Genomic DNA, 72,089 nt, shown 5'->3' with positions numbered 1-72,089 from the left:
TGTTGACATTTCACCCCCCCCCCCAGAAAAAAAGCCGCTTCAGATGATCACTCCTGCATTCATTGTTCCACAAGATTGCACGCTAATACACGTGCAAACAGAGCCTTGAAGGACAGGCAGCGCTGCATACCTGTCTTCTGTTAAGTAGAAGTAACGGTAGGGAAGTAGGTCTAGACTAGAGAGAGAATATACGAAGGGCGCTCGGTGATTTTAGAGTAGTAACAAAACAGGGGAATAAGCATATTTAGGCACAATTCTCCAAGAAAGAGGGGAAAAAAAAAAGATTTGCCCAAGGGGGGGAAAAAAGTCCCAAAGGTGCTTTTTCAGGAGGCCACTGAACTTTCTTGTTTGTCTGTTTGTTTTTCTTTGAAGACCTTTCGCTTCTCATCCCAGAAGCTTCTTCAACTCTGACTGGATGAAGAAGTTTCTTGGATGGGAAGCAAAATGTCTTCAAAGAAAAAAAACAAGGAAGTCCAGTTGCCTCCTGAAAAAGCACCTTTGGGACAACCATCACCTGGATGACTGAGAATCTCTACAGACTTTAAGAGAAGAAAAAAAGGCTTTCGGGTTTTTAAAATTGTTTTTGAGAAATATATATCTCCTGTGTGGACTTTATTTGAGCCTAGAGTTTGTTCAGCCCCTTTTAAATGAAAAGCATTAAAATGCATGAGAGAGATGCTATTGTAAGAGAGGAAGTAACAAAATGATGGGGGGAGGGGGAACCACCTCTTAATAGAATTGGGAAGCAAGTTTTGATTTTCTTCCCAGGACTGCTTAAAGTGCCATTTCACCTGATGGCATCAGAAGTTACTTTAGACCTTCAACTTGATGGCCCTATGCTCCTCTTCCTCTTTCGATGTTAACGTTTTATTTTTGTTGTGATCTTTCTGCTCATTTTCTCCTACTTGCCTTCTATGATGTTCTCATTGGAGAAAGATAAAGCAAGATGGAGTGATTATTTGGTTAGGCTAGGATTACAGTGTCCGCTATATGGTACTTCTTTTCCTAGAAAACGTTAATTGCAGATACACAAATTATTGAACTTTTTGAAAGTGTCAAAGAAGCGCATGAGTCCAAGAACTTCAGTTGGACGGTTCTCAGAATTTCTCAGAATTCTAGACCTTCTCAGAATTTAATCCACATACTATAGTATCTTTTTGCAGCAGTTCAGCAGTTAGGTTGTACATTTTACAGGCAATGAAGTGGCTATTAAGACAGATTGTATTTTAGGTACTACAGAAGTTTATTTATTTAGAACATTTATTTGCCACCCATCTCAGGTGCGGGAGGTGGGGTTGAAGTTTAATTAGTCAACCACCTTCAGTATGAAGCTCTCCCATTGGGTCCCTAAACCATTTTGCAGAGTCAAGTCCTAAGTCTCTTTCAAAACATCAGGAGGGTGGGAGCTAATCTCAGCTCAGGGGGTAAGATGTTCCAGAGGGCAGAAGTCACGGCAGAGAAGGCTCTTCTCTTGGAACCCACCAGCCAAAATTCCTTGACTGACAGGATCTGCAGTTGCCCCCTCTGCCAGCACAGATTGGATGGGCCAGTTGCATCAGGCTGATATGGTTCTTCAAATAGTCTGGTCCCATGCCATGCAGGGCTTTAAAGGTGATAACCAACACCTTGAATTGTACCTGGAAGCAAACCAATGTGGCTCCTGAAGCAGTGGTATAACATGGGCCACTCTAGGGGCCTTAAGAACTGTCCGCACCACTGTACTCTGTCAATGCTTTCAAGGGTAGCTCTACATACAGTGCATTGCAATAGTCCAAACATGAGATGGTTAGGGTTTGAGTGCCTGATTACAGGGACTCCTGATCCAGGAAAGGCTCCAACTGGCACACCAAAGTGTCACCTAGCCGTGACTGCCACCTGTTCTTTGAATTGCGGACTGGATCTGCCTTGGGAACTGCCACCCAATCCAAAACTGTCATAAGCCCCGAATCTTGAAGCTCCATGCACCCAAAGCCATGCAGTCTTGCCAGGGTTCAGATGAAGCCTATTGTCCCACATCTGGATCCCAGCCTATAGGCAACACCGGAGTGCAGTCACAGCATCACTCGGGTCACCAGGGGTGAAGATATAGAGCTGAGTATCATCAGCATACTGATGATATGTCAACCAATAGTGACAGATGTCAGTGGCTTCATGTAGATGTTAAAGAGTGGAGAGAGTATTGAGCCCCATGGCACACCACAAAATAGGAGCCAAGGGCTAGATCTCTCACTCCCTTTTAACACCAATTGGGACCAGCCTTTGAGAAAGAAGCTAAACCAGCATAAGATTCTGCTGGTACAGGTGTGGATGATGGAGTAAGGTAAAAACAGAGTAAAAGACAAGGACAAGTTACCTAATTCTGGTAGACAGGAAAACCAAACAGAAACACTGTACAAATGACATAAGCATAACATACTTGAAATGGCTAGCTTGGATTAGTGACTTCAGCAACCACCTCCTAGAATAGCTGTACTGTATAAAACGTAATATGTGTTTTCACATATTCAGCAGATACTTGGCTGTACGTGAGCTCTGAAGCTGAGCGTATGGATTGGAAGCAAACAATGCTGGCGCTGTAGTCTAAGTGCAAAGTTATAAAAGTATACTGGAACAAAGCAGTGTAAAACCATTTTCATTCAGTTGCCAAGAAAACTATTTGGACATGATCATGAAGCTAGCTTGATATAGAAGTTAAATTAGGGTTCTTAGTCCAAGTCCATCGTCAGTGCAACTGAGTGGTTTAGGTTTACCACTTTTGGTGCAACCTACCTCACAGATGTGGCAGGGAAAAAGTTGGAGAAGGAAGAGTTACACATTGCTAGCTTGAGCTCTTAAAGGAAAGGCAGGATATAAATTGAACAAGTAAAGTATAAAATGGTTTCCAGATTTTGAGTTTGACTCAAAAGAGACTTTACCTCCAGCATCTTATTTTAATCATTTGGATTTCAGTGGCTCCCTAGTGCTCTTTCTAAGGCAAAAATGATTTAAAATTTAAACTCATGATGTGCACAATTTATATCTAATGTCATTGTCAAATTCCATGTTTTATATTTAAGATGAAACATCAAAGTAAATTGCAATAACTCTGAAGTTGTAAACCAGAGAGCTTTATGTGAAATATAGTTTGAATACTACATAATGTGTAGATACTACTTTAAGGTATTAGCAATAGCATTTAGACTTATACACTGCTTCACAGTGCTTTACAACCCTCTCTAAGCGGTTTACTGAGTCAGCATATTTTCCCCAACAATCTTGAGTCCTCATTTTACCGACCTCGGAAGGATGGAAGGCTGAGTCAACCTTGAGCCTGGTGAGATTCAAATTGCCAAATTGCTGGCAGCTGGCAGTCAGCATAAGTAGCCTGCAGTACTGCATTCTAACCACTGCGCCACCACAGCTCATAGGTTTATTTTCCAAGATAATCAGTACAACCTCAACTTTTTTTATCTATATAAGAAATTAAGTGTCATCAAATTTGTCTTAGTGACTGTATAGGTAGATCTTTCTCCCTGATGCTTTCCTTATGATTCAGGTCTTCCAATGGCCCACCCATTGCTGCTATGATCAAGTCCATCCTCTTTGCATCTAGGCATTCTTTTCTTTTCTTTTAGCTTTCACCTTTGCTAGCATTATGGATTTCTCAAGAAAGATATATCTTCTTGTAATGTGACAAGTACGATAACCTAAGCCTGTTCATTTGTGCCTTGAATTGATTTGTTTGATAATTGATTTGTTTGTTTTCTGGGCCGTCCATGATAATCTCTGGCATCTTCTCCAACATCAAAGTTCAAAAGCATTAATAGTCTTTCTTTCCTGGGTCTTCTTCAAAGTTCAACTTTCACTTCAAAGATCAACAGTTCATTTCATGCTGTTATCATACCAAAATGATACCCATGTGTTTTGGATTACTGTAACATGATCTTTGGATCCAGAGGCATCCTATTCTATTGCGTTAAATTAGTCATATTCCACTGAATTTAGGCATTACCAACCTGTTCCCAAATTATCTACTACATTATAATAATGTGAGTGTAATACTGGCTATTGCTGTTAATGTATTTGTCATGTATTTATTACACTACTCTTCACAGGAATTAGGACCAGATTTTCTAGTGGTAAGTGGTACAGTTGTAAAGCATGATATAACACACAGGTGTCAAAGTCGCAGTGTCATGTTGCTGTCACGTGATGTTTTGTGACATTTTTTTCCCTTTGTGGGGCTAGGGTGGGAGTAGCCTGCATGTGACGCATCTGGCTTGCAGGCCGCCAGTTTGACTCCCTGATATAACATGTTCATGCAGTTTAGCAATGGAAATTCTGTCACTTAACAATTGCTGTTTTTAAATAAATCCTGCAACTTTGTTAAGTATGAGGTCACATGGTCACCAAATTATGTTGGTGCCCAGCTGGCATTTATGACATTACAATTTCTGGGATCACCATTTGCAGATTCCTGTCAGATTCCTCATGCATGTTGTTTGTAGTTAGCCAGCAAAAAAGATTACATGATCACATGATGCCAGAATGTTACAAACTTGTAAATGCAGACTGGGTATGAATACCATTCATTAAGTATCTTCTTAATTTGAAGGGTCGCTTAATGAATAGTTGTTAAGCGAGGACCATCTGTGCACAAAAAAATACTGCAACAATTGTGGAAATTCTTCTGATCCTGACTTCAGTACTACCGTAGATATCCAAGTTTATAGCAACTCAGCATGTTGATTTTTTAGTTCTATATTATTTATAAACAGGATATCACAGTTCATCCTCAATCAGCCTGCTCACTATTAGGTTCATTTGTTTGTGGTTTTCTTGTCACTTCCAAAGTCACATTTGCTTGGACAAGAGACATAATCTTCTTTGTAACTTTGCCTGGATATTGGAACTTCCTACTTAGGGACGTTTGCCTAGTATTTCCTTGTTTGGCCTCCCACTTCAGTATTAAAACATTCCTGTTTAATTCTTTGTGTTTTAAAAGCCAACTTTGTTGATTTCCTCTCACAATTATTTGCAATCTTCCTGGCATTTACTCCCCCCTCCCATTTTTCCTGACTTTTTATTTTGTTCTGGTTTATTAAGGTTTTATAAATATATTGTTATGTTAATTTATATTACTGGTTTTTACTTTGTCTTAGTTTTCTAGGTTGTCTTGGACTACATGATAAAAAGTATGATACGAATAGTTGTTAGTATCCTTATAATTATGAGATGAGATATACCAGCATAAGTTGAAAGTAAAAGTATGTTACTATCATTGCACTGGAAAATATGTTTTCTGCGCTAATTATAGGATGATTTGAGAAACATTTCACTTTTCGAAAACATTGTCTAAATTATTTATAGCATTTCTAAGTCATTTTCCTGAAGCAGACTGTAATGGAATTATTTCTCTATGACTAAGGGAAAGGTTAATATTTACAAAGTACATAGCTGATGGTATTCTAAAAGCTTTTACTGAGCATGTTCTGTAAGAGGAGAAAAGTCATTACATTTAATTTTGCACTGCATTTTCTGACTTTTCTTCCTTGAGGAGAACTATGGTGGTAGTTTTCTTGACATTTTCACATCAACAATAAAGAGGTCATGTTTTATCTTCAAGCTCTTTATTCAAAAGATGAAACATGTTATATTTGAACTCTATTTTCCCCCCTAGAACCTTCAGCCTTCTGGTTTGCAATTTTTATTTTATATCTTGAAGATGTATTAAGTTATTCTGATTATGTTGGATCCAGGTAATATCAAACAAAACTTTTCTTTCTATCATGCCAGTAAATACCAAGGGCATGCAAGTCAATATTGCAAGTCAATATTTTGTTAAAATGCAAAACAAGTATTATGACTTAAGCTCTGACCCTTATTTGTCAAAGCATGTAGAAAAAAAAAAGAGTAGAGTTCACACAGCACATATTTTATAATTTGTCATTTTTTTGTCTCATTGCAATCCCCACACATATCCATAGGATTTGTATATGCAAATACATGGAACTATAATCTCCCAGTCATATAACTGGATGCAAATATACATTCCCTCAGCTTGGGAGCAGTAGAATGTCTAAAGGAAAAAATTCTCTCTATGTCTGTCTGAAAACTGGAAAATACGTTATTTTCTGATAATCTTTCCAATCCAGTCCCCAGCTGTCATGCTTTTAAAGTGTCCATTTTTAACGACAATGTCAATGAACATGCTACCGAAAACAAATTTTAAAAATTAGTAAAGCTTTTGGGAAGCTATTGAGATAAGCATTCAAAAGTTCTATTTTTCTTTTGGTTGGTTAAAAGAACAGACTCTTCCTTTTCTTATTAATAACTGCCTGTCTCCAAGAGAAACTTTGCAGTGTTGTTACATTTGCTTTGCATATTTCTTTAAGTTTAGGAAAGGTGACTCAGTGTAGATCTCTATAAAACCAGGAAACAGCCACTCACTTCGTCTCTTCTGCCCTTTGACTGAAAAATGAAGCTGCGTTTATTCACCATAAGTCATATCCCAGGTCAGATACCATTGAAGGACCAAGATAAGCTAATTTAAAGAACTATGATAGTTCTTTTGCTTTTTAGAGTGGCATAGTAGTCTCTTAAAGGGCTAGTAAAAGTATTGTAGGCAATTGTGTTATAGCACCACACAAATCTTCATCTAAACTATTTCCTTCAGCTCTGCACAAAGATGGAATTTCTTCTTGCCTCAGGTGAGCAAAAGGATAGAAATTTTGAAATTTAGATGCCTCAAGTGTGTTACTTCTTGTTGTTGAAGTGTTAGAATGAGGTAAGATACCAGTGCACACCAGCAATAAATAATTTTACATAGATTATGGCTGTATTTACATTTGTCATGATTAATTTAATCATGGTTTATTTAGCTCAGTTTGGGGGAGGGTTCATGATACATTGTGCCATAAACTAATATACTTTATATGTTATACATAGAATTCTATACTTAGAATTAAAATATAAACTCTAAAACCCAAATTTTGGATGTGGCATGTTTTCTACAGTATATAAGGTTAGAGCCTAAGAATGGCTTCTAGTTAGAATTAATTTCTTCACTTTTACTTTAAAAGTAATTTTATAGTTATTCTATACATTGAGGCACATTCCCACTTTTTTATTCTGTAATTGTTATTAAATACTTTTTAAAAGGATAAAAACGAATACAAGGTAATACTAAATTAGAGAAATAAAAGAAAAAAATTGAAGGGAAGGTTAAAATTTCAAAGAAAAAGTAAAAGAAATAGAAAAGAATGAAGAAAGATACAAAGGGGTAGCTTCTAATCTTTACAGGAGTTGTAAGTGTAATTTTAAGTTTGCATTTTAATCTATGGTAACAATATAACTTCTTTTTTTATATCTTGCCTAATCATCAAAACCATAGATCACAAGTTCATTTTTTTCTTATTTCATGAAAAAAAGTCAATAAGGTTTCAGTCAGCATGCATAACCACTTCCATAGTATTACCGAAAATTATGCTAATGAAACTGGTATAATAAACCTGTTTAAAGCTGGCAATTGTTACAGGTGTTAACAGTGTTACATGTGTTGCCATGCAACATGTAATTTATTTCTTCCACACTCTTCCGGTAAACATGAGATAAATTAGGTATTTGGGCCTTGTGTGTGTGTCAGAAATTTTTCAGAAGTGCTTCCCAAGAGTACATAATCTCATAAGAACCTCAGGCTTCTTTTCTAGGCTTCTTTAGAGTCTGAAAGTGATGTTTTAAGGAGTCTTCTCATTAGTTAAGTTTTAGTTTTTAAATCAATGGCACTTTTAATTTTATGAATAGATGGCAGGTCTTGCACTTGTGCCTGGTTCAAAATGATTTTTTTTTTCCTGGAATCATGTTTTGAAGCAGGAACAGCTCTAATGACTATTCTCAAGGTAGTACTTAACCAAATGTATTTTTGGTTTGTTGAACATCTCTTACAGAATAATTAACCTACCCTTGGGATGATTCATACATTATGTTTGCATGTTTATCAAGCAATCTCTATGTATACCTAGTGAAAATATGAAATAAGAAATACATTATTATTTTAATCAAGTGACCGAAGTGATACAATTAGGTACAATACATGCTTGTCAGTGATTTGGTTAGAAATTGTTCATTTCCCCTTATTTACTCCATGCTATTACATGAAGGGAATAGAGTAATATCCTATCACTATAGTTACAGAAAGATTCAGATTTACATGATTTACGAACATAAAATATATCAATGTTGAAATGTTGAATATTATTTGTATGGAATTTATTAAAGGGTCACTGGGATAGGGAATTTAAAGGATTTAAGGCTGTGGCTTTTTTTATTTAATTTTGTAGCATGCATTATCAAGCAGATAATTGCTATTCATTCTCTTACTGATATTAATGAGCAGAAACTTCTGAAAAGGGCACTCAGGGAAGTGTGAGATGGGAGAAGGCAATTTGGAATTCAGCAGTTTGAGTCATTCCGTTGCTCCACATGATTCCAATGTTGTTTTCATTTCTTGATGATATGCTAGATCAGGGGTGTCAAACTCAAGGCCCGGGAGCCAGATCTGGCCCACGGAGTGCTTAGATCTGACCCCTGGGGCTGCCCTAGAAACAGCAAAGGACCGGCCCACAGTGCCTCTGCCAAATGGACATTGGGAGGGCCTCTCTCTTTTTGATTGTGATGGCCTCCTGCTGCCCTCTGCCAGTGAAAATGGAGCTTGGGGAGGGCGTCCCCCGAGCTCCATTTTCATTGGCAGAGGGCAGCAGGAAGCTGTCATGGCTGAAAATTGAGCTCGGGAGCCCGTTTTCGCTGGCAGAGCGCTCAGGCCACCACAGAGGCCCCCGACACAAGTGACATCAAGCTGCCATGCCCATCCTGGCCCACAGGGTCAAACACAACCCTGATGCAGCCCTCAATGAAAAGTTTGACACCCCTGTGCTAGAACCATTTTGACTCCTGTGACAGATAAACACTAGTAATCTCTTTGTTACTGTTATTCAGAATTTTATGATTTGTGCAGGACATTTCCTAACTTTCTTATATGAAGATACTCTGCGAGATATATTGGTGATTGATCAGTGCTAGATTACAGTATTATACTGCTGGCCTTGGCATGTAAAATTGTATGATTATCTCAAATTGGAATTGTTGTATCAACTAGTCTAAACAGAAATATAATGAACATACGTACTTGCCTGTATTCAAGGTAGATGGATTCAGTTACAGTGGCAATAAGTGCACAATTAAAAGACCTGACAGATCATCATGGAGAAAATCGATATAGTCATTAAGCATTGATACTGACTGGATAGTACATAATGAATCTATGCATGCATGTATAAAAATACTAAGAAATAAGATAAAACATTCCTTAAAACTTTAAAGACTAGCTGCCATTGAAAGATCAAATAAATAATTTTCTTTTGATGTTAACTTTGGAAAAATATTTCCCCCAAGAAGCGTAGGCTTCTGCATTCCTGGCTCAAAATATACAGTATATTGTTGAAGACACTTTTCCTAAACTCATGTTGAATTTAATGATTTTGGGGACTAATTTTACAAGGAGACAATTGAAAATAAAATATTTGTGAGATACCTGGAAGTTAAATACTGAAATCTGTTACACAGTTTATCATGTTTATCTAGAATTTCTTAATTCAGTCAGTGTTTTATTTATTCATTCAATTTTTCAACCTTTCTGATAAGAGTATATTCTTTGGGACTCTCCAGGAACCCTAATATTTACAGGTATGGTGCTATTTTATAATTTGGCATTCTAAGTTGTGATCCATTTTTTTTTTTTCAGCAGAACTGCTTTAATATCAGGAACATTTCAAAAATATCAAGAGTACGGCAACCACATATGAACCAGATACTTTATTATACTTCCAACATTTATCCGATCTGTCTTTAAACATTTGGTTCATATTACCATACTGTATGTAGTGGACATGCTCAAAAGCAAGAAAATATTGGATGAAAATACACACATGGCTGGAAGAAATGATAAACCAACATATAGACTTGACACCAGAGATATTTTTGCTGGGCATGCTTCCAGAAAAATATGATAAAAAGACTGCATATTTGATTCTGCAGCTAAAATTGTATTTGCACAACAATGGAAAAATGATGAGATTCCCCCATCTGAGGGGGAATGTAATTAAAAATATATTAGATTGTACAGAAATGGATAGATTAACATTTGCTATTAAGGATAAAGAAGAAATTGAATATTTTTTTTTATATGAGACATATTCTATCAATGGCTAGATAACAGAAATAGAAGTTTGAAAGGAGGAGATATAAGTGGAGGAAATGGGATAGAGTTGTTAAAGATGAGGTTAAAGGTTAAGTATTAATGTTATTATATTATTAATATGGTGATGACTTATGACAACAAAGATGTATAAATGTGACTATTTAAACATAATTGTACCCAGAACACACACTGTTTGATAAAAATTGAATGTTATATAAATAAAATAAAACTTGGGGAAAAAAAAGAATATGGCAAGATGTTAGAACTGCCTGTGTCAGTGACTGCCCATAAATTTAACATTGGTCATTATTTTTTTTTCTTAGTTTGATTTTGAAAATTATACAGTGATCTCTGGGTTGTTATTCAAAGAGGTTTTCTAAACTACAAGTTAGGAGATCCAAGAAGCTATAGTTAGCAAATGTTGAGCAAGCCTGACAACTAAATACAGAAAATGGATACTTAAAAAACAAACAAAACACACACACACACACACACACACACACACACACCAAAACTATGATAAAGCTAACAGCCATTTCTTAATTTGTCACGAGTGTATCCCAAAGTTAAATGGTAAAGGGGATTTCACAATTATTTCAAGGGGAGAAAGATTATATTTCTAAGTTTAAAACTAATCTCGGAAATAAAATATGTTGGCTTCAAACACCCCCAATTCTGGAAGATTATACTGGCTAATGGTAGTAGAAATTGTAATCAAATACATCTGAAGCACTTCATTTTGGGGGAGTTTTTTGCTTGATTTTTCCCCCCCTGAGATTATCTAGAATAAAAATTGAAAGCTAGTTTTGTTTGCTTTAAAGTATCTTGAATTTTTTTAAAAAAATTGGAAATACAAAGGTGATTTCCACATTGTTATTTGTTATTCTGCTTGTATAATATTAATTCCTAAAAATCATTTGGTAATTTATAGAGAAAATAAATCTAAAATTAAACATTAGAAACACTTAAAATAGCAATTGAAACCAAAACTGGGCAAGTGAACTTATTAATAAGCTAATCAACACTAAAAATCCAGTTCAGAAAAAGTCTTTCAAGGGTCTTTTAAAAAACTAATAGGGAACGCATTCCAAAAAATTAGTTCAACCACAGAGAAGTCCTAATTCCAAATCCTTGCTTTATAACTTGGGCCTACTGTAGGCTAGTCTCCTCAAATGATTTCAGTAAATGTGAAGATTCATCATAAAGAAAGAAACATGTTTTCTCAAATAGAATGGTGCAATCCAAAATTTTTCAAACTTTCTGATGAGTAGACTTCAACTCTAAGAATTCTGGCTTGGCAATTCAGGGAATTGAAGCCCACACATCTGAAAGTTTCCAAAACACTGGTCTAATGACCAGCACTTTGTATTGCTTCATATGTGAATTGGCAACCAGCTTTAAACACCAGTGTGATTTTTTTTCCATTTTTTCCACAAATCAACCGGACAGACTTTACACAACTGAAGTTTCCAGAACAGGCACAAACGCAGCCCCTATAGAATCTATAATAGCAGTCAAAAATAGAGTTATCATCACATATCTTTTGATGGATATGTTCCTGAAAGAGATTCCTTTGGCCTATCACATGAATTGATAAAAAATGTTCCTGGATTTGCCTCCGTTGGAGAACAATGATGAGATTTGGGTTCAGAAGCAACCTCAACTACATCTATTCTGATAGAATGGATTTCCATTCATAATAAGTCAATTTATGATGTCTCTGGAATTAGAACTTTTCATGATAAACAAATCTGTCTAATGGTTCATATCCATTAGCTAGGAGTGAAAATCATAAACGATTATGGCTGGTTTTACTCATGCATTTTTAAACAAGCCATTTAAATGGCTTAACATCAAACATTGGTATAATTTTAAGCACAAATTGCAGTAAACCAGTGTTTAAGAGGATGTCACCATAGCTACACTGAGCTAGGCAAGGCAGTTGAGAGATTTGTTGTGAATAAGGGAACTGAGAACCAAACAAGCAATAGGAAGAAAGATTTAAGCAGAGGAACATTTAACCAAAAGTTGAGCAATACCGCAAAGCTACAGCCCATCTAAACCACATCTAAAAGCTACTGTTTCTGCTAGAACAGTGTAACTTGAAAATCTATTGTGACATTAGCCTGACTGCAGTTCCTAGAAGAGGGAAACCAAAAATGCTTCCTTTTTATTCTTGTTGTGATTTAACAAAGTTTGTAAAGAACAGTGTAAACCACTGGTGTCAAACTCATGATGTCACATCATGTGATGTATCACAACTTCTCCCCCTTCACTAAACTGGGCGTGGGAGTGGCCAGTGCGTGATGCATCCAGCCCGCGGGCCATGAGTTTGACACCCTGGTGTAAACCATACTTCATTGTAGAAATAATACATGCAATTATCACCTTGCCTTTTACTGAATTTCCTCTTTACTGTATATGTAATTTAAACATTTGGTGGTCAAAATTTCTTACAACTTTTCAGAGACAGGATTCTGAATACCTTATAGCTATTATCATCCCTACTGTTCCTTTTGTCATTTTGGGAGACCCTCAAAACCTGGTTATGTGAACAGACCTGACATTCCCAGGGAACTGGAGTTTTGCTTAGATGGCTCCATTACTGAGGTGTCCATTTTTATCCTCTGTTCATGTTGGGCTTTGCATATTTGTTTTTTTTACTACTTATTTCTTAATGTAAAAAATAGTCACAATAAAAAGTATTTTTTTAAAGCTTAAAATCTACTTTTTTGTGACTTTTTTATGAACTATTCACAGAGTTAGGCAATATCGGGAGCTGGAGCTTGGCCTCTCAACCATCTGGATAGCATCAGGAGACTATCTGGTGATGTGATTACATCATAGGAAAGACTAATGTGCGTTTATGAAGGTGGTTTTGGAATTTTATGGTGTAATGGAAGTAGGAAGCAAATTATTTATATACCCCCTCTTTCCACCCTTTAAAATGGTCCTGAAATTGTGCCATTAACATTTGGAAGTAAAACCTGGCATGGTTTGAATATAAATTTAGGTATGAATATTTAAAAATATTGTTAGTTCAACAGTATGAAATAACAAACTACAATAACGAGAGTTTGACATAGTAATTTGTATTTATCAATTCTGCTAAAATTAATTATCATTTGAGCCTGGCTGACACAGCAAACTGAGATTACTCTAAAATGAAAATAAATGCTATTCAACTCTTTCATAAAGCCATGCTGGTAACAAAGGGAAAAACTCACTGCAGAGGTTATACTGAACTCCTTTTCAGAGTTATGGTATATTTTTATACCAAACCAGCTCTTTCTTTGATACATTTCAAGATACAGGAATAGTTCAAGGACAACATAGTGTCCATATCTAATGAAGCAATAATAATTCCTGGGATAAATTGATTTGAATTACTTTTGTAATGTTTACAGTATATTACAATTCTGGTTCTTTCTTTTTGTGTATGTTCTGATTCAGTTTTAACACCTAAACACTATGGTCTTCTTGTTACTATTTTTAGAAGTGGTTTGTCATTGCCCACTTCCTTGAGCTAACAGAAAGTAATAGTTACCCAGATAGATTTATGCCTAAAGCAGGACTAGAGTTCACGGTTTTCTAGTTTTTAGCACAATAAGCTAACTCTCCGTTCTAGGTTAGAGCTCATTATTTGGTTTGTTAACGACTACTCCTGCAACATGTTAAATATAATGAATCATGTAAATATAAACCATTGATATTTGTTTGAGTAAGTGAAACTGTGTTAGCAAGTATCTTTTTGGTTACCCACATATCTTTGCAGACTCTTAAAATACTTGTTGCTTAGGTAATATGAGTTCTGGCTGTGCCAGCACCCCTGCAGTGATGTGATAATGATTTGGCAGCCCATTGTCAATGCATTCATACTTACAACCAATTGCCAAGCACCTCACAATTTCATGATTGCCATTTGCAACTTTCCCTGTGCTTTCCCTAGTAAGTCAGTGGGGAAGTCAGTGAGGAAGGTAGCTTCTTCTCCTGCATATCTTCTTCCCTCAGCGACACTGCAGCCTCATACATTCTATCCTTCCTGTATTGCACAATATCCCCACGCATCCTTCCTGACCCACACTAGGCCTCTCACCCCCATCATATTTGCCCCCTCTATCCATGTCACACCCTTGCACATGATGTTAACTGCACCTCTTGTCTGCCCTCCCCCCCCCCACATACCTTCTCTGGCCCATTTCACAGCCTCACATGCCTGATCTATGCCATACTTCTCATGTAACCTTTCACACCTTCCTACACCCTTCCTGCACCATACTGTTGTGCATTTTACCTCACCTGTGCTGCATCTCTCATGCACACTTTCACACCCTCCCTGATTCACACAGTGCCTCTTGCACACCTTCATGTATCCTAACCTGAATGATATCTCCCAGACCCTTCCTGAACTGCACTGCACCTTTTGCATGCCTCCTGACCCTCATCGCACCCTCTCTAACTTGTGTGGCATCTCTCGCACACACCCCACACACTCCCCAGCCCTCCCTTGCACTGTTATGCATCCTCCCTGATCCAACTGCATCTCTCAGGCATTCTCACTTATAGCCCCTCACTATCTCCCTCACCTGGCAACATCCACTTGTCTACCTATGGGCCTGTCTACCTTACAACTTTGTACTATCTTCCCCACTGACTTTGCTTGTGGGAAGGTGCCAGAAAGTTGCCTCACTGTGGGATATACACTTAACAATGGTAACTGGGACTGCAGGGACCACATCTCTTAGTCATGGAAATTCTGGTCCTAATTTTTGTTGTAAATTGAGGATTGTTGACATGTGTATACACGTGTCAATGTGCACAATTTTGAACTAACTGAACTGTATTGATCACTCTGATCCACCAGCTACAGCTAGTCCTCACTTAACAAAGGTAATTGGAACTGTCACTAAGTAATGTAGCTATAAAGCATGACATCACATGATTGTGTCACTGTGCAATGGAGATTCTGGAACTTCTGGTTGCCATCATTAAGCAAATCCCATGTCATTGTTAAGTGAGAACATCACATGGTCACCCTTTGTGACCTCCTGCTGCTTTCCCCATTGACTTTTTTTGTAGGAAGCTGGCAAAGGAGGTCACAAATGGCAATCACATGATTATGGGATGTTGCAATGTCATAATTGTGAGCCAGCATCCAACTGCCCAGATCACATTCACATGACCAAGGTGATGCTGAGACCAATGTAGATATGTGGACCAGTCACAAGTACCATTCTTTCAATGCTATCATGAGTTGATTCACTGAATGAGTGGTTCTTGAGCAAACTCTACTTTGTACCCTGTTTCCCCCCAAATAAGACATCCCTTGATAATAAGCCCAATCGGGCTTTTGAGTGCATGGCAATAAGTGCTTATTTCAAGGTTCAAAAAAATATAAGACAGGGTCTTATTTTTGGGGAAGCATGGTATATTGCTCTGGCTTAGTATGTAACAATGTACAAGGTGAAGAATTTCATTTTTCCTTTTGTTCTATATTGACACTTGTATGCTGCTGCTTCTGGGTTATAAAGGACTCAGTATAGTTGCTAAAATCTGGGACTAATTATCACAAATGAAAGCAGAATTATTTCTTCAGTGATTTTTTTTTATATATATATAATTGAGCAAGTGTAGATGATACCTGTTTCAGTCCTAAAGTTGTTCAGTGAAGTTGTTATTGGTTGTTTAGGAGAATGGCTTCTCAGTATTGGCACTCTGCAATATTGCAGAATATTTTTACCAGGGACATTAACCTACTACTATAAATATTTTTACCAGGGACATTAATGTACTACTTTTGTTACAGTCATTTTGACATTAATAATAACTCTAATTTATTAGACTTCCAGTGATATAGGTGGCTCATAACAAATAAATTATAATAAAATAAGTAAAAAGATGGCAAGTGTGTAGACCTTTTCATTTGAAAATTGTAAAGTTTAAATTCAATCCCTTTTACTCTTGCATTATTTGAATAATGTTGCAAAACTTGATCTTTGCTTGCTTAATATTTTAATACATTTAAAATCAAGGGTTTTTGTGTGTGTCTATATGTCTTATATAAGCAAGTGACAATATTTAATATTAAACAATATTTAAAATAGAAAACATGAGAAGTAAACATACTTTTTTCTATATTGTTCAGGAGAAGAAAGTAATGGACCTTTGTTTGAAAGTACATCAAATACAGATTCAGAATTTCCTGGCAATTCTGAGGTAAGCTTTTATTGTGAATATAAATGGTTTTATAAAATGAGATTGGCTATTGATGGAAGTTACTTGATAATATCTATAAACATTGCCAAACTTACCCCTTCAAACCATATTTGTATGTTTTTTAAATTAGTATTTATTTTAAAAATACTATTTAAACATATATTTATAATAATAAGATTGTGCATTCTTGTTGGTTGTGGCCCTGCAGAATTTTATGTTTGTTGACTTTCCAGCACAGTGTAATTAGCACTTTGCAATCTACCACTGATAAGGAGCCATTCATAATATTCTGCTTTTCAAAAAAGATTTCAGTTCTTTTAATTCCAAGCCAATACATCAGGAGAAGACTTTATTGAGCAGTGCTGTTTTAATATTTGTTTTCTGAGGTTTTCGCAGGTGTTTGTATGTAGGTCTTTGGTTATTCGGGTAACCAAAGACCTACTTACGCGGGAGAAAACCCGAATAACCAAAGACCTACATATATATATACATATTATTATTATTATTATTATTATTATTATTATTATTAGTAGTAGTAGTAGTAGTAGTAGTAGTAGTAGTATTAGTATTAGTATTAGTATTAGTATTATTATCTCCACGGTTTGTCAGAATGAAATCATTCATGCATAACTGATTGAAAACAATATCAAGTTAATTGTCAGTAAGTGTCCATAGTTCAATAAGGGATCTAAATTTTATCCCAGAATGAGTTCTGAAGTACTAAGTTGTATTTTAAAAACATCATTAATGAGAGTAGATGACCTGTAACACTGTTCAGCTTTTTCATTGCTAACCATTTGCAATATTGTATTTATTTTCTACATTTGATTGCTAAGAAAAAAATTTTTCAGTTGAGAATGTGTGTATCTCATGTTCATTTTTCCATTCTTTCCATTGAGTTAATATATTCTCCCTGCAGGTTTAGTCATTCATATAAGTGTCCACTAAACACAACATTTTTAACTAGTTAAAATAATACCCTTTACATCAATTCTCATGTGTTCCTGTTACTTTTAGGCCATCCTTAGATTAGTTCCCTGGGGAATTTAAAAACAGCACTAATACCTTCACCAAAGCTATGCCAACTTTCGTTATTCTGAGTAGAAAATGACAGTGGGTGCATTTTAATTACTTTTCCCCATCATATATATATTAAAAACAGTCTGGTAACCTCACATCCCATTAATATGAAAGATTTTTTTTTCTTTTTTCTGCTCCAGGCTGATTTGGAATGGGACCATTTAGCCTGGACTGGGTATCTTTTAAGAGGAATGGAGAAACTAGTTCTTGTGTGTTCAATTCCTGTTCATACCTGTCTATGGAACCTTCCATTTCAGACAATTCCACTTGTAAGAGCTACTGAGATAATGATGATGATGATGATGATGATGATAATAATAATAATAATAATAATAATAATAATAATAATAATAATAATAGCCTTCTTCCCATGCAAATATCATTAGAAATGGCCTCAACTCTTCTCCCTCAACAAAAACCAACCTCTAGGTTATCTCAACTTTCACCAACTTTCAAAAAATAGGACTGCTTTTTAAAGCAACCTAAATCTATTTGAATTTCTAATTATGGAAATGGAACTATACAGTTTCCTAACTTGCTTTGGATACAGTCTGAGAAGAAACTAGAATTGATCTTGAAGGCAAAGAGAAAAATAGTAGTAGCCAATATTGCCTTCTGCAAACAGCATAGTTTTGTCTTGTGCCTTGATCTGATTCTTTTTACAAATTTAATTCCATATCTCAATGCAGAATTTACATATGGAAGGCAATTAACTTTTGAAGAGGCCTGACTTTTTCTGACATTAATCACTATATTAGCCAGACAATCTCTTTCCCATGGTATACACTCCTTAACATGCCCCAGATTAACATTTACTGTTTCATTTCGGAACCACGTAATAGAAATTTCTTTGATTTGCACACTTGCTTATGCACCCTCTTTTCATTTAGGGCTGTGGGAAATGATATGAATAGAAGGGTTTATTGATTAGAATATGATAATATCAATTAAATAATTCTAAAACAATTAAATATAAAAGAATCAAAATATAAAAGAATGAAATTTATATAATTGTGGATAAAAAAGGGAAGGGGGAAAACTTTAGACACCTCAAATTCTACATGTATTTGTATATAAATAATTAACATAACAAATGAACTCTGGTTATATATCTAATTTGTTTCCTTAATTCACAACTTTTCAGACTCAGAAGTCACAGTGCAATTTGTTAAAGTTTTGAATGATCAGAAATACCGTAAATACTTTTGTTAATATTTTTAACTAACTATTGATTTTTAGAATGTCTTATCAGACTTCAAACTTACTGTTTTGAAATTTCCTAAGAGAAGAGTCAAGGTTTGAATTAATTTTCAAATATGATATTCTAGATACTAACAACAACAGGGGGAAAAAAAACTATCCTGAAGTTTCAGTCAGGGTAATTTACAGAAGTTAGCAAAGGGATACAAATCAGTGCTCACAGTAAGATGTGGGAAAAAGGAATCAAAGATAAATAGGGATGGGGGGCAAGGAAAGGATCAAGATAGAAAAAAGCAAGGAATAAAATCAGTGAAGATTGTGCTAGATGGAAATTGGGCTGATGGATAGTAAGAGAAGATGGCAAAAAGTAGAGAGCAGGCTTGACATGTTTTAATTTGGGATAGACAATGGAGGAGGAGTTTGAAGCAGATGGAGGAAATGTGATTGGCTTTAGTTTAAGGTGGATAAATTAAGCATCAGGATAAGCAATGGAAATTGGAGAGCAAGATTGGATAGCTTTTGGCTATAAAGGCTGGATACATATTTATAACAATGTTAAAAGATGAGAAATTTTTAGCTCTTTAATTTTAGTTTATGGGCAGCAGGCTATATTTCCTACAAGATATTGCCTACAAGATAAATCAAAATATAAAAGAATAACATTATATGAATGGAAATTTATGTAATATTTATATTGTATAAATATTTATATTATAGAAATAATATAAATATAATATTTATATTATATTTATATATAAATAATATAAAATATATTTATACAAAATATTTATATTATGGAAATATCATTAGGAGAATGCATTTTATTCATAATATTTAATGGGGTTGCTCAAATTGGTTCTGATAGATCACCAAATAGGCAAACCGTCCACTTTGCCTTTTACAACAAATTCTCTTATGCTTTTATTTTAAGGAAATTTGTGCAAGTACAGAGATGATCATTTATTTAAGTTTTTCAAACTAATTACAAACTAATAACCTAAGTCTAGTTTAATTTTTTTACTAAAGAACACTAAAACAAAATGCATGTTTAACAAAATTTTAGCCATTCACCAATACATATTCATGAAGTTACTATATCTAGGCAATTGCTTCAGTTCCCCTATTTATATTTAAAACTAATACCTCAAGCATTTGTGCCCTTTTTTAATGTGTCACCATCACATATCAATGCAATTCACTTCATGTTTAACTGCTGTAAATGTAGCATGTTTAACTTCTGTAGCAGCACAGGCACTAAATTATGTAAATAACTTTATTGTATTGAATTCAACATCATCTTGAAACCTTAGGTTGCATTAGGTTTCTGTTTTATATGGTAGTATGGATTGTATTCCAAAGATTGCTAGACTTGAAAATCTTAAGTGAAACAAATTTGTGTAAGAATATTTAAAGAGCTTAAAAATACCATGTCAAAATTTTTTATCGATTCCAAAATATATTATTGAGCCATTCTTTTATGTAGCAAACTTTAACAATTATAATCTTAAATGTTTGACAAAGTAGAGAAAATTAATGTGAAGCATAATTTATTAGTAGACTCCTATCTTGTTTAAATAAGTAAAAGATGACAAATGGCCTAAGTGATCCATTGTTGTTTTAAGAATTAAACTGGGAATCATTCATCACAGCATGAAACAAACAGCCACACTATCCCCCCCTCCCCGCCGCTGCCATACTTGTGAGTTCATCAAAACCGGACACTCCACAAGCAGTTCCATCAACAGACACATTGACATACAAATCCCTCAGAATCCAAATCAACAGCACAGCCAACCAGCAACCGACCCTCAACCAATCCACGCAACTCCCCCGATGAGCAGTTCACCTCCCAATGACCCTGACCTGATGTAACCTCCTTATCACAAAACTCATCACAAGACTCACTAATGACTCACACCTGACTTATCACAAGAACCATCAGAAAACCCTCATTTGACACACCCACATCGGAAGCCCTTATAAACAGAAGAACACTGACACTGATATCCCCCAAACTTCAACTGAAGATGTTACCTAGCCTGGTAACGAAATGTTCAGAAACCATCCCACGAGCTTGGAGAACAAACCTTCACCCTCATCCTATACCCGAGCTATAGATATTCACCAGTATTGCAAACAGACCAAAAAAAAAAAAAAACCTGCCACAGAGTTTTATGGTTGCTGCATTTTTATAAGCATCCTGCTGCTTTTGCACCACACTAACAGCATTATATTTTTCCATGATGCCACTGGCAGGGCCTAAGTACCACTGAGACCACATTGCTCATCTCTGACCTTCAAGGGGTAAGCAGCTACAGGGGAAGTGGTTATATATTCCTGCATGGATGGTATTGTGTTGCACTGTTTGCCAAAATGCAACAAAAGAAAAGAGAGACAGAGGGGAAAAAAGAGATTTTTCCAGTTTTCCTAAGATCTTTCAAAGAACCAAATTTATGTTTCAAAAATCAGCAGATTGTAAGTAGCAGATTTCTTCAGTGTGGCTGAAAAAGATTTGAACTTCAATTACAAGAATTCCCAGTTATATGAGAAGATATAGTTCTGATATGAATGAAAGATTAGAGGTTAAGTAAACCAGTTCTGTAGGGTTCTATATTTCTGAAATAATACCTTCATAAGGGGTGATTGCTTAAATACTACTGATTGCCTCACCAAAAACATAATCCTCTAATATTTTCTACTGGAAGAGTTTTGAAGAAAATTACTAAATGTATACTTGTATACAGAAAATAAATTTCTGTATTTATTTTCAAATAAATATTTGAAAAATCTATCTAACACTGAAAACTGGAAAGGTTTTTATTTTTCTTTTCTCTTTTTTTCTTTTTAGTGTTTGGTTTTGCTTTGGAATGAGTTTACATTAAGGGTCTGGGGTCTTTTTTTAACAGAACTTTGGCTTGTTTATTAACACAAGATTCATTTCTACAGCAACAAAAAATTGCATGCACTCTCTAAGTCAACTACTTGTATATCACTTCCCTATAAGTTGCAGTGAAGGATCAAATTGATATTTTTGGGTGGGGAGATTCTGAGGGGAATAGTTTTAAAGCTGAAGTCCAAGCAAGTATAATATAGCTTAGTCTTATAAAGTAAACAATTTCTAATTAGTAAAAGCAGGATAAAACTGTATCAGTTTTCATTACCTTGATGTATTCTGAAAATAAACCTAAAATGTACATTTTTTCCTTTATAAGTAATTTAAATGTAAATAATTCTGACATAGTAAGCATTTCAGCTCCCTCCTTGGATTGGATAGTGTTTTACTAACATATGTTTTCTATTACTAATATGCTTTTCTTTTGCCATGGGCCTTTTGGTGCATTTATATAGCTCATAGTTTTGATGTGGGAGCAGAGTTTTTCTATTACTGCCTTAAAATATTATATGGCAAAAAGTATAATAATATTGAAAGAAAATGAAAGTAAATTCTGAAAGCAGCTTACTCCAGGTTTGTGTTCTCTTTATGAATCTATATTTGAAACGCTGGTGAAAATTTTTTATTAAGGTTTGTATAACTTTTTATGTAGCAAAATAATTAAACTATGCAGTGCTTTTTTTTCAAAAGTGTAATAGGAACATTTATATTCTTCTGGTCTATGCTGTAATATCTTGAAAAATGTGGAGAGCACAAACCGCACAAAAATGCTCCATTGTTGTATATATGTAATATAAAAGGATATTAATGTGCGATGTGTGTTCACAGCTTTTCTTTAATATAAGATCTTAATCTAGGAAGGCATGTTGTGTTATGATAGTGGGAGTCTCTTGTATTGCAGAAATAATATAATGGCATTTTCTCCTATGGGAGAGGCACAAAGGACAGTACAATATTAAAAAGTCCAGTTTCACTGAACATTGTCCATGCAGATTTTGCTTAAAAGAGAATCTAAAATCTTCAAGATGATCCGTGTCACCTTCTGTGATTGTACTAAATGCTGGATTTTCATAATTCTGATCATAACTATATACTAATTTCATAGCAATGCAATAATGTGCATGTTTGCTGAGAATAAAATTCCTTGGAGTACAGTAGAACTTATTTTTAGATAAGTATATCTGAGATACAGCTGAAAAAACTTGATAAACCTACCACCCTTCTAGCAATATACTGGCAACATACACTTGGCGAAACAAAGAGCATTTGCTCTTTTTTTCCTGCTATTTTTTTCCCCTTGCAAAACAAATAAATGAATCATATTTCTTCTCAGCAGAGATCTTGAGCATGTGGCTCCTTCAGTCTCTCTAGACTTCTACATTCAAACCCAGCCACATTTTTCAGAGTTTTCTCATTCTAAAGAGGGTGTGTGTGTGGACAGCTGTGGAAGTTAATTGAGAGATAAATGGAGATTTATCCAAGATCAGGTTCCCCCTCCTAAATCAAAATTCTTTCTCCTGCCTCAGAAGTTAAAGCTACTTTGTACTAAATATTGATAAATGTAGCAAGAGACATGTTACATCTTATTTTGGATTTATTGCTAAAGAAAGGCCAAGTATTTAATAGTATCACATTTTGATGAAAATTAAGGTCAGGAATAAAATAAGGCTTATAGCTGTTCCTAACCCTATAAGACAAAGGACACAATACGTGACTAATCTTGCATTGTAGCATAACTCTAAAAACATGGAAACTGGCTTGGAAGAATATAACTTCTCCATGTTGGTCCCATGAATATTATTGTATAACTCTAAATGAATATTGTTTTGTTATATGGATTAATTACCAAATATTTAACCTGGATAGGATAGGGAAATGAATCTTTTATATCTGTTAAGAATCCAACTTCTTATATAACTTCTTTCTTTAACTTTATATAAAGATAAAATAAATAATTCAGGAAGTCTATAAATACAAATATGAGCCCTCAAAAGACCATGTCCATTCTTGTGACAGAACATCATTCATTCTTGTTGTAACCCCACCCATCATGGATCCAAGCTTTAACTTTCATCCATGAATAATAAATATGACAGGGTTATGGAAACAATGAGTCTACATCTCCTAAGAAGGTTATGGGTGGCTATTCTGGATACTACAACGTCCTTCATGAATCTGGCTTCCTATAGATGTGTTGAAGCATTCCAAAATAGCAGGACTGCAAATTCTGGCAGCTTCATTTCTAACATAGCCACCTTGAGTCGCCATATGCGAATAGGTGGCAATATAAATTTCCTAAAATAAATAAAATAAAATAAAGTAAATAAATAAATAAATATCTGAAGGACAGCAGATGGTAGAAGGTTTTCTTGAAGACCTAAACAGACATTTCTTGTCCATTTTTTTCCTTCAGATTGTGAAGTTACTCAATAGCCTGGTCATACAAAGTTGTAGAGTTAGGTATTTTTTTTAGAGAGAGTTTGCTCATATATTAACACACTGTTGGTTATTCCAGAAGTCTGGAAGGAGATTCAATCTGTTCCTGAAGCGACGTCTCAGGGTAAACCATTGACAAATTGTACCACTAACACCTGGATGGCTGCAGTGATAACAAGCTTCATTATGTGATGTCTTTCTTTAATAGGGAACAAGATGAAGTAATGAATTTTAGCCTATATCTTAAACAAAATAAATATAAATCACACACACTTAGAAAGAATTCAATACCTGTCAAAGGATATGATCCTAAAGCTGCCTATATAGCTCCTGTTTTATTGAATGATATGAAGCAGCCTTATTTTATAACTCTTTAATTGCTAAATATATTTTGTCACAATTGAAAAAAAAGTTTCTTTGGAATAATTCTTGACATAAGATGCTATTTAGTAAGGTAGCATTTTAAAAATAGATATAAATCATTTAGGTACCAAATATGAGGTTGTAAATTCAAAATTCCTCTGTAGGCTATACTCGGCATCATAGTAGAGTTACCTTATGTGTAGGGTGTTATATTTAGTCAAACATGATCAAAGAGTAGAAGGGCTGAAAGGACTCTTAAAGATTATTTTATCTTACCCCAAGCCTACTATAAGAAGCCACTAACATGATGCTTTTAGATCAGAGGTCTTCAAACTTGGCAGCTTTAAGACTTGTGGACTTCAATTCCCAGAATTCTCCAGCCAGCTGGCTGGAGAATTCTGGGAGTTGAAGTCCACAAGTCTTAAAGCTACCAAGTTTGAAGACCTCTGTTTTAGATAAATCATGCCATTGATATCCATACAGAAGCCTTAAGTGTGAAATCTGCATACTGTTTTTATCAACATCCAAAGAAGTAATATAGAATTTGGGAGATACCACAGCCACAATCACACACAAATACATACAGCATTAAATAAGTAGGCAGCATTTCATTACAATTTATTTGTCAGGCCTAAGCCCATAGACGACCCAGTAAGTTCTTTATTTGCTTACACCTGATAGAATCTTGTCAAATGAAAGCTATAACCTTCAAACCTAATAGATATGTTCTGGGAGATTCTAGGGAAGGATACCCTGCATCTCTTCCCCCCTCTTCATTCCAGTGCGGGACTGTGCAGTCACTTATGTTGGGCTTCTCTTTGTGCTGCTGTCCCCACTCCTCCAACTGCACATTCCATCCCAACATTCAACCCTTTGGAATAAATGGGTCATTACTGTCTGAAACAGTTGTATTTTGCAGATTTAATTCTCAAGGAATTCAAAATGGCAGCCTCCAAAGTTTGCTACCTGCTGGACTGAGAGAGAGTGACTAACCCAGCTAATTTCTAGCCAGCACCTTGAGATCACTACATTGAATAGAATTTCAACAAAAAGTCTTGACCCAATCTTTCCTCTTCCCTATTTATTCTTTCAATCAAATACCATTAGAAGACCTTGGACCTGCCTAGGTTCCTCAATGATCCACTTGCTCTGGAAATCCTGATGACACTCATGCCTCCCCCTTCCCCCCTCTTCTTTTCTTTTTCTAAACATCTAAACCATCCCCAGAAAAAGTATATGCAGGAAGTGCCATCTGAGAATATTGAAGTTTCGATGGTAGGAAAGACCTGACAAGGAACTGTTCTAGACTTTTCCCTCTAAAGTTTCCTTAGGGCTTTATCTTTTTTTATTTATTTATTTTGAGGCAGAAGGATCCAGGAATCTCTTTTTGAAGCTCAGAAATAGCAAGTAAATTACAAAATTTGTGACAGTAGGTTGGTTACTAATCTCCTTTTGAAAGTAAGAAATATACAAACACTTAAACAATAATATTCCCAAAACCTGTGCAATCGTAAATATTTTTCATTCCCATAAAATCTGCAGTAGATTCCATTTCTACACATCTTGTTTACCTAAACTATAATATTATAGCACTTACTCTTTATTTTCAGAGCTCCTTCTGTGCTTTCTGCTTTTACTTGTTGTCACTTTATACAGTGAAATGTACAAAATTGCACTGGGACTAAAATACTTCTGCAACATAAAAGATTAAAACATTTCAAAGTAGCAACGCTGTGTCTTCGTTCAAATGTATGTTGACTAGCTTCTTTATTCTATGGCGAATGTGTGAGTCGTAGCGTAGGCTTCAGGTGTTACTGTTTAATAAATATCTTTATAACAGGGTGACTTCATTGTGGCAAATGTGTCTACGTTTGTGCTTGCTTATTTATGGAGAAAGTCAGTCGTGTCAGTGTTTGGCTGTGCAAATATAAGAAAAATATATTTCGTAACTGTGTTGCAAATATCTGTCTGAAAATAAATGTTATTTAAATCTTATTTGACCTTAGTCTTTTCCTAGAATCGAAAGCTTGAAAAAACTTAAATACATGTGGACATTTAAAAGATGTACAATGGATGTTGATACATTGATGCTTTCTGTTCTCTCTAGATTGATAAGAGACACCAAAGCAAGGATTCTGTTTTCTTCAGAGATGGTATACGGAGAGTAGACTTTGTACTTACTTATGTGGATGATCCAAAAATGGATGGAGAAAAAAAAGTGGTAAGCATCTTTTATGACTTCTGAATTTAGGACGTAATTTTGCTTTTTCTATGGCAACAACCTGGTATAAAGTCTATGCAGTTTTGCTTTTATTTTGCTTTTGAATTCCATTCCTGCCATGTCGTAACACAATTCTAATGGGTGCTCTTTGCAATGAAAATAATCCCCTTTCATCTTTACAAACCAGAATCAGTTTTTTCTAAAGTAATTGTTGATGTAATGTTAAAATAAATGACGTTTGATAATGCCAGTTGTGATGCATGCAAAAAAAGAAAACTAGATTGTTTTTTTCCTACCAAAGTTTGCTTCACTGCTTGCAGGTTTGAGCTTTCTCCTATATTCTATGCAAGGCAAAGCCCTTCATCTAGATTATGGGTGTCAAATTCAATCACGTGACAAATGTATCGTGACATTTTTTGGCCTTTGCGGAGCCGGGGTGGGTGGGTGGCTTGCGTGTGACGCATCCGGCCTGCAGCCGCTAGTTTGACAGGCCTGATCTAGAAAAGATGCTTCATGTTACAGTGCTTCATCGTGATGTACTGTATTTTGTGATGCTTTGGGCCTCTTAAGGTTTCCTGTGGCTGGAAGATGGTTTTGCAGACATATAAAGTTTATGGTGATGCCTTGAAGACTTCCTGTGGCTGAAAGATGCTTCTGCAGTTTGTAATAGCATTCTCTTACCTGGTATCCTCCAAATATGTTGGCCTTGAAAGTCCATAGTTTCCCTGGCTAATGATTATTGAAGTCCAGAACACTGGGCAACATCAGAATAGGGAGAAAAAGTAACCACCAGTCCTATGGGGGGGGGGAAATTCCCTGGGTGTGTATGAATACCGTTTGTATGATTGAAAAAATCATTCAAATACCAGACACATAACTCATAGTTCCTTCATGCCCTCATGAGCTTTTCAGATGTCTGACCAAGTGCTTCTCAAAGGCATCTGAGTGTGCTCATAATATAGAAAGTCAAATAGATCTATTTGATTTCAGTTTGATCTAACAGGACTATTTTTTTCATTTTAAGCATCCTGTCCCCCTCTCTTTTTAACTTCTATATTAACCCCCCTGATTGATCTCTTACAGAACCCTGATCTACATCCTTCTAACATAGCACAACACAAAATCCCGATTCTCCTATATGCCGACGATGCTGCTATTATTTCACAAACTCCCATAGGACTGAAGAGAGCAATTAGGGCAACACTTGGCTTCTGTAGACAGAACAAGTTGGTCCTTAACTTTGATAAATCAAAAATTTTAGTTTTTGCCAAAAGATCCAGACAATACTCCTGGAAAATTGAAGACAGAGATTGGAACAGGTTAGGACATTTAGATACCTTGGGGCAGGGTGGATTTGATTTAAATCGAGTTGATTTAAATCATGATTTAAATCACTAGTAAAAAGACTTGATTTAAATCAATTTGATTTAAATCATAATTTTTAAAGAGCAACTGTCATCTCTGCTACTCCTTTGACCTGCTGTTGACTCACCGATAGTCCCAGTGTTGCAGAATATACAGCCTTGTGCTACATAACTAAGCTCCATTTCATGCTGAATAAACTAAATTATTTATGTATCTTAAATAGAAAACTATCTTACGATAGATTTTTACTCCAAAAGTTTTTTATTAAAATAAATTCAATAAAAATCAAAAAAATCTGATTTAAATAATAAAAATCCGATTTAAATAAAAAAAAATCAATTATTTTTTTTTTAAAAAAATCATTGATTTTTATCCACCCTGCCTTGGGGTAGTCTTCCACTCACAAAGGATATGGAAGGCACACCTGGAGCAGACACTGCAAGCAGCCAATAGGTCCTCAAATGCAATTAAACACTTCTTTTACACAGGCAGAGGTCAATTAGTACCTGCTGCCTTAAAACTTTTTGAGGCCAAAACATTGGCACAAATTCTTTATGGGGCACAAACAGGAATCCTTGCAAAGAAAAACTTACTAGAAACTATACAAACCAAATTCCTGCAAGCCATCTTAGCTGCACCCAAAGGAACTCCAAATGCACAGCTAAGAATTGAGACAGGTATGCCTCAAATTCAGATAAGAGCCAGGAAGATGATGATCCTTTGTTGGCTAAAAATTCATTTCTTTCCAGAGGGACTGTCCCTGGTAGTGCTGATTGACAACTTCCCCTCCCCCTGGAAAGAGGTGATAGATCACAAGCTGGGCTCTTACGGGCTCTCATCGGTATTCTTAATGTCTCTCAGCTTTGACAAAGCAAAGCAAGTGGTAATTGATAGAATGAAGGACATGGAGTTCCAAGAAGAACCAAATAGGTTGCCTCTCCACAGTAGGGACAGATTCAAGCAGGGTGTGTGGGAATCAGCAAGATATCTAAATGATCTGATCTTCCCAAAACAAAGAATAGCTTTCTTCAGAGCCAGATTTAATATTCTCACCTCAGCACTTCTCCAGGGTAGGTACAAGAGAACACAATAGCAGAACGGGTATGCATATGTGGAAAAGGAGAAGTCGAAGATAGCTCACATGTTTTATTGTACTGTGAGTTATACAGAGTATGTAGGTCAATATATATTCTCCCCTTACTAGAGAGATTGCCAGGGAGGACAGATGACTTTTATATAGGCTTTCTCCTCAAGACTCAAATCCAGCTACCACGCGGGCAGTGGCAAAATTCTGTCTCGCTGCAATGTCCACAAGAAAAAAACTGGTTAGAGAATTATAGATGTCAACTGGTGCCAGTATTTTGGAGATATCTATAACAATTATTGGAAAAATACATTTACTCACATACTTATCGGCTCTCCACTCATGTAAATTAGGGAATGACCCTAACGGTTTGAGATCATGTATTTTTGTAACAGTGATGTTACTATTCATGATTAATGTCAGTATTATTTTTAATTTATTGTATGTCTATTGCTGGTCAAGGACCGTAATAAAGTTTTATTCATTCATTCATTTATTAATTCATTTTAAGAAAAAGTTTTTTAAAAATCCTCACTATTCCTCCCCCCCCTATGTTTCTTTATGTGTTGTTTCCTGTGGGGATAGTGACATTTTGTACATTACATAAGGGTATAGAGTAGTACATTTAATTATATGTTAGTGGAGTAAGTTTCTTGTTATAGTTATGCTGCTGTTTTAAGAAAAATATCATCTTATTTAGTTTCATAACTGATGTATCCTATAAACCTTATACAATATGGAAGCATCTTATACATACAATCATGTGAAAAAGTAAATATACCCAATGTAAAGGTTTTTTTGGTTTTTCCTGTATATATTTATATTTTATCATTATTCAAACCATATATAAAGAATAGGATGATATAATTAAATAACAAAAGAAAAAGCCTTATACAACAATTTCTGGTCTTTGCCTCAGTCAGGATTTCCCAAACTTGAGAATTTCTAGGAGTTTGGACTTCAGCTCCCAGAACTCCATAGCCAACATGACTAATAATGAGAATTCTGAGTGTTTGTTGAGGTCCATACTCCCAAAAATATCTAAGACTGAGAAATGCTGGCCTACTTGTTTGTGAGGAAATGTTGTTTTTTTTTTTTTTAAAAAAAAATAAAGTTAAAAATAATTCCTCCTAAATCAAATATCCATGCTTGTTTCTCAAAGCCATTTTTAAATCAGTTTTCTATTTCTTTAATTGCTAGTTTTTCTATGTTTTTTTTTTAAATTTGATTTATATGCCGCCCTTCTCCGAAGATTCAGGGCGGCTTACAATGTGCTCAGCAATAGCCTTCATCCTTTTGTATATTTATACAAAGTCAGCTTATTGCCCCCACAAACTGGGTCCTCATTTCACCTACCTTAGAAAGGATGGAAGGCTGAGTCAACCTTGAGCCTTGGCGAGATTCGAACCCTGCAGTAATTGCAGGCAGCTGGTCTTAATAACCAGCTTAATAACAGGGTGCCTTAAACCCCTGTACTACCAAGGCTACTTTATAGTAGCCTTGGTAGTATAGTAGTTTTATAGTTGGGTTGTCTATTTTTATTTTTGCAAGCTATCTAAGGGGAAGAAATGGTTATTTATCAAATTTATATAGCCATCCATCTCACCAAAGGCAGCTCTGGGTGGCAGACATCAGATTAAAAAACAAAAATATAAAATCAATATTAAAATATCATAAAAGCTAAAATTATAAATTTTGAGAGAGGGGGGATACTCATCAGTTCCACCATAGTAAAATTTTAAGGGCTTTTCAGAATCCCAAAAGAGAGCTTTTGGAATTCTGAGGAACGAACGTTCCATAAGATTTAGAATTTATCTAAATAATTACATAATTAGTGAGAAAACATTTATATAGTGTATTTCTTTTCCATAAAATTTCTTCCAATATATTTTTGTTCTGTACTGTACTATATTTCTACAGCACAGGACTTGGCAATGTTATGTTGATTAACAATAGAAGCATTCTTGAGGAAATCTATGCTGGCGGCATGTTTTAGAAGTTTATGTGCTTTATTTTACATTCATATTATGCTAATGGAGCACTTAAATTCTTCTGAAAAGTTTCTGGAAAAATGTTTTGCACTGAGTAACCAAATTTGGGGAAAATTTTGATATTTTCCCAAAAGCTTTTCTGAGCCTTGTTGGATTAAGAAAAACAAGATTATGTACTTTAGTAATTTGATATCTGAAGAATATCAAATTCTTGTTGGCCACTGTTTACAGTTTTCTAGTTGGTTTTCTGTGCAAACTTTTTTAAAAGTTAAAAAATGTATGTATTCAATGTGACATGACCATTTTTAACAAGGACTAGACTTCAAAACAACTGCTAGACAGTGCACCTTTTTACTTTAATGAAGGCACCCTTTTATTTTAATATGCTTAGCCATTTTTTTCTCCATGGGAGAAAAACATGGGATGAAAAAACTAGTTTTGAAAACTAGAAATAAATTTTGCAACCTTTCAACAAATGGATCCCCTTCAGAGTTATAAAGTGCTATTTTCCATTGGCAATGTATTTAAATAGGGTCAATGGTACAATTTTTGAAGCACCTTTGAATCCACCTAACTACAACTGTGGTAAGTGGCCACTAATTTTAGGGAATTATTCAGCTTGAAGGGCTTCACTGAATCATTCCATCAAAACAGGTCTAAAAACAGAATGGGACCTTTTCATTAGTGATTCAGTGTACCTGTACTATTTCAGGTTAGAAGTTTCTTAGTTCCACAGTGATTTTCTAGTATCATAGGGTAGCATATGGATTGAAAACTGATCCCGTCTCAGTGCTTCATGAGGCAGATTGCTTTGTTTCAAGTGCAAAAGAAGGTTGCCTTTGATAGCTGCACCTGAAACACAGTGGAACCATTTTGCATATGCCTAATGGCTATACCAGGCCTTCCTGACTTTGCAATCTAATTTAACATCTGCCCTGGAAGGAAACATTCTATTCCCAATGGTATAAGGCTAATCTACATTTTATTAGAAATTGTCATCTATTTAACACTTTGTACATGTGTTGAATTGGAATTGGGGATGAATTAGAACCACAGCATACAGTACCCATGCCAAACTGTTGATTCCCCAGTTACTATTTTTATAGAAGAGAAGCTGTCTTGTCATGACTCATGATTGTGATCTCTCTATATACAGTACATAAACACATCATGTTGCTCCAGCTGCTGCTACAAGCAGGTGGCATCTGAACTCTTCAGTTGTGCTTCCCCAAACTTAAATTTGTTTTATCTTCCCCACCCCCTCTATAGTGTTTACTGAATTATGACCTCCATAACTTATCAAGCAGTAAAAGAGACAATAGGCTGGTGTTCAGCCTGGAGAGGCTCCTGCAGCACTTTGCTGGCCAAAATGGGACACGCCCCCCCATACCCCATTTTGGCCAGCAAAGTGCTTCAGGAAGCTATCCAAGATGATAGCTTCCTGAAGCTTCTTGCACTATTAGTCTTGCAAGTTTCTGTTAATAGAGCCTTAGAATAAAGTAGAATTAAATAATCTGGTCATGTTTCTTATCTGGTCCACTGGAAAGATTGACATCAATCTTCATTTTTACAGCCTGATAAGTTAGGGAGGTTCCTTTCTCTGCCTGATATGCAGCTGAGGGCTTTGCCCTCTCTTATCTGATCATTCCCTAGGCAGCATCTCTTTCTTCCACCCTATCACCCAAGGTCATTCCCACACACCATTACAGAAATAAATGACAAAAAGATTATTAAAACTTTGATTTTACAAAGTTACAAACAGACTGAAGATCCATATAAACTTGAAATATTATTTGGGATTAATTATAAGAAATCTTCCTGTTGAAAATGCTTTTGTTTTGAATTAAAAAACAAACAAACACTAAGGTAAGCCTTTAAAATCGGGCACTAGAGGATATTAGAAGGAACTAAATATTACTGTTAAAGGAGAAGAACACTCAAAGAAAACTTACTAAAACAGAATGAAGCAAAACATCTTAACTTTGGATATTTTGAACAAGGGACCCAGAAGTTAATTTTAAGAATATCTGCCTCTGTAGATAAAAGTTGTTTAAAAGATGTTATGGAAGAGGAACAAGTATGGCATGATTGAGACTGGTTTCAAAGTGAATTTAAAAATGATAGGCTACAAGAATCAAATAGAAAAAGATGTTATACTAGACCAGGGGTGTCAAACTCAAAGCTTGCAGGCTGTATCTGGGCCGCGGGGTGCTTAAATCTGGCCCATGAGGCCAGCCTGGAATTAGCAAAGGACCGGCCCATGGGGCCTCTGGCAGCCAAAACGGAGTGCAGTGGGGCCATGTGTGGCCCCCACCTGGCCCACTTTGCTGCCAAAATCGGGCATGGGGGGCCATGTGCTTCACCCGCACAGCCCATTTTTGGCTTTCACAGCCTCCTGAAGCACTTTGCTGGCCATCCCAAAATGGGGGGGGGAATACCCCATTTTGGCCAGTAAAGTGCTGCAGGAGCTTGTTCAGGCTGAAAACCGACCCGTGGAAATGGAGAGAGAAAATGCTTGGAATGGTTGGAAAAAACAAAATCAATTGAAAAAAGGACTGGCAAACCCCTAACATTGTTAGATACTATCACTGATTTCACAAGCAGGATTTTACAAGAATTCAAGGAGGCCATTATTGGCAGTCTTAGTTTATTCCATCCCAAATAGAAGCAACTAAACAACAAAAAATTCTGACTCACAGATCATCTATTGTTCTACTCATGAAGTAATAGCTATCTGAAATCCCGACAGTGCCACTGAATAAGAAAATAGAATACCTTTAATTTATCAATGGAAAGTATTTTTTTTTTATTTAATGGGTGTTTAAATAATCAAGGGCTGGAAGATTTTTGAGGCTTATCCAAAGAAAATCAGTGTATAAGAAACCTTGAAATTAAAATGATGTTATCATTTTGAGGATGGGCATACCTATAAAAGATGATATCTTTAATTTGCTGATAAGCACCAATAAATAGTTATTCCATATCACAATACGACGCCTGTTTGTCTATGGACTAGGAATGAGCAGGTACTTTGTTCTTTCTCCATGGAGAATCAGTGCAACTGAGGTTTGCTTTGTTGTTAGCAATGTAGGAGGTAGAAAGAACTAAATAGTCCAGCTGCCACTGTTGGTTTATGAGCAGTGTGTGATCACATCTATTTAAACAAGTCTTAACTACTTCCATTAGAACTCTCTCTGCTTATTAGATAGCAGCTGTAAGCTCCTTGAAAGGTCCCAGGAATGTCCTCTCCTACAATGAAAAGTTTATTACTGCCTGGACCCACCTTCTAGACAGCGTCCTGGAGGCTTTTACCGACTAGGAGGAATGCGAATCTAATTGGCAGATGGTTCCACTGACTTCTTCCTTAAGATTTGGATTCACTGATTTCTGTTGCTTTTATCCATTTATCCAGGTGTATAGGTGCATATATACCCTGTTTCCCCCAAAATAAGACATGCCCTGATAATAAGCCCAATCGGGCTTTTGAATGCATGGCAATAAGGCCAAGCACTTATTTCTGGGTTAAAAAAAAAATAAGACAGGGTCTTATTTTCGGGAAAATACAGTATTTGCTCCACACATGCACCATTTCTGTCTCAAAGCAATAAACACATAAAAATATAAAGTGGGACTATGTCAAAGAAGGGCAAAACAAGATTGTGTTGTTTTCTCTCGAGTGCAATACAAGTGAAGGTCCCCTTCCCCTAATCCCAATCCACTGTGTAACAAACAGAATACTCATGAGACTGTGATGTCAAGTACAACTTTATAGTCATCTATTCAGAATGATTGGAAGTTTGGGGATGGTTGGGGATGATAATAACTTACAGATGGGGTGACACTAGCCAAGATAGACCAGTCCGCAACATAGGGGTGAACTCACAGCTCCTGCATGAAGAGCAGGTGGCAGACGTGGCTAGGAGAGCCTTTACACAACCTCAGGTTGTGTGCCGGTTGCAGCTTCTCCTGGATCAGGAGTCTCTGCACTCAGTCATACATACCATGGTCATCTCATGCTTGGACTTCTGCAATGCTCTCTACATGGGGTTATCCTGGAAGAGCATTTGGAAGCTTCAACTGGTGCAGAATTTGGCAGCACAGGCAGTCTTAGAGTAGCCCATGTTACATCACTGTTCCAGAGCTGCAGTGGTTATTGGTTTGCTTCTGGGTACAATACAAAATGTTGGTTATTACCTATAAAGCCCTGTATAACATGGGGTCCAGGTTACTTGAGGAACTGTCTCACACTTAAGGGACAGGCCTGCCACACCCATGCCAACAGATGAGGCAAACTGCAGATCCCATCAGTCAACTTCAGAATTCCAGCTGAAGTTCAGGAGAAGACCAGGAGTGAAATCCAATTTTTTTCCCTACTGGTTCTGTGGGCGTGGCTTGGTGGGCGTGGCAGGGGAATGATATTGCAAAATCTCCATTCCCACCCCACTCCAGAGGAAGGATACTGCAAAATCTCCATTCCCTCTTCTCCTGGGGGAAGGATATTGCAGAATCTTCATTCCCACCCCACTCTGGGGCCAGCCAGAGGTGGTATTTGCTGGTTCTCTGAACCAGTTGACTTGGGCCCCAATGGGGGTATTTCATACTGGAAATGGTCTATCAAATCATAGTAGTTCTCGCCTTCCCTCCCATATATTCTCCTTCCATCCTTCCTCCCCATCTTTAATTATATCTTGTAATGTATTGCAGTTTTATTGTGACTTTATATATTTATTCATATATTTATGGATTCATGTTAATGATGTAAGTCTCCCAGAGTTGCCTTGTGGTGACATGGGTGACAAACTAATAAACAAATATTTTTTTTTTTAAAAAAAAAAAAGAAAATGAGTGAACTTGGTGATAATCAAAAAACACTGAACTTTATGTTGCTAGTGAACATCTGATTGTATCTAAAACATAAATTATGGGGGCACAATGTTTGCATTTTAGAATCTAATTTATCAGATTTCCTTTACAAATGTTTAAACATATATAGAAAGAAAAAAAAACCTGGGGGAATATAACATTTAGACTTTTCAACCAGAAATTAATTAGCTTTCCAAACAGATTTGTAGAGAAATGCTACATTTAGAATTCTTGCTGGAAACAAAGAGATTCTAGAGAAACCATCCCCAAACTGTTATCCATCATAGTTTCTGGAATAAAATTCTCCATCATTATCAGTTTTCTTGGCCATGTTGGGTGGTCAAGGGATGAAGCATGTCTGCAGAAACTTCCTTGGGAGAATGAAGAGAAGACAATTACAATATATTTAGAACTGTTTGCTTTGGATTGAAAATGAATACAGAATGGCAGATCATTTACCTTTCTTACAAATTATTATGGAGAAAGCAATCCACACAAGGGAAGGTCCAATGAACAGCACCAAACAAAATAAGGCCAAAGCAAATTGAAGATGATTTTAAAAATCTGATTCAGTTTAAACCAGAGAACCTGTTGGTTAAACCACCAGGCTAAAACCAAGAGACTGGGACCCTTCACCTTCACCACAAAACCAACTGCATCACTTTCTCTCAGACCTAGGAAACCACTTCAAAAAACTCTTGCCAAAAAAAACCTGCAGGGGTTAGTCCAGGAAATTTGCTAAGAGTCAAAACTGACTTGAAGGCATGCATGCATGCACACAAACAATGTACACAATGTAAATCCAGCAGTTGGAAAACATAATGTGACCATTGTAAGAAATATCTATAGTCCAATAGCACCCACCGCAATGTACTGGTTCAAGTTCAGCCACACCCAGGCTCTCATTAAGGGAACAAAGAAGAAAGAAAAATATTGTTCCTGATGCAAATCCATTCATAAGAATTCCCATTCCTATTGCAGTAATTTATTGTTAGCAAAATAAAAATGTCAGCAATGCGTTTAATATTTTACTTACTTTTATACTTTGGGGGTCATATTTTGTATGAGCTTCCTTCTGATTTGATCCAGAAAAAAGTAACCTAATTCATAAAGATGATGCGAAAGAACTATGTTTAGAAGTTGATGTACATTAAAACCTCATGTGGCTGGAATAAAAAGTAAACAGCTGTCTGTTTTGTTTTGTTTTTCAGGATCGAAGGCGAATGTTTGAGAACAATCTAGTAAAAAAAGGTCTGGAACTAGAAACTGAAGATAAGAAGGTAGGAATTACTGTGGGTTGTTAATAATTAAAATAAATGATTAGAAGTAGTGGGGCAATCAAAATCGCTAGAAATAGCTGGCAGTGGGATCTTTGCTTCATGAACATCATGTTTAATTTGTTTGTTTATACTAACCAACATTGTAGATAAAAGATGGTAATCAGAAAATAATACAAGTTTCTTCCTGAAGCAACTGTAGTACATAAGGGTACTCCACAATTGGTCTGTATTTTTTACAGTTTTGTGAGCTATTGCATTAATATTCTGTCCCTTTCTTGTTAATGGGAGATTGCACAATTTTATATCATACTTTTATGTCTATCCTGGATTACCAATAATTCCATGCAGGATGGAACTGATTATAAGTATTTTTTTTACTGGATGAAATTCTGCCCATTTACCATTAGGTGATATTGTTAAAATCTCAAAGAAATAGGAATAACTAAAAACATAACCAGCAACTGCAAGGACAAAAAAGAGTTGAACATAAAGAGAATGTTTCATGAAAGAAGTGGAATGTTGAACATTACAATGTTTCAAAAACTGGTATTTTTCAATGTTTTCTGGCTTTTGTTTTGAAGGATGGAAAACTGATTATTGAAAAAAAAAAATCTAAGTTGCTTTTTCTCGCTCCCTCTACCTTCATATTAGCTATTAGCCAATTTGCTCTTATTTAATGTTCTTAATCTCAATATCTTATTTTTGGCAAACTGCCCAGAGTCACTGAAAATGAGCGGATCATATAAATTCTGTAAATAAATAAATGCATACAATAAAATAAATATTTAACATACCACGTATCAGAAATTTCCCCCCTATTAGCAGTGGTGAAATCCAATTTTTTTAACTACTGGTTCTGTTGGCGTGGCTTGGTGGGCGTGGCAGGGGAAGAATACTGCAAAATCTCCATTCCCAGCCCACTCCAGGGGAAGGATATTGCAAAATCTCCATTTCCACTCCACTCTGGGGCTAGCCAGAGGTGGTATTTGTCAGTTCTCCGAACTGCTCAAAATTTCCATTACCAGTTCTCCAGAACCTGTCAGAACCTGCTGGATTTTATCCCTGCCTACTAGTCCCCAAATAACTGACTCTGAATTTACGTTCAGATTGCAGGTGCAATCAAAAGGGATTAATTTCAAATCTTATTCATATGAATGAATGGATGGATGGATGAATGAATGTGTGTGTCTGTGTGTTATATACACACACACACACACACACTAATTTAAATCCTAGCGATTTAAGCATGACTAACTTTTTCTGCCTTGGATTTTAAAAAGGATACTACTAAAGTACAATGAAGTAAATGGCAAACCGAGAGGTGATTCTTACAAATGTTTTAGAAGCCACTTTTACCCCATTAGGATTGAGGTGTCCTTGTTTCTCATTTGTGTATTTTATGTGCATACACTTAAAAGCCACAGGAGGATTTTAGCACTAATTGTCTGCAAATTTTTATTTTTAGTCCCAGAATCTTTTAATTGTTTTCCCCACCCCATCCCCACCTCCCCCCCAAAAAAGATTTTATCCTGGCTGTTCCAGGGATTGTTCATTTTGGACTCTTTCTGAAATGCTGCAAACCTCATACAAGTACAGATAAATAAACCATAGAAGAATAGCAAGATCAGTGCATCCTGGGAGAAAAATAAGAGCCTTGTGAACACTGGAAATATTCAGAGGATGTTGTCCTTCCTGATTTTACATGGGGATGAAAAGGGTAGTTGTCCAACTTCTTAGACTTTGTAGACTATTACCATACCTTTGGAGGACAAATTGCTTAGTTTACAATCAAGCCTTTATTGTTTCATTTGCAGGAGTCTGAAAATGACAAAACGTATTTTGTGAAGATTCACGCCCCATGGGAAATTCTGATCACTTACGCAGAAGTGCTCAATATCAAAATGCCCATCAAGGAGAATGATATTCCCTGCCCAGTGGAAAACCCCTTGGACTGCATATTCTGGCCATTTAGGCTACCTGAGATTGTGATGCACCCTGAACCTGACTACTTTACAGCACCATTTAGCAAAGAAAGACAGGAATTGTACCTCATTGATGATGAGAATACGTTTTTCTCGCCATCTGTCAGAAACAGAATAGTGAGTACTTCATTTACCAATTCAGTGATCATGTAATGCAACAAATCAGCTTGTGGCTTAGATGGCAACATGCTGCCTAGCACAACATATGCCTGTGGGGACTGCTGTCAAATTGTCCCTAATGCTGTAGTGTTGACTTGTGGTTGGTTGGTTTTGAGAAAAAGCACCCTGAGCATGAAACGGCATATGCTTTACTTTCCTTGGTTATTCTAGCCAGAAAAGGCCTTTCCTTTGTATTTAAATGATATGACTCACCCTGAATTACAGCACAAAGGATGACTCAGCAATTGCAGGAGGCCCAAATATGGGAGAATTCAAGCAGGGTCAAGCAAAGGCTTCTCAGTTAAAATGCCTTTCTTATGGTGTTGCCAAAACACTGCCATAGCTTCTAGACTTGCTGTTGTAGCCAGAACTTTAGGCAATATTTTTTTTTCCAAAGATGGTGCTCTTTGCCAGTTTATTTCATTGAGGTGTTTTCTTGCCTTTTCTCATTATTGGAATGGAAGGGTTGCAAGTCGCTGGGCCCTTCAGAAGTGTGGAGGAGCATTGCTTCTCCAAGCAGCTTCAAAGGAGGAAGCATCATCAAGCAAGCCAGCTCTTTGAAAGTTTGTAACAGGCACACAATTTTATGTGGTCAAATGAGTACAGGTAGTCCTTAACTTACAACAGTCCATTGAGTGGCCATTCAGAGTTACAAAGGCACTGAAAAATGTGACCTATGACCATTTTTCACACTCATGACCATTTGAGCTTTTCCATGGTCACGTGATCAACCCCAGTATATGGCAACTGACTTGTACTCATGACAGTTGCAATATACTGGGGGTCATGTGATCACCTTTTGCGATCTTCTGACCTTTTTCCAATGGGGAAGCCAGGTTCACTTAACAACCATGTTACTAACTTAACAACTGCAATGATTCACTTAACAACCATGGCAAGAATGTTTATAAAATGGGACAAAATTCACATAACAGATGTCTCGCTTAGCAACAGAAATTTTGAGTTCAGTTGTAAATCGAGGACTATCTGTATATCCCTAATAGAGTCATACTGTTTTTCTACTTCTTCACAAAGATATTGAAAAACATAAGGTGGTGCTATTCAGTTGTTTAGATTCCTAACTGGAAGACTAAAACAGCAAAAGCAATAACATTCCTGCAAACCAACATTTATTTTAGGAAAAATTTGCTTCCTCTTTTAAAAGGGCAAGAAGTATTTAGAAAGGGCCTCAAAGTTTAATGACATAATTAGTATGAGTAACTAATCAAAATTAACATGTGAAATTTCACCAGAGGATGAAGAAAAGTTTGATATACTCATAGTTTAAACCATATGGCAATAATTTTAAATATGGAATTCTTTCCCCTTCTCTTCTAGGTTTTTTATATTTTAACAAGATGCCCATATGGAACAGAAGAAGGGAAGAGGAAGTTTGGAATCAAAAGACTTCTAAATAATGGCACCTACTCTGCTGCTTACCCTCTTCATGATGTAGGCATTTCTGTCATTGATTTATTTTCTAGTATTTGCCTATTTTCTGAAGGAAATCTGTCTTTCTCTGTAAATTGTATTTGGATACATTTGTCTTTAGTTTCTAATAAGCCAGTATCTATGGGTTTTGTTTTGTTTTTTTGTTTTTTTGTAATTGTGAATATTGTTATGGAATTGCTTATATTAAAGATATGTGAATGCATGTATGTATGCTAAAACAAATCTATAAATATATCACAAAAATGAAATTGGAAGGAGAGAAAGAACAATATCCATTTATAGTTGTAGAATGAAATAATGACAAGAGCATTAGAGGATTAGAGATTAGTGTTATATTGCCCTCTGGTGGCAAGCAATGAACACTTGCTGGAGGAATTTGTATTTTCTCTTTAAATACACATACACACACACACCACACATATAATTAGCTTGGAGAACAGTCTTATTCTGATATTCTCCCAGAAAAGTTGAAAAAGAATTATTACCTTATATTATAAGGTAATAATTATAAGTGCTTGCCGTCAGAAATTGTGGGTGCTTCATCACTGGAGGTTTTTAAGACTGAACAGTCACTTGTCTGAAATAGTATAGGATCTTCTGCTTAAGCAGGGAGGTTGGACTAGAAGACCTCCAAGGCCCCTTCCAGCTCTATTTTGATTGATTCAGAATCACATAACTCTATGTTTAAGATGAAGAAAGTCTCTAAATTTCTTACGAAATAACAAAATATGTAAACATTTCTCATGCTATGTGAGTAACTGAATGTTGCTTCTCATCCCAGCTTTATATTCAAATAGAAGTATGTTGCTTGCTTCCTTTGTTGTATGCTCTCTTTTCTTATCTATTTTTATTTCCATTTGTTTTTCTTTCTTTCTGAATCATGTGGTCTGAGTTGAGCAGCCATATATATACAGTACATCTATAAATAAATAAATACATTCTGTTTCTGTATGGGTGTGAAAATGTCTCTTTATTAAACATAGAATCACCCATAGGTTTATTTTGTATATTGCAATAGTATTGTTGGAGAAATTGTGTTGCTATTTATTGATGTATTTTGTTTCTTCTTTATTTTTTTCACACTGATTCAGTGTCAGTACTGGAAGAAGTCAAATGATCCAAAGTGTGAAAATGAAAGATATACATTACATAGGGAATGGGCCCGTTTTCCTAGGTTTTACAAGGAACAGCCCTTGGATCTTATCAGGTAAACGATTGTCCCTGATATATTAATGGCCATTGGACCCTTTCAGAAATATAGCAATAGCTTTATAGCACTCTCTGAGCAGTTTACAAGATTAGCATATTGCTCCCAAATATTTTACCTGCCTTGGAAAGATGGAAAGATGGGTCAAACTTGAGCTGGTCAGGATCGAACTCATGACTCAGCCTGCACTACTACATTCTGACTACTGCGCCACCATGGCTCTAATATATGCTATATTACCTGCCTGTATTTCTTTTTCTAAACAATATATGTAGAATACAATATAAAAATCAAGCAGTGTACACTTGAAAAATAATTTGGAAGATATGCTTGACCATATATGAGCACAGCACTTTTCTGCCATCTCTTTCCCAGCTTCCACACAAGTCTGGAAAAACTGCAGTTGCTTTAAGAGTAATAAACAGTATCATTGCTGGTTGGAGAATTTTGGGTTTTGAAGTCTACATGTCTTAAATTCGCCAAGGTTGAGAAACAAATAGAGAGTTAACAACTTCAATTCCATATTTTTTCATTCTCATATAGAAGTCTGAAAAAAATAGCTACTTTAATAGATAGCAAAGAGTTTCTGTGTTGCCGCCTTTACAAAACACTTTGAAGCATGGAGAATGCTAATATAAAAGACAAAGAAAATATATAATAAAGTAGATAGGAGAATTGGGTTGACAATAATTCAATATATTTTAGACATATGTAGATAGATGTTCAGTTTTAGAACATTCAGGGGTGAATAAGCTGAGAATTATTTTACAGTAAGTTCCTTTGGGATATGTCTTAGAATATTATATCCACATTTTCCTCTTTATTGTTATTTTGAGCTTTGCCTTTGATTTTCTTGGATTATTTTCTTGCAGGAAGTATTACGGAGAGAAGATTGGAATTTATTTTGCCTGGTTGGGTTTTTATACTGAGATGCTGTTCTTTGCAGCTGTTGTTGGTTTCATTTGCTTTCTGTATGGTTTGTTCACAATGAATGAAAATATGAGCAGGTAAGTATAATTGACATAGCAACATTAGTTATGTTGATCAGTTAATGATGAAGTCCGTCCTCCCTCCCTCCCTTCCCTCTCTCCCTCCCTCCCTCCCTCCCTCCCTCCCTCCCTCCCTCTTTCTTTCTTTCTTTCTTTCTTTCTTTCTTTCTTTTTTTCTTTCTTGATGTATGATTTTATATAAGGATTTTGGCCTAACCTGATGAGCTGATTTGCATATATTTCAGCACAAATCTATAATCCAGTGGCAGAGCTGTAACCTATGCCATAATAATGGCTCAGATATAGTTTCTTAGTATGTACTGAAAGACAAAGGTTAATTCTGATTGTAAACAAGCACTATTATTCCTTTAATCCATTTTATTAAATATACCACATCTTTGTCCATCCTCTTCAGCAAAGAAATATGTGATTCCAGTATTGGTGGAGAAATTATCATGTGTCCATTATGTGATCGAAAATGTGATTACTGGAGGCTGAATTCCACTTGTGAGTCTTCACAGGTTTGTAACAATTACAGCATTTTCATTTTCAAAAATACATACTGTTTCATGTATTACTCAATGGATAATGCCTGTTTTTCAATTCTAGTATTCCCATTTATTTGACAATGTGGCAACCCTCTTTTTTGCAATATTTATGGGCATCTGGGGTAAGTATACTTGTTTCATTATTAATGTTTTCAGAATTAATTTTAAGGAGTTGGGAGTTATTTATTCAGAGATGATTTTGTGTTTTGATTTGTACACTTCTCACATTTAAATGGGTGTTACAAAAATTCCACAAAACAAAGAAGAGATAAATAAATATTCTGTGCTTAATCAGAATCCATTTATATTATACAACCATTTAAAAGCTGTTCAAGATACAAAGCTTTGTTGAACTATTATGACAAATTGTAAACATTATTGATCTGAAAGAAAACTGGATAGTTGAATTTAACCACTGTTTTCAGTTGATTGATAGGGGCAAAGTTTCAGGCATGATATTCGTCCCTTCATGCTGAACATCTTCTATAATATTGCAATATGTTTATTAACTGAAATTCAGTGATCTAGATAAATAAGATTTTAGTTGTGCTTTAATGCAACTGGTTACCGTATTTTTCGGAGTATAAGATTCTCCGACTATAAGATGCACCTACCTTTTTTGGTGAGGAAAACAAGAAAAAGAAATCTGCCTCTGCCTCTGCCTCTGTCTCCCAGTAATTTTGCCTCATTGCAGCAAACAGCAAATAGCCTGCTTTACTTTCATTTTCATTTTTAGCATAGCTTGATTAGCACAAGAAAAAAAAAAATCTGCTCCCAGCAATTTACCTCCTTGCAGCAAGCAGCAGAGGCCCACGCAAAACAACTGAGAGCAAAACAGCGGGAGGCCGATCCAATCAACTTGTGCTAATTAGCCTGTGCTGAAGCTGAAACGAGCTGTTTCTTCTTGCTGCAAGGAAGTAAACTGCTGGGATGCAGAGGCCAATGGGTGGGGACCAGTGGATGGCGGGGCTACATTCGGTGTATAAGACGCACCTAAATTTTCACCCCCTTTTAGGGGGGGGGAAAGGTGCGTCTTATACTCCGAAAAATACGGTAATTCTGACTAGCTGAGGTCCTGTTGACATAATAATATCCACATTTATAATAAAAATAATCATTTCTATAGCATAATTAGCACACTTTTTGTAAATAAATATTTGTATAAATAACTATTACTTCTAGCTTGCATCCCAGAGTTGGGGGTGCTCTATTACTGGAGTTTATTAAGAAGAGCCAGACAAACATTTGTCTGGAATGGTTTAAAGTGTCCTGCTTGAGCAGGGGATTGGATTAGAAGACCTCCAAGGTCCCTCCAACCCTGTTATTCTGTTACTAAAACAGTAGAAACTATTTAAGATTATGGTCTCGTGCTGTCTCAGAATATTTTTAGGCTAATTCTATGTTGCTTAACCTTCTCTAATTGTAGTTACACTTTTCTTGGAATTTTGGAAGCGACGGCAAGCTCGACTTGAGTATGAGTGGGATTTAGTTGATTTTGAGGAAGAACAGCAACAACTCCAACTTAGACCAGAGTATGAAGCAAAATGTACACAAAAGAGGAAGAATCCAGTAACTCAGGTGATTTATTTAGAAGATAAAAATCATTTGCAGGTTGTGGAATTAATAAGATTTAGGTAGCTTTTTTTGGAGCACTACTATGCTAGTTCAGTTTAACATGCCGGCTAAGAATACACATTTGTTCCAGAATATGATAGATGTGTATTGCTTTAATATGTTTTACAATTATACACTTGTTAAAATGCAAGTTCATTTTAAACATCAGCACTTAGGTTATTACCTGAGAGTCTGATAACAGGGGCACCAAGATTTATCAGGCTTTCCCTATAGGTCAGTGATGGCTAACCTTTTTGCCATCGTGTGCCAAAAGCGGGAGGAGACCAGGGGTTTGCGCGTGCATGTGCCCACACCCATAATTCAGTGCACACTACCCCACCGTGCATGTGCGTGCGACCCCCCCGCGCTCTCCCTGCTATTGACATGCAATGGCACAGTGGGACCGGAAGGCCCGTTTTTCACCCTCCCCATGCTCCAGAGCCTTTCTAGGAGCCTGGGGAGGGCAAAAACAGCCTTCCCCAACCCCCCCCACCAGAGGCCAAAAACAGCCCATTTCCCGACTTCCGGTGGGCCCGGAAGGCCCGAAAATCAGCTGGTCTGCATGCACATGTGCGCTGGAGCTGAGCTAGGGCAACACTCGTGTGCCCACAGATATGGCTCCGCATGTCACAGGTGGCACGCATGCCAGAGGTTCGCCATCACGGCTATAAGTGATCATATAGCATTTTACTAGGAATATGCATTAACATGTTTACCTAATTTACTGTAATCTTGAAATCGGTTCAGCTATTCAGAAAGAAATATGCCGATTTACTATTTTGGTGCTAGTTTGCTGCTATAAAGTAAAGTCTTAATTAGGATAAATATAGTATTAGGGAGAAAGTTTCTATGGTTGCCCTAACTTGCTAGCCTTCTAAATCTAAATAAATTCCACTATAGGGGTATCATTGGCACCAACTAAATTGAGATATTTGGAGCACTGCTTTTTCCACTTTTGCGAGATGGGTATTATCGATGCAGTCCAAGAATGTGGGTATATTTTTGCCAGCTAAGAAGCTGAATATTCATTTTCAATCTCTGTAGATCATGGTTAAGTGGATGCAATTGGCTTGTGGGGTCCGGGTCTGGCTGAAATAAATGCATTATTACATTAACTATCTAGTTCTGTTTCTCAGTTCTTCTGTTTCTCTGAAGATACCCAATAAGAAAATGCTCATCATTGAAAATGCTCATTTGAGGCTTGTTCCACAGTTAGGAAGTCCTCTTTACATCTATTCTGAATCTACTTTCTTATAAAGTTAACCCATTGTTCTGGTTCTGTTCTCAAGGGCAATAAAGAACTCCCCTTCCTTTTCTGCGAGACAATGTTTTTTAAACTGTTTTTGATAGATCTTGTTTTCCAAAATGATTGCCATCTTGGAAGCTCTGTCTTGAACTCTATTCAGCTCATCAATGTCCTTGTTGAAGTGCAATATCCAGGAACGGGTCCAGTATTGCAATCAGGGCACAGAAGAGTGGAGCAATAACTTCCCTCTTCAAGATAATGCCCACCACAACACAGCATTTACCATTTTTAGTAGTTGCATAACATTGCTTGCTCATGTTTAATTCGGTGTAAGCAACAATATAGATCCTTGTCACAAATATTCCTACCAAGTTAGGTCCCCCCCCCCTTCTGTTCTCCTGCCTTTCATTTTTTTTTCTACTCAGTCAAGAAATTAAAACAATCCTGGTAAATTTGAAGTTTTGTGGTTGCATCCTGATCCATTATTTATAAAATCCCATTCTCACCCCTATGGATGGTATGTATCTTCCTCAATCTAAGGTCATCTACTAGAGGCCTGAGAGTTTTAGAGTTCTGCACAGTATTTTAGCCTTTTCTAACACTGTGCTTTTCTAGATAGAGAGCATTTACACTCCTAGTCATAGCCCCAACAGCTGCTTCTACCACTGGGATCGCTTTGGTCTTTACTTTCCATATTTTCTCTAATTCTTCCTTCAGGCCAGGTACTTCTCCCGCTTCTCATACTCTTTTCTTCCTGAGATTGCTGTCACTTGGCACTGCTAAATCTATCCCACCACTTTCTCCTGGTCCTTGTCCATATCATAATGTTTGCTTGATTGGCCAGTACCTGCCTGTCTCTAAGGCAGTCCCACAGAATCTTATCCCTTCACTCTGTCTCTGTCTCTGTCTCTCTCCCTCCCTCTCCCTCTCTCTCCCTCTCTCTCTCTCTCCCACACACACACACACACTCATTCTCTCTGTGTGCATCTCTCTCTGTCTTCATAGAATTCTCATTGTCTCTGAAAGCCCAAGTGGCTGAAGGGACAAATAGCACTGTATCTGCCTGATAAAGCAGTTAAGATATTTTTACAGTATGTATTATAGTCTGCTAATTAAAAAATGTTTATAATTTGCCCATGATGAAGACCTATTTGGGAAGTGAAATTTCTGTTGATTTGTGTATATGTACACATTGGATCTATGTGAGCAAACATGACAAGGGCATAGAGAACTGACCTTTTCATCCACCCTTTGGAATCATTCTCTTCCAGAAATAAAACTTGTGAAGGATTGTATATACAGGCAAGAGGTTTGTGCATTTCTTTGCAAACCATGCTACGATTACTTGAACCAGCCCAAAATCCCGTTAAAATCAATGGATGTTCAGCCGAACCCTTTTCATTCTTTAATTATTCCTTTTTCAACTGATGTTTTAGGAGTTAGAACTGATTAAGAGGAAGAGCATTCATGACTATGGAAAACTGAGCTTGTTATACTTTGGAGTATTGTTTTGGGTAAGAGAGGGCTGCACCAATTGCTGCAGCTTAAGAGTGGCTAAACTAATAAAAGAAGCCATTTCTTCAAGTGGGGCAAAAGGAAAGCATCAGAATATGGAGTGATGAATGGGAGCAGCTACTGAACAATTTGCTGAACAATTAATATTGACAACCGAAAAAAGAAATCTGCTCTCCACTTTCAAAGAGCAACATTTTGTTTGTAAAGCCATTGTAAAGCCTAAAATAAATACATAAATAAATAATAGGATGACCTGGTAAATGGGCAACCTCTCATTCAGTCTGCCACTCCAGCTTTCCTCCCAAAAGAGGAAATGTGCCATATTACGCCTTTGTGAGGGAGAGGGGTTACGGGATTGGCTTTCTCATAATGTTTGAGGTTGCTTTCTGCAGTGGTCTATGTACAACTATGACTGTGGGTGGTGAAAAGTGCTGTGCTTGCTTGACTGTTTCAGGAGCTGGAGCCTTATTTACCTCTAACTAGCCAGGCTGTACGGTTCTGCATCTCAGGAACTACAGTGTTGTTCTGGGTGAGCTCTTTTTGATTCATCACACTAACATGCCACTGATCACTTTTTAAGCTTGGATTTTTAGCATGCAAGAATGTCCCTCTTTGCTTTGGATCTCTTTCACTCATGCTTGTTGCTTCAAGGATTTCTGACTAACGCTTTCCAGTTTTATTTTCCTGCTGCCATGCAAAGTACACAATGAATACATAATATATGTCTAAGCACCTCTTCCCCACCCCTTTTTAAATAAGAGTTTCCTATTGTGTAATTATTGATGACACTTCCTTCAGGATTTACCTGAGATGTGTTCAAATAGCAATATGCAGTTGCTATTACGCCTACGTAATGTTTTTCCAACTCTTGTTGGTGGATTACGTGATAGAATTGCACTGGTATGCTTTACATGAACATGCATGGCACATTTAAAATGAATAAAAAAATAAATGTTATAGCTACAATGGGACTGTAGCTCCTATGAAACACTGCATGCTTAATTCTTCTTTGAATAGAAAGGAGAAGATAACAGAAAGAATTATTTTTTTATTTAAAAAAATAAAAGGAAAAACAAGCGATCTACTTCCATTATGGAAGCAGACATTTGCACTGGAAAAGTATTCAGATAAAGTTTTCTTCCATTTATATTCTGCAATCTTGATAGAACTTTCTAAACATTTGTTCACAATGTGCAGTTTGCATGAGGCACTAATTTCTCTGGTTTCAAATCCTAAGTAGTCTTAATTTATGTGGTTATCTCAGATCTCTTTAATCATAGCGAGCATGATAGCTGTGATAGTTTACCGCCTTGCAGTCTATGCTGCTTTTGCCAGCATCATGGAGAACACAGAAACCCTGCAACCCATTCGGGGTTTGTTGACACCACAACTGGCAACGTCAGTCACTGCATCATTCCTCAATTTTGTCATCATTATGATACTGAATTTCCTATATGAGAGGATAGCCATCTGGATCACAGATATGGGTAGGTATGTCGCATGATGGCTAAGCTTACGCCAGTACGTTTTCTGCCCCCTCTGCTGCATAGGCTGAAATCATCAGCACATGAAAACAGAACATGCATAACCTTTTCTGTCAGCCTAAAATTCCTCGGGGTTCTTGCTTTATGTCAGGTATCCCCAGCCTTGGGTCCTATTAGCCTTGCTTTCAGGGAATTATGGAATTTATAATCCGAGTTATCTGGAGAACGGCAGTTTGAGGAAGGATATTTTATCCCTTATGGCTTTGGTCTTAGATTATCTGACTTGCTTTCCAGCTGTGTGATCGCTAATTCTTAGCTTGTACCTTCTTAAGAGCTGTGGGGTCAACGGTGTTAATCATAATTTTATCTGACTGCAAGTGGAGCTCTCAGGAAGTTACTTGAGCAAAATGGCTTCTGTTTTCTCATGATTACAATATCTGCCTCTTTGACAAAAGGCAAGGGAATTCTTAATGAGATGTGCCTCAAATATTATTTTGCTTGAATAAATGAGAGCTCTATTTATATTTATATTGTGTATAAAAGAAACATAATAACAAGTATTTACTTCCAAAAATGGATTCTGTGTTAGTTAAATTACTTAGGAATGATAGCAACTTTGCTTCCTTGTTCTGTACATACACTGTGGGCAAAAGATAATTTATTTTATTCATTAAGAAAATTTATACAGCCACCCGACTCATACATAGTGACTCTAAGCAGATTCATAGCTCTACCAATGCTCTCTTAGAGAAGTAAACTGTGTAATATTGAAGCCTATTGTCATATTCATGAGGCTTCATTTTGATACCAGTGGTGGGTTGCTCCTGGTTCTGTCCGGTTCTATAGACCCGGTAGTAAAAGTGGCGGAAAGTTCCGCCTGGAAGTCATAATTGACGATCTGCGCATATGCGCGCCCCTGTTGCGAACTGGTAGTAAAGGTAAGTAGAACCCACCTCTGTTTGATACCCTACATGATATAAAAAGAATTAAATCCTTGTTTATTTTATCTTGCAGAAATACCAAGAACCCACTATGAGTATGAAAACAGACTTACTATGAAAATGTTCCTCTTTCAGTTTGTCAACTACTACTCTTCATGCTTCTATGTAGCTTTTTTCAAAGGGAAATTTGTAGGATACCCTGGTTCTTATACATACATGTTCAGTCGCTGGAGAAATGAAGAGGTATGTAATAACTTGCCCACCATGCTAAATACCTTGCTTTGAAGTATAGAACAGAGTTTCCCAACCTTTCCGGGTTGGTGACCCAGAGAGGGGGGGAAAGAGCAGATGGTTTTGTGGGAGGGGCAGGCATGTGAATGAGCACCCATTGGTCGTGCAAGTTGGCCCGAGAGCACCTGCAATACTCACACAAGTGGGGCCAAGATGATGGTCACATCAGTGGGGCCATGACCGCCTGCAATGCTCACATGAGAGGGGTCAAGGTCCCGTGACACTCACATGAGTGAGGCCCCAAGCAGCTGCAACACTTGAATTTCTCTAAATTCAACATGATCCAGAAATGTTTAAAGGCAACATCTGGAAGGCTGACAAAATGTTTTGGGAACAAGTTCATTTCCTGAATTAGAAATCTGCATTAATCAGGACAAGAATAGAAGTTCAGGAGATTTGCATGGGGAAGAAAATTAAAAGATAAAATAGGAAAAATACAGTGAAGGCAGAAATGGAAAATTATACAGACAACCAAATAGCCAAGGAAATATAACACATATTTGTGTATGTGTTATTGGTGTAGCATGCATACCCTTTGATCTGGCTCTATCGTATTTATACATCCTCATGTTTTTTTTAAGAAGAATTGTCAAAATATTTATTTTTTGATGTATTTTGTTTTATTTCTTTACCAGTGTGATCCTGCAGGATGCTTGATAGAACTGACAACCCAGCTCACCATCGTCATGGCTGGCAAACAGATCTGGGGTAATATTCAAGAAGCTATAGTCCCGTAAGTAATATCTTGTCAGAGTTTGTTGCAGAAATCACATCCAGAAAGCACACACAGATAACTGATGCATCAGGATTCATTAAATAAGAAACTTCTTTATATACATAATAACACATGAGACATATATACAATACCAAGAGCAGTTGTCAGAATCAGAAGCATAATCACAGAAGCACAGTTAACAGAAGGAAGGGCAATAATAAGAACACACAACTTAAATTTATACATATCAGTTAACCTAAGTCCCTCTTGGTTGGTGCTGGCCTCCCGGGCGGTTACGCGAGGCTGGCTCCAGGGGATTATTAATGCTTCTTTGAGTGAGGGTTTCTTCCCTCTCTCTCTCTGAAAGAGGTGGTGGTGAAGCTTCTCCTCAAGAAGCCTTCCCTGGACCCGGCTGTATTAGCGAACTATCGTCCAGTCTCCAACCTTCGCTTTGTGGCGAAGGTTGTTGAGAGTGTGGTGGTGCGACAACTTCCCCAGTACCTGGATGAAACTGATTATCTAGATCCGTTCCAGTCAGGCTTCAGGCTGGGGTACAGCACGGAAACGGCATTGGTCGCATTGGTTGATGATCTCTGGAGGGCTCAGGACAGGGGTTGCTTCTCTGTCCTGTCCTATTAAACCTCTGAGTGGCTTTTGATACCAACCATGGTATCATGCTGCGACAATTGGAGGGGTTGGGAGTGGTGGGCACCATGTTGCGGTGGTTCTCCTCCTTCCTCTCCGACCGTACGCAGTTTGTGTTGGCAGGAGGGCAGAGGTCGACCTCGAGGCGCCTTGTTTGTGGGGTGCTGCAAGGGTCAGTCCTCTCGCCCCTTCTGTTCAACATTTATGTGAAGCTGCTGGGCGAGATCATCCATGGTTTCGGGGTGAAGTTCCACCAGTACGCTGACGACACTCAGCTGTACATCTCCACCCCGGATCACCCCAATGATGCCCTTGACTTGATGTCCCAGTGCCTGGAGGCCGTGTGGATCTGGATGGGGAGGAACAAGCTTAACCCTTCCAAGACCGAGTGGCTGTGGTTTCCGGCATCCCGGTATAGTCAGCTGGTTCCATTGCTGACTATTGGGGGCGAGATCTTGGCCCCCTCAGAGAAGGTTCGCAATTTGGGTGTTCTCCTGGATGCACGGCTGTCCTTGGAAGATCATATGACGGCCGTGGTCAGGGGAGCGTTTTATCAGGTTCACCTGATATGCCAGTTGCGTCCCTTTCTGGACCAGGATGCCCTGTGCATGGTCACTCATGCCCTCGTCACGTCCCGTCTGGATTACTGCAATGCTGTCTACATGGAGCTCTCCTTAAAGAGCGCTTGGAGGCTCCAACTGGTCGACAATGCATCCGCATGGGTGATTATGGGGGCGACTCGGCGCACCCACGTAACACCTCTCCTGCACGAGCTGCACTGGCTCCCGGTGGTCTTCCGGGTGGGTTTCAAGGTGTTGGTTACCACCTTTAAAGTGCTCCATGGCTTAGGACCGGGGTACATACGAGACTGCCTTCTGCCACTGATAGCCTCCCACCAGCCAATACGCTCCCACAGAGAGGGGCTCCTCAGGGTGCCGTCGGCCAAACAATGGTGACTGGCGACACCCAGGGTGAGAGCCTTCTCTGTGGGGGCACCAGCCCTCTGGAATGAGCTCCCCCTAGAGATTCATATGATCCCCGACCTGCGTACCTTTCGCCGTGCCCTGAAGACCCTTCTGTTCCAACAAGCTGGACTGGCCTAATAAGAATTTTATAATATGTGTATGTTAGTTTTTAATTTGTGGGCCAAATTTTTTTATATTCGATTTTAAATTGTTTTTAAATTTTGTAAATTTATATGTGTTTTAATATGGCTGTACACCGCCCTGAGTCCTTCGGGACAAGGGCGGTATAGAAGTCCAATAAACATAAACATAAACATAAGCCACGCTCAGGCTCCAAGCTGTTTCAGCTCCCAAACAGCCCTCATTGGCTGACTTAGTTGTTATGCCTATACATTGGCTGGCCTTGTTACCATGTCCTATTCCAGCCAGTCCCCAATGGCTGACATGTTGCCATGTCTATCAAACAGTCCCCATTGGCTGATCTATTCCAGTCTATGAATATTCATATTCTGACATATCTTAATACTGAGTTATTTCTATGTTTAAAAGATGGTCAGTTCATTAATTGAATATTTGGTGAATTCTGCCATGTCCTTTAGCTTAAGTTTAATGAATAAATATCAATGTAATCTTTACAGGTAACTTGACATTACTATATTATCAGGATTTCAGATAACAACCTTGCTGGTGTGCAGTACCCTCTCACCCCGCCCTCCCCAGATATTAAGAATAGGTCTGGCAAATACTTGAGGACAGGGAATGGATCAACTGACACAGCTCTGCTGTTCAGTTCTACTTAGATGTAATCATTGGATTTAGACTGTAACTCTTCTAACCCACATGAGAAATTGATAGTAATTTTTATAGCAGATATATTGGAAAATACTTCACAGGAAGGGTGCCAAGAATCGGGCACAATTGAATGGGAAAAATAACCCCTGAAAATATATGTGGTGTCAATTCATAAAATTATATGATTTTGCTTTAAAAAAACAAACAAACTACTGCAACAGTGATTTCTGTTTTTCCACTATTTAGCTGGATCTATAATTGGTGGGGTCGTCGGAAGGCGAGGAGCAACCCAGAGAATTTATACAGTCGATGGGAGCAGGATCATGATTTGCAGAGCTTTGGAGCATTGGGTCTCTTCTATGAATACCTAGAAATGGGTAAGCAGAAAAGACAATGACAAGTAGCATTGTGTAGTGCAGCGGTCCCCAACCTGTAGTCCATAGCCCACTACTGGGCCACGGGCTAATCACCACTGGGTCACTGGTGCGCACATGTCCCCACTCATGCAAGCATCATTGCAGTCACTCATAGCAGTGGTGGGTTGCTCCCGGTTCAGTCCGGTTCTTGCGAACCGGTAGTAACAGCGGTGGGAGGCTCCACCCACCCACCCGGACGTCATCATGAATGATCTGCGCATGCACACACGCTACCATTGTGAACCGGTAGCGGAGGTAAGTAGAACCCACCCCTGATTCATAGCTCCTCTTGTATGAGCCGTATTGTTGGCACTCGCAGCTCCACTCACGCAAGTGTTACCGCAAACATGGGTGCTCATGCGTATACATGCACATGCACTTGCCCCTGCCACAAAATCATCCCCTCTTTCCCTCCTCCTCCTGCTCCAGGCTGCCAACCTGAAAAGTTTGGGGAACTCTAGTGTAGTGGATAAGGATGACATGTGAGCTCACTTCTCTTGGCTGAAATGCTATATGCATTAAGAGCATTTTACATACACCTTTGGCAGCTTTGACTTATTCTTTGAGTAAAGAGGGGAATAAATTATTCTTTATAAGGTATTTATTTATGCAATTATTTATTTAAATTTAGGTGCTGCCCAATTCAAAATATCTGCAGTGTGACCCTGTATATAGAGATGTACAGATGATCTTTGTTTAGCAACTGTCTCCTTCAACTTATAGTTTATAGTTAGGAAAGTGATGAAAAACTAAATTGTGAGCAATCCTCACATTTACAGACCTTCACAGGTCTGTAAAGCAAAGGAAAGCTCAAGTGAGATCATAAGCACAGTCATGGTTTAACTTAGTGAGCACTTTGCTTAATAACCAAGTTGTCAGTCCTAACTGTGGCCTCTAAATGAGGACTACCTCCTTTGTATATGAAATGCTTGTGAGATCCCATGGACTTCTTAGGGTTCTAGTAATGTCTGCTTTTTCCTTCAGAAAATGTTCAGAATTCCTGTATTGTTATAGTACTGGGATAGCAGTTTCATATTGAAAACTCATTTTAGGGAGTGGGAAAATTATACTTAACAATTTTGATTCTCAAATTGAAAGACACTCATCTTCATATTTTAAAGAGTCAAAGATTCTAAAGGAAATTAATACAAAGAGTATTAGCTTTCAAAAAAATTAAATATTTTAGGGGAAAATGGTGAAAAAAACATATACACTAAGAAATAGCATTGGAGAAACACTACTTTGCTGTATGCCACCCAGAGTCACTTGCAAGATGTGACTTGCAAGTCACTTGCGGCTATATAACTTTGACATAAGATAGATAGAATGAAAGACAGATAGACAGATCTAAGACTCATAAAGCCAATTAGAAAGTACTGACATCTACTCACTCACAAGGGGACAAAAGACTGTGAAGTTCTAGGAAGAAAGCTGAAGAACGTAGGACAGGGGTCGGCACCCGCAGCTCCAGAGCAGCATGTGGCTCTTTTAACCCTCTGCTGCGGCTCCCTCCTTTCATCCCTCTGCTGCAGAGAGAAGCGGCCAAAACCACTGCTGTTGCCACCTCCATGGCCTGCCCACTGCTCTCACAGTGCACAGCACAGTGACAGCAGCACAGCACAGTGAAATTTAGCACGCTTCACAATGGGAGAAACAGCGTTCCCTCCTCCTCCTAGAGCCCATTGCACCCCTGCTTCACTCGCCCATGGCAATAGCAGCAGCATTGGCCATGGCACGGGGTGGGCCAGTGTCTGGATGCAGTCCAGCTGCCCGCCATTTCCTGTTGCAGTTGGGCAGCGAGAGAGAGACACAGAGAGAGAGACCCTGTTTTGCAAGGATTCAGTGGATGCTGCCTTGGTGATGGGGGGAGGGGGGGTCATCCCATACTTTGCCTGCCAAGCATCTTCCAGGAACTAAATTTTCCAGTCACTTTGGACCGAGTTGCAGGATGTGTAGATGTTCCTGTGTGAGCGTGCTGCTGCTTGGGATGATGCTTCTCTGAAGTATGTGTGGCAATCTAAGGAGGCAACTTGCAGTGCTGTAACAGCACTGACTGTGATGTAACAGCCTGACAGTCACTCCTTTTGCAATGCAAGATTTATTTTTGTAACTTTCCAGAGACAAAGAGAACATGGCCGAGGTTCCTGTAGGCTTATTCCCTGGGTGTGTGGGTTGGGAAGTGGGGGTGGGGAGTGGGGGAGAGGGAGAGAGGGAGGGAGAGAGAGAGAGAGAGAGATGAGATAGAGATGGGGGAGAGATAGGTGGACAACACCCAAGGTCAGGTGTGGCAAGCGGTGGCTGGGAGGGTAGAGGTGAGGAGGGGCCGGGCCGGGCATGGCAAATAATTTAACAATCGTTTCTCTGCCCTAATGACCCGCTCGGTAGGCATGGCTTGGGGGGGGGGGGGTCATGTGACTGGGTGGGAGTGAGTGACGTCGAGTTGGCCATGCTCACCCAGTCACAATGGTTGGTAAATTATTAGCTCCTGGTGTTTTCTTTTCTGTGGGAAACGGGTCCAAATGGCTCTTTGAGTGTTTAAGGTTGCAGACCCCTGACTTCAGGAATGAAATGGGGTTCAGAGACCCTGGAAAGGGAATTAATAATCCAAATGAATGTCTGCTTAACTGAGTGTTGTTCATGGAAGAGATTTGGTTTCTGGGAGCGTAGTCTGTATAACATGGATGGTGAACTGCTGGTACATTAACACAGATTAATAAAATAATACCATCTAATAAAAACCTGTGCACTGCAAGAGTAAGTGGGAGAATAACTAAACTAGGTCTTATTTAAATTGGTCAGTGAACCATCAGGACACCGACTTCTACATTTCCCGGCTCTTTCATTAAAGCTGCCACTGTGAAAATAAATAGGTTGAGTTTGAATTCTAATTACAGGGAGGCAAATGCAGTTTTATAGGAATAAATGAAATCTGCTGAGATGATTCCTCATGCTTTGAAATACAGCAGTTCAAGGATGCAGTTTGTTCAAAAGGAAGAGGAGTGTTAAAAAGGAAAGAGAATTTGCATTATATTTTTGCCTGAACAGATGTTAAAAAAATGTTGAACCTTTCATGATAAAGAAAAATGTCCTTGATAATGGAATGTTATTTCTAAAATGCCAGGATTGGCCACATAGAGGCACTCAGAGTTAAGAAAACAGAAGCCTATACAATATATGTTTTTAGTGAGGATGCACAAAGGGCAACTACAATGACATAAACTCAGGGCATCTTCAACATTTATAGTTGTTTGTGCAGCAGGGTGAATGGCTTCTAAGAGTACAAAATACCCTTCCTTAATCTGGCGCTCTCCAAATGCATGGACTTCAACAAGAAAAGCTCAGCAGTAGTCATGCTGGCTAGGGAATGGGGTCTAGACAGCTCGAGGATACTCAGGAAACCAAAGTGTGAGTATGCATATATGACAGGAGGAACTGAACACATTCTCCTCATGTAATGGGGTTTGGCTTAGTGGAAGCAGATGTCCTGGGTAACTGCTAATGATGATGCTTTTCATCAAAAAGTTTTTTTCATAGAACAAATTTTAAGCTGTGCATTGAAATCAAGTATAGTATACCTATCTGAAGACGCTTTAGATAGAGAGTTGGATGACACATAAACAGGAAATAGAACCCACAATTTATGAAGACAAGCTATTCCATTGGTTGATTGCTGTAACCATTAGGAATTTTCTCTTTATTTCTAGGTTGCTTCTCTCCTTGGTTAGTTTCCATCCATTTTTCTTATCTTGCCTTTTTGGTGTTTGGAAAACAATTTGACCCCCTTCGTCTTTATAGGAGCCCCATAAATATTGGAATGCTAATGGATTAAATAAATAAATAAATAAATATTTGTGTTTTGTTTTTTTTTAATACAAGTTTTATTAATTTTTTTCTTTCATCATACATATTTTATGAACAGAGTGTTGACCGAGTCACATCTTATACATAATCATAATTATCATGTATTTTAATCTTCCCATTTTTTTCAATATTCATCTCTTTTGTATAATCCTTTATCACAAATTAGTCATTTTTCACCATATCTTATTATTTCAACTTCTGCTGTGTTGTTCTTGTTCCATGATTCTTTATCATTTTCAATTTTACTTACAGATAAGATCATTTTATGCCTTATATTTCTGATGTAATATGTATGATGAAAGAAAAAAAATTAATAAAACTTGATTTTAAAAAAATCAATGTGTAGTATATAAATTTATGTTCCAATCAGTGTACACTTTATTCATAAATAAGTGTTGCTAACTTAACTTTACTATTTTAATAAGAACACATATTTTTTTGGAGCTTTGAGAAGTGATTCAACTTTAAATACTTTGTTTTTTTGTTTTTTTGTTTTTTTTAAATTTGATTTTATTATAACATATAGTGATACAATCGGTACATTTTCGGTTCATTGGTGCAGTTATATACATATATACATCTACATACATTATTGCTTGTCTTTTGTTGATATTGTTTCTTGAAGCTAGATTTAATTTCAAACACTTAAAAATAATAGTGCTCAACTCCCTAAGACTAAATCTAATACTATTCATATAGATTTTGTTAATTAGTTAAAATTTAATCTCTATTACCTTCTTTATTTCTTTCCCCCATCCATTCGTACCACATGTCCCACATGTCAACTTTAAATACTTTGATGAGGTCAGAATAATGAGTTCTGGTTTGAGATCAAAATATTTTACACATCTCAAATAATTGCTTTTCACATAGGAATATTTCTTGCACTTATATATATTGATTATTCATGAATGTTTCTAATAGCATTAAGTATATGAATCTCAAATATACCTTTTCATAGGTTTCATTCAATTGTTTATCTGCTATTTTCTATCCATGCAGTTATTCAGTTCGGATTTATTACTCTGTTTGTGGCCTCTTTTCCTTTGGCACCTCTACTTGCACTGATGAACAACATCTTGGAGATTAGAGTTGATTCTTGGAAACTTACAACTCAGTTTCGAAGGCCTGTGGCAGCCAAAGCTCATAGCATAGGAATTTGGCAAGAAATCTTAAATGGGATGGCTATCTTGTCTGTTGTCACAAACGTAAGTAAACAAAGGCAAATAATAGCCAAAACTATTAATAGGAGACTTTGAACAACTAGATCAATGATGGCTAATCTTTTTGCCATCACATGCCAAAAGCTGGGGGGAGTGTGGGATAGTCACGCGCACGTGTGCCCACACCCATAATTCTAGGAGCCTTGCCCCGCCCATGCATGTGCACGTGATCCCATGCTCCACCCCCATTCTTGGCATGTGACAGCATGGTGGGCATGGTAGGCCCATTTTTTGCCCTCCCCAGGCTCCAGAGGCTTTCTAGGAGCCTGGGTAGGACAAAAACAGCCTTCCCCACCCTGCCAGAGGCCTTCCAGAGGCCGGAAACAGCCCATTGCCAACTTCCAGTGGGCCAGAAGGCCCAAAAATCAACTGGCCAGTGCGCACATGCATGCTGGAGCTGAGCTTGGGCAATGCTCGCGTGCCCAACAATATGGCATGCATGCCATAGGTTCACCATCACGGAACTAGATCTTAAAAATTATGCGCTTCCTTATTAATTTCTTATTTTAATAATTCCTCATTATAGTTCTAAAAAGTGATTAACCCTGAGATAAACAATCTGTGGTTCTTCTGAGGCTACTGTCCCTGAAAAAAAGACAAAATAGGAATTGATGTGTGATATCCAGAAGATCACAGGCTGCAATTCTTTGACTAATAAGCATATTCCAACAAAATCAGGTTTCCTTACAGAAACAAATGTAAATTACAAGGTTTCCATCTAGATAAATTTAACTTCAACTACACTTTATTTATTCATTAATAAATCATATCTCATTATTTTTTTAGAACAGAAGTTCCAATCCCTTGCTTCTGATTTTAATGACTCAGAATTATGATTGCAGATTAATTAATTCAGTTTGTATCTACTTTTATGTTCAGCTAGATGCTAAGGGAAATTACAGAAGTAAAATACAACTTTCCAAATACCAAGACACATAGTTGAAATTAATACCAACACTGTTAGCAAACAAGTGTTATCTCTCCAACCTATGCGGTGAAAATCACTTGATGAAGGAACTCATCAATCTCCTTCTCTAATATCCTTGAAGCTGGAAACAAGCTTTTGTGTTTTGTTAGGTTTTAAAATTAAATTGGATTTATTTCATGTTTCTGAAGTTATTGTTTTTCTTCTGTTCTTGGTGTAATTACTTTAGGTCACTAATGGTAAGCATAGGTACATGTGAACAAAAGCCTGTTAAATCATCAAAGCCACTAGTTTTGGCTGATTTGAGAGATTAACATAGATATGACATGCAGCATATCTTAATTATAAATCAATTTATCCTTTGTCACCCAGTAGTTAATCAGGTAACATGCATAGAACATGCAAAGATATATCTTAATTAACATAAATAAACAATTGTTTCCTGCAGGCTTTTATTGTAGCCTTCACGTCTGATATGATTCCTCGATTGGTATACTATTATGCCTATTTTGCGGATTCTGACTTACCCATGTCTGGATATATTAATAATAGTCTTTCAGTATTCCAAATCTCAGATTTTCCTGAAAAAAACAAACCTGAACAGAATCCAGGCAAATTTACCAGTTGCAGGTTAGTTGCAATTCTTCCATTTTATGCTTTATATTGATATAAATATAATAATAATTATAAATGTTATAATATCAGTTCTGATCTTTATACATGTAGTCTGTTGACACCTTTATGAACTGTCTAGCCGTCAGTTCAATGACAGTGGATCTGATTGCAGACAAGATGCATTTATAGTAATTAATATGAGAAATATCAATTATGGAAATAGGACAATGTAATTATTTGAATCTTTAATTAGTTTAATTCAGTTGTAATGCTAAGATGTTGTAATGCTATGGCTTGTGCCACTTAATTATCTGAATTCATCTCAGATAATAAATATTTGTTTGATGACCACAGAGTTTAAACTTAGTTTACAAACCATGATTTATGTTAAGCAATTTTGAACCAAGTACCGGTTTATTCTAACTTTATTGTCAGACTCCACAGCCAGAGGACAAATATAGCTAAAAAGGTTGCATCTCCTCAAGCTAATCTCTAGAGTTTGTTGTTCTTCTTCCTTCAGAAGTCAAAACAACACATTTGCTCTCATAAACTACAACAAAATACATAAAGGTGTATACTCAATTAAGAAAATTACTGTATTTTAAAGGTACCCTACCTTTAAAAATTACAGCATATTTTAAAAATCTCTCACAAAGGAATAACAACCCCCCTTCTCAAATCTAAAAATTGCCCACTGCAGGTCTCTTCTGCAGGCACCCCACCCATCAGTTAAAAAAAAAAAGCACACAACTATGTAAATCAATTAAATACAAATCAATTCTTTATTATTGTGCTCTCCCCCACCCCTCCCCTTCCCTCCCTCCCTTCCTCTGCAAACACGTTTACTGAATTGCTAGACTGATTCTCTCTTATATTATTAAGCAGTAGAACAGAACAGAACAGAACAGAATAGAATTCTTTATTGGCCAAGTGTGATTGGACACACAAGGAATTTGTCTTTGGTGTATATGCTCTCAGTGTACATAAGGAGAATAAAATACATTCTTCAAGAATAAAAAGATACAACACTTAGTGATAGTCAAGGTTACTTAATAAGCTATCAAATCGTACTAGGAAACAAATAAAACAATATAAATTGAAAGACAGAAGCAATATGGTTATAGTAATAAGTGGGAAGAGATAGATACTAGTAAAGAAGAAAAGAATAGTAATACAGTCTTAGTAAATTATTTGACAGTGTTGTGGGAATTAATTGTTAAACAGAGTGATGGTATTCGAGAAGAACTGTCCTTGTGTCTAGTTGTTCTGGTGTGCAGCTTCTTTTTTTGTATTAAAATACAGAAAATGTAAGAAATTACATTGTGGAATGACATTCCCTATGCATTTTGATATGGACTTGCACTTTTTAGTGGGAATAACTTGTTTATTCTTCTATCATTTCAAGCTGCTTCCAAGTAGAAATACACATGAGATGGATGATTGTTGCACAGTGCATTTTTCCAGAACCTAAGCAAAGATAATTTATATGTGTAGTATTTTTAAGGTTAGATATTCCCTTGTGGTCTCAGTTTCCTTTCTCTCCAGCATTCTTGTCCAACAGATGTCTCATTATGTGTGGTAGAATAGCCTTTCAGTAATTACATGATTTTCCATGGTTTTCCCATGGAATTTAGTGTAACATGAAAGGGTTGCCATATTTGTTGTGTAGCTTTCTACTATCCACCATCTCTGGTTTTTTGCTGGTCATACATTTGTCCTAAACAAAACATTTGATTGTCTTTTAGCAATTTTTTTTGTCTTTTCAGTTTGTACTGTAGGGCCTACTACTACTCATCTTGTATTCTATTGTTCATTTGTGCCACCCCATACTGTGCAATCCTGTCCACCTTATGCTCTCTTTTAATATGTGTAGTTTTTTTCCCCTGTAAATATATTCTCACATTTGGCTTTTGCTATGCTTGAACAAATGAGAAACATGAGTCAGATTTTGTACTGAAAAAAACAAAACAATAAAACCGGGATCAAAAGTCCTCCTAACTGACAGCTTTATGTGAATATAAATGCCATAGCAGTTGTAATCTTCTGTGTTTCAAGGTAGCTGCTCACCTTTAGATGTTTATATTCAACAGGTACAGGGATTATCGATATCCACCACACCATGAGAAGCAGTACATGCACACAATGCAATTTTGGCACATCCTGGCTGCAAAAATGGCTTTTATAATTATTATGGAGGTAAAATGGTTTTTATAATTATTGTTATTATTTTATAATTATTGCTCCTCCTAAAATTAATATGCTAGAGTGTCAATATTGAATTATAGTGAAAGGTATATATATATCTTTCACTATAACTATATATAAACTATATATAAACTATATATATATATGCATTCAGAAAGTATTCAGACCCCTTCACTTTTGTCAATTTTGTTATGCTGCAACCTGATTCTACAGTTGTTGCTTTTTGCTTTTGCTTTGCTTTTTGCTTTTTTAATTTATATGCCACCTTTCTCCGGAGACTCAGGGCGGCTTACAATGTGTTAAGCAATAGCCTTCATACTTTTGTATATTTATACAAAGTCAGCTTATTGCCCCCACAATCTGGGTCCTCATTTCACCTACCTTTGAAAGGATAGAAGGCTGAGTCAGCCTTGAGCCTGGTGAGATTTGAACTTGCAGTAATTGCAAGCAGCAGATGTTAATAACAGTACTTTAGTCCACTGTACTACAGACTCTGTTGAAATTCATTTTTTCTCTCATTACTCTACATTCAGTACTCCATAATGACAAAGTGAAAACAGAATTTTAGAAATGTCTGTAAATGTATTAAAAAGAAAAAAACTGAAATATCACATTGACATAAGTATTCAGATCCTTTGAAAAACACGTGAAAATTAGCTCAGGTACATCCCATGTCTCTTGATCATTGCTGACATGTTTCTACACCTTGAATGGAGTCAACCTGTGGTAAATTAAATTGATTGGACATGATTTGGAAAGGCCCACACCTCTCTATAGAAGATGTCACAGCTGGCAATGCATATTGTAGCAGAGCAAAAACCATGAGGTCAAAGGAATTGCCTGCAGAGCTCAGAGACAGGATTATTGCAAGGCCCAGATCTGGGGAAGGCTGCAATGAAATTTCTGCTGCCCTGAAGGTTCCTAAGAGCACAGTGGCTTCTATAATTCTCAAATGAAAGACGTTTGATACAACCAGGACTTTTCCAAGAGCTGGTCAATTGAGCAATTGGGAAAGAAGAGCCTTAGTAAGAGTAGTGACCAAGAACCCGATGATCACTCTGACTGAGGTCCAGAGATCCTGTGCAGAGGTGGGACAGAGTTCCAGAAGGACAATTATCACTGCAGCTCTCCACCGATCTGGGCTTTATTATGGCAGAGTGGCTAAATGGAAGCCTCTCCTCAGTGAAAAACACATGAAAGCCCACTTGGAGTTTATAAAAAAGCACCTGAAGGACTCTCAGACTGTGAGGAACAAACTCTAAGCATCTGTTTTGCATTGAGGAGAGGCTTTCATCTAGTTACTCTGCCATAAAGTCCAGATCAGTGGAGAGCTGCATTTTGATAATATGGGAATTGAAATCCTGGTACAACTTGATCCTTAATTATGAAGTAATTAGTTACTTAAAACTGCCCAGAGTTATGAATGGGTGATTGTAAATCTTGGAAATTATAAATCAATAAATTACAAAAGTAAAATCTCATTTTTACTTCTTGTTCATTAGTATTTACCACTGACTAATTATTGCTAAATTATATACTATTATTTTCTAAGCATCTACAAAAGCTAGGTCTATACTGGATTTTGCAGCCTCACAACTCCAAAAACACTCTGGATGGCTTAAAATATTTAAAATACTTAATTTAAGAAATAAGACATCCGGACAAAACATCTTAAATAATATATACCATGTTTCCCTGAAAATAAGACCCTGTCTTATATTTTTTTGAACCCTGAAATAAGCGCTTGGCCTTTTGGGTTTACTCTAATCTCAGGCTTGAGAACAGAGCAAGATTTTAAGAGACTTCCAGTATGTTTGCAGAGTGGGACCCATATATACCTTAGGGATGAGATTTAGGTGTTGTTCCAGAGTGCGGAGCTGCAACAGAGAAGGTACATTTCTTGGTCCCACAAGATGATCATGTTTAACGGAAGAAGCCTGGAGTGCACTCATGCTGCCCAAATATACCAGACAGAAAGAAATAACTGGAGTTAGGTGGTCCCTCAAATTACATGGCATTATTCCATGAAGGGCTTTATAGGTGATTTCTAGCACCCAGAATTACAGCCAGAAGGTAACTGGTAATTAGTGCAATGTGTACAGCAGCAATGATGCATATAGCAAACAAGAACCTGTGTATGTCTATGTATGAATAGTAGGAGAGTAGGTAAATAAATAGTGGATGAGGACTAATAATGAGGAAGCTGGAGTTCTAGTCCTGCCTTAAGTATGGAAGTCAGCTGGATGACTTTGCGCCAGTTATTATATCTCGGCCTTAGGAAGCAGCATGGTAAACCATTTCCAAAAAATGTTGTATGCACACAAACACACTAATATGTATATAGACATGCACACTACAAAACATTTCAGGCACTCGGTAAATAATAGTGTATTTGAAATGAGACTTGTGACAAAAAGTTGCATTTAGAGTATTTTTGCACAAGCTGCTAACTATCTAACCATGCAACTTCTGGACTATCAGGCTGCATTCATTAGTGGAGGCAGTAAGGGAAAAGGACAAAGGAAACAAAATATACATGTTTATGTTTGAATGCAAATACATAAAGGCAGAATTTGCATGATGACACCACTGTTCCAATTCACTGTAACATTAAAATTGGTGCACTAAAATTGGCAACAGCAAAAGAATGGATATTTGTTTAATGTTGCAGAAGTGCTAAGCTTCACTTATGCAAGTGCACGTTGCAAATATTTAAAACAATGATGGAGAAGTGACACCATGTTTCCGTAACCTCTTTTTATGCATTCTTCTCTTTTGTCTTCTCTTCCAGCATGTTGTCTTCATTGTAAAATTCTTTGTGGCCTGGATGATTCCAGATGTCCCATCTGAGGTGAAGGCTAAAATAAAACGTGAGAAGTACTTAACACAAAAAATCTTACATGAGTATGAACTCAATAAATTGAAACAGAAGTTGTTTGAAGGTAGGACCTGTGCCAGCATGGAAAAGGAAGTCATAGCTAGTGAAGGAATAGTGGAGTTATCAGAAGCCATGTAACTCGAGGAATGACTCTTTGCCTGGAATTCCAGCTGTGAAAGTTTGTTGTCCAGAATCTCCAGTGAGCTCTCTATCCATAGTATGCCTTGAAAGCTTTCTGGTATTTTTAACCAACCTACTTCCTAAAAATATTTAGGAAGGAGACAATATGGTTTGACTGTTGGGCAGTCAACAGACTTTTTTTCCTCCCTTTGTTTGGGTTCTTTAACTTTGAAGGCTTCAGCTTATGGCACGGCATTCTCTCTTCCACTGCCTTGTCTTTGTAAGATTATGCTTTCTTGGAAATACTATTATCTTAAGTGCTTTTGTAATGAATAGTTCCCAGATTATTGTGATGTAAACAGGAGTTCAAAGTCATAAATTGCCAAGACTGAAAAGGACTCCCCCCTCGTTAGGTTCGGAGAGTTGCCAAGAAAGATACAAAATTCTCCCAACCCAGATTTTTTATGAATGCATGTATACATCAAATGATAAGGCCAAGAGTCTGATGTGAGGTCTTCCACTCATTGCACGGTCAACTCATGGTGCTACAGATGGAAAGGAAATTGTGTTACTGTATCATTGTCTTGGGATTTTAAAGAACACCACGGATTATGGTGGCCCTTACTCATTTTAATATGCCTGTTCCTAAATTTAAAGTCATACTCAGCCTATTAATAATTGTTAGCTTTGGTGCAATTGAGAGGATTTAGCAAAGCAAGAACATATATATTAGAGAATCTTCATTGGAAAGTTTCTTCCAAGAGGTAAATTAAACATGATGTTAGAAAACCAGTTGCCTTGCTCAGTATTAAAGAAGTACTATTCTGTAATTCTCTGCTTGCCCATTGGAGCTATTGTGTTCTTTTTAAGCTTTGGTCTTCATAAGGTATTCAAGCATTTAATACTTGGAAAATCTTAAACATATCATGAATACATTTCTGTTGCACAAATATGCACCTTTAAATGCCTTTTTGAGGTGGACAATCTATTTGCCTGCTTTTAAAGGCTCAAATAATTGAACTAGAGATTATTTTTCAATAGGGTACAATTAGAATTTGATTACCTTATAAATCAAAACTCAAAAATCACAATTAATGTGAAATTTAATTAGAAATTATTTGATAAAAACCCAAACCACTGAATTGATATGAATTTTTGTCCACTAATGCTATTTTAATATACTTAAATATTAAAATAGCATATTTTCAAATACCTAAAGAAGGGCTACGAGCAAAGCCATTTCTTGTGACTCTGCCTTAATGTTAATCTTTTTCTTTGTAAAAAGTATGTATCCTTAGTAATTAATGAATGAAATATTATGCACATCATTGTAGTCAGAATCCCAATGTTAAGAAATCGTGATTGTTTAAATATTGTCAAGGAATGTATCCTTAGAAGGGGTATGTTAAAACAATTTTGCAGATTTATTGTCTTATTTATCTATTTTGTATGTCTTATGTATGTGAAATTAATTATAAGCCTTTTACATTTGTTTTGTTTTGTTATATAATTTTAAAGAAGTGCAACTATTTTTGAAAATTCACTACAATTTTATAGCCAAATCTATTTTGCCATTGCTTAGTGCCTTTTGTATATTCACTTAAGAAACAAAGAATGGATGTGAAAATTTTAGTTCTCTTAATCATATAGCATAATGTGATATACAAATCAGTTCACAGGTGTCACGAGGTTAGCAGCTTTTATACTCAATCATGTCTTATCAGTAACTTATCCAGACAGAAGCAAGTTTTACAAATTTCCAGTTGAGTTAATTCTTTATAACCCAATTGAATTGTAATCAAGGAATATAAACATTACTGAACTTGTCAGTCAAAATGAAGCATGTTGGACATCATATTTCACAATGATGAAGTATTTGTACCAACCAGCTGTTAAATATTGGAAATGCCAGTCAGCATGTGAATCAGATTTTTGTTTCTGATAGTAAAAGAGATAAAATTATAACCTCAAAATACTACCGTGTTTCCCCGAAAATAAGATCCTGTCTTATATTTTTTTGAACCCTGAAATAAGCGCTTGGCCTTATTGCCATGCGCTCAAAAGCCCGATTGGGCTTATTATCAGGGGATGTCTTATTTTGGGGCAAACAGGGTATGAAAAATATTTAATCAATGAAAATGTTCTTTTTGATTGATAACCACAGCATTATTCCCAGATTTATGTATGTGTGTTGCCTAAACTGTACAAAAACTAACAATAACTATTTACAATGATATTGTCTGTCATTTAATTTTCTTCACTCAGGTTTTCCTGAATTGAATCATTTTATAGGTTTTGAATAATATTAACATAACCTCAGAGCAAAGTAGTATTTGGATTTCAAAACAGATTTCAAAATTGGTATCAAATATTTTGCAGAATCTTCCATCTTTTTTCATAAGCAAATACAAAAAATCTTTGCACTATGCTATAACATGTTTGTTTAGAATTCTGATTAGGATAAACAGCTGCCTAATCCTTACAAAGATTGGATTTCAGTAACCATCATCCTCTGATCCACTATCTTATTTATGCAAAGGTCATAGAATTAATGCATAATTTATAGTGTTGGGTGTATCTTTGGGAAAATAGTGTGACAATAATTATTGTCTTTTGAATTGTACTGAGAACTAACCTTACCCTCTTTCACAGATTTTGAATCAAATTTTATCATCCTTAAACAGCCTTGTTTTTGTTTTTTACTATTTATGATTAGTTTAATGTGCTAAAGAATACCATTTTAATGCAAAAAAAATGTATGCATGCCTAAGATAAAAATATGTAATGTGAATTTCAGTTTGCCAAAGAATGCATTGCAATCACCAAATGTCTATATATGTAGCCATGGACTCACCCACTTCATAACTGAACATCACTGCTTCGTATAAAACAAAATGAACAGTATGCAGCATTTGTATCAATGCCATATCTAAATCCTTGTCATAACACTTTATGGAGCAAACAGTACATTTAACACTATTCTTGTTTCATGAATTATCATTAAAAGCTCTCTTTGTATTTCAGGTGTGAAATATTTGTAGGGTTTGTTTAACTTTTTAATGTACGTTTCTAAATGTTTTGTATTGCATTCAGGTTTTTTTAAGGAATGAGATGCAAAGAGGAAGAATGAAATAGTATATGGTTGTGTCCAGTGGTGAAATGTAAAATTTGTTACTACCGGTTCTGTGGGCGTGGCTTGGTGGGGAGGGTAATGTGACTAGGTGGGTGTGGCCAACTTTTTTTATTATTATTTTTAAAAGCATTTTTTTCTACAACCTCTTCAGCCGAAGAGGTTGTAGAAAAAATGCTTTTAAAAGCCTCAGACGATCTCAGCTGAGCCGCACGATCATCAGAGGCTTTTTTTTTACTTTTAAAAGCATTTTTTCACCCAAATGCTTGTAAAAGTCAAAAAAAAAAAAAAAGCCTCTGATGATTGCATGGCTCAGCTGGGCATGGGGGTGGGGGCAGGGATTTTTGCTACTGGTTTTCCAAACCACCCGCCGCCATCACTACCGGATCAGGCGATCCAATCCGAATCGGGAGCATTTCAGCCCTGGTTGTGTCATATTCTACCACATGTTGTTATTTCACAAGTTCAGATCATTTTCACAAAAGCAGATGCTTATTGTTGCTCTATCCTCTGTCCAGGGTCACTGAAAGCAGGGGAATGGGTAAACAATATTTAAAATAAATTTATTCTTACAGTGTTTATTGCATGTTGTTTGAGTCATAAATGTGTCCCAAAGCCAGAGCAGTATCTATATAGCGTACCATATTTTTGAACAATTATTTCCCTTGGCTCATTTGAAAAAAAAGTAATTGGTTTTTAATTTGTACATAAATGCTAGCACTTTATTCCTTGAATCTATGTTTTTATCTATAATGAGTCCCATTATGTTCACTGACAATTGCTTTCTTGTGTGTATGGAATTGCAACTAGAGTTCCAGAATTTGTATCTACAGAAGTTGGCTATATACTGATTCAATGATTGGCATGAATTTTCCATACAAGCTGCTTTTAAGAAAAAAAAAATGGGAAGGAGGAAGAAGTAGAATTCACCACATTTTAAAAGAATGAAAAGAGTAAGGTGCCAATTTTAGGGCTACCAGAGCTGGGTTGCAAAAATCCAGTTCATTGGATTCTCTTAGCACCAGAATTCAACTTGCTTGTATCTGTCTGCTTCCTTCTGGTGTCATCCATATTTATGTAGCATTAAACATGCATACATTTATTTATTTTATTTGGCTTATATGCCGCCCTATCTCCCAATGGACTCAGGTCGGCTCACAATACTAAAAACACAAGCCACAATACAAAATAAAATCTAAAATCTAAAAAATTTAAAATTTAACCCTTAAAACCCCCCGTCAGACCAGGTCAAGCGATTTAAAAAGCCAAGTTTTTAATTCACGACGGAAGGTGCGAAGGTCTGAGTCTTTCGGGAGTAGGGCGGTATAGAAATCTAATAAAATGAAATGAAATGAAATCGGAGCTCCAAGGGAAGTTGATTCCAGAGGGTGGGTGCACCCACCAAGAAGGGTGGGCACCCCTGGGGGCCGCCAGCCGGCACTGTCTAGCTGACGGCACCCTGAGGAGGCCCTGTCTATGGGCGCGAACCGGGCGATGGGATATCGCCAGGTCCGCCAAATATCCTGGACCTAAGCCATGTAGGGCTTTATAGGTCATCACCAGCACCTTGAATCTCACCCGGAGGGCAACCGGTAACCAATGCAAGCCGTGCAGGAGGGGTGTAACATGAGAGTATCGGGATTCTCCCATCACAACCCGCATGGCTGCATTTTGCACCAGCTGAAGCCTCCGAGTGGTCCTTAAGGGCAGCCCCATGTAGAGAGCGTTGCAGTAGTCAATCCGTGAGGTGACCAGCGCATGAGTAACTGTGCGTAGGGCATCTCGGTCCAAGTAGGGATGCAACTGGCACACCAGACGTATCTGAGCGAATGCCCCCCTGGTCACGGTCGTTATATGATCTTCTAAGCTCAACCATGAATCCAGGATGACGCCCAAGTTGCGCACCCTGTCTACAGGGGCAAAACTTCACCCCTATAAGTCAGCGATGGCACCTCTCTCCTGAACCGAGATGCCGGTACCCACAGCCACTCGGTCTTGGCTGGGTTGAGTTGCAGTCTGTTTCTACCCATCCAGACCCATACCGCTTCCAGGCACCGGGCCATCACGTCAAGGGCATCGCTGCGTTGGTTCGGGGTGGAAATAAAGAGGTGAGTATCATCAGCATACTGATGATACCTCACCCCAAAACCACAGATGATCTCCCCTAGCGGCTTCATATAGATGTTGAACAGGAGGGGCATGAGGACTGACCCCTGGGGCACCCCACAAGTGAGGGGCCTCGAGGTCGATCTCTGCCCCGCTGTCAACACTGCTTGCATTCGACCTGAGAGGTAGGAGGAGAACCACCGTAAAACAGTGCCCCCCACTCCCAACCCATCGAGGCGACGCAGCGGGATACTGGGTTGACGGTATCAAATGCCGCCGAAAGATCCAATAGGACCAGAACAGAGGAATAATCTCTGTCCCGGGCCCTCCAGAGATCATCCACCAGCGCGACCAATGCCGTCTCCGTGCTGTACCCGGGCCTGAAACCCGATTGGTATGGGTCAAGGTAATCCACTTCATCCAGGACCAGCGGGAGCTGACATGCCACCACATTCTCGACAACCTTCACTAAAAAGCGGGGGTTGGAGACTGGACAAAAATGACTTAAAACAGCTGGATCCAAGGCTGGCTTCTTGAGGATGGGCCTCACCACTGCCTCCTTCAAGGCAGTCGGGAAGTTACCCTCCCTCAAAGAAGCCGCTATCACCGCCTGGATCCAGCCTCGTGTCACCTCCCGGGCTGAATAAACCAGCCAGGAGGGACACGGGTCCAACACACATGTGGCCGCACTCAGCTTCCCCATGTCCAAGTGGGGGACAGCATGTCCCAGCTGTCTAAGTGGACAGAGGATCCTGTCCACTTCCTCTGGGGTAACAAAGTCAAACTCTTCCCAAAGCACAAGACCCGCTGTCTCACCCCTATCTGACTCTGTCCAGTCA

The 72,089-nt window shown here is 37.3% G+C and overlaps 1 protein-coding gene across 2 annotated transcripts; it reads left to right on the top strand.

Annotated features, from left to right (window-relative positions):
- Positions 1 to 37,162: 37,162 nt before the first annotated feature.
- ANO5 (anoctamin 5) lies at positions 37,163 to 69,189 on the top strand. Of its 2 annotated transcripts, none has more exons than XM_070935000.1 (17): positions 37,163 to 37,226; positions 39,041 to 39,325; positions 40,706 to 40,819; positions 41,911 to 42,026; positions 42,899 to 43,033; positions 43,431 to 43,536; positions 43,625 to 43,685; positions 44,990 to 45,141; positions 48,393 to 48,467; positions 49,203 to 49,425; positions 50,437 to 50,606; positions 51,290 to 51,387; positions 54,018 to 54,148; positions 59,051 to 59,256; positions 60,645 to 60,826; positions 62,902 to 63,007; positions 65,808 to 69,189. In XM_070935000.1, the coding sequence occupies exons 1-17, from the start codon at positions 37,170 to 37,172 to the stop codon at positions 66,030 to 66,032; spliced, it is 2,442 nt and encodes an 813-aa protein (XP_070791101.1). In that variant the 5' UTR covers positions 37,163 to 37,169; the 3' UTR covers positions 66,033 to 69,189. The 2 variants fall into 2 exon arrangements, with proteins under 2 accessions (XP_070791101.1, XP_070791093.1); XM_070934992.1 differs by lacking the exon at positions 48,393 to 48,467 and adding an exon at positions 47,860 to 47,937.
- Positions 69,190 to 72,089: the final 2,900 nt, after the last annotated feature.

The sequence above is a fragment of the Pituophis catenifer genome, unplaced genomic scaffold (genome assembly GCF_029215685.1).
Source record: "Pituophis catenifer annectens isolate HBS135680 unplaced genomic scaffold, rPitCat1.0.hap2 SCAF_1, whole genome shotgun sequence".
In the NCBI taxonomy this organism is placed as follows: domain Eukaryota; kingdom Metazoa; phylum Chordata; class Lepidosauria; order Squamata; family Colubridae; genus Pituophis; species Pituophis catenifer.
The sequence above is the reverse complement of the archived record's forward strand: the minus strand, read 5'-3'. Positions and strand labels throughout refer to the sequence as shown.

What these genes read in the sequence shown, in the direction of transcription:
- ANO5 (XM_070934992.1), top strand. Translation starts at nt 37,170, where the DNA reads ATGTTTGAGAACAATCTAGTAAAAAAAGGTCTGGAACTAGAAACTGAA. An exon ending in CAGCCCTTGGATCTTATCAG is followed by an intron (nt 42,027 to 42,898) that starts GTAAACGATTGT and finishes ATTTTCTTGCAG; the next exon opens with GAAGTATTACGGAGAGAAGA. An exon ending in TCTTGTCTGTTGTCACAAAC is followed by an intron (nt 59,257 to 60,644) that starts GTAAGTAAACAA and finishes TGTTTCCTGCAG; the next exon opens with GCTTTTATTGTAGCCTTCAC.